General features: G+C 36.7%; 2 protein-coding genes and 1 long non-coding RNA gene across 3 annotated transcripts; all 3 read left to right on the top strand.

The window, feature by feature from the left end:
* The first annotated feature begins 40,727 nt into the window (after window positions 1–40,727).
* Window positions 40,728–44,451, top strand: LOC115965133 (putative disease resistance protein RGA3). Its single transcript, XM_031084324.1, has 4 exons — window positions 40,728–40,791; window positions 40,952–41,252; window positions 41,431–44,248; window positions 44,369–44,451. Exons 2-4 carry the CDS (start codon window positions 40,965–40,967, stop codon window positions 44,449–44,451), a joined length of 3,189 nt encoding a protein of 1,062 aa, XP_030940184.1. The 5' UTR covers window positions 40,728–40,791; window positions 40,952–40,964.
* Window positions 44,452–44,484: 33 nt separating this feature from the next.
* Window positions 44,485–46,465, top strand: LOC115965816. Its single transcript, XR_004086197.1, has 3 exons — window positions 44,485–44,874; window positions 45,479–45,728; window positions 46,097–46,465. It is a non-coding gene; the product is annotated as an uncharacterized LOC115965816 (long non-coding RNA).
* An 8,402-nt stretch (window positions 46,466–54,867) lies between these two features.
* Window positions 54,868–55,221, top strand: LOC115965132. The gene has a single exon (XM_031084323.1). It carries the CDS (start codon window positions 54,868–54,870, stop codon window positions 55,219–55,221), a length of 354 nt encoding a protein of 117 aa, XP_030940183.1.
* Window positions 55,222–72,089: the final 16,868 nt, after the last annotated feature.

Here is a 72,089-nt window from a genome sequence, read left to right as displayed (position 1 = left end):
ATTGTGGATGAGTCAATCTTGTTTTTCTCTAGGGTTTCTCTCTCAAAATTCTCTCCGGAAGCTCTTTACATTTTGTGGGTATAAGGGGTATTTATACTTGTGTGAGAATGGAATGCGAAGAGTCAGTTTTTCAAAACAGAGCTGGCTGGCGACTTGGCCTCGCGACTTGACTGAGTTGCGAGTTCAAGCCGCGAGCTAACTGAATGGCCAGTCTGGACTTTTTGTCCTGTAGTGCTACAGCTGACATGACGGTTCAGCTTCTCTGCATGCTTCACTCATGTGCATCCTTTGGCGGCTTGCTAGTTTCGAGTCACCTGCGAGATCCAGTCGCGAATCCCTGTTTCAGTGCACAGTCTTGAGCATTTCTTCACACTCTCTCAGACACTACCCTTACATGATTCCCACCTAAATACAGGGTTTCTAAGTGCTAAAATTGGCACAGAATAAAGCCAACAAAATGGTTAATTAAATTCAACTTTACAATCTCCCCCTTTGGCTATTCCGTGACAAAACCCTAAAACAAACTCTAAACTTAACAAGTGAGTTAAGAAACAGTTGAACAAAACTCACTCACACCTAACTCTAGAATCTGTGTAACTCTTGAACCATAAGAACAAGTATCTCCTGAAAAACAACAATACAATATGATCATTGCATGCAGAAAACTTGTAATGCATATGGAGCAAGCACAATGCAATAAAGTATAATGGAATAAAGCAATAAAGCATGGCTTGACAAAAAATGAACAATCACTATAAATAATAACCACAATGCTCATTCACACACGGAATGAACATCCGAACATGCAAGCTAATAAGCTCAATGCAAAGTATCATTTGCATGTCCAACACTCAACCAATGCAACAACGCAAGGAAATTGCATTAAGGATATAAAATCTAACAAAGGGCACAAGAGTGATGTACTCAAAGAAAATGCATAACATTTAACAACAAGTACAAAACTACAAAGCATAGGTACAAAACAGTAAACTTAAACAGAAAAACATCTTAAATATAAATAAACCAAAGTATTAAAAACATCCATGAGTTTAAACCAAGAAATTAACCAAAAATTTTAACATAGTATGTAGCAAACCCATAATTATAAGATTATCCAAAACATAACACCAAAAACTATAGATAACATAAACATAAAGTAAAACTGCTGAAATTAAATTTCTGGCTGTGTACCCTAGGTGATTCCAATTGAGTTTCTGTTCTCACTGTCACTGTGTTATGCTTTAAAAATGGTGTTAAAATGCACTGTGTTCTTCTGATTTGGGTTATTTCATGACATGTTGATCTTGAACTGTGCATGAATTGAATGTTTGGTATAATGCTCTGTCTTTCTCTATGCCACTAACATGTTACTAATATTTTGAGTTTCCATCTATTGTACTCTGTTTTTGTGGCTTTTTCTGCTATTTTTATAGATGGCTCCTTCTCCTACAAAGAAGAAGACTACCGCTAAGAACGGTGACAAGAGGCTGAAGATGGACAATTCCAAGTTCAGGTCTCTTCAGCATTTTGAGAGATACACTCAATTCTACATAAAGGCAACCACTATTCAAGAAAGATTTGTAAACTTGGTGGATTTGAAGGACACTTTCATTCCAAACTGTTTTTAGGGCAGAGGTTGGGATAAGTTGTTGAGTGACTTGCTTGGAGTGTGTGAGCCTATGATCAGGGAGTTTTATGCTAATGCTAGATTAAGAGATAAATTGTTGGATTCGAGGACATGAGTTCACCATAGATGTGGATGACATAGATTAGGTGCTTGGGTTTGAAGGTTTGGATGATCATGACTTCACCCATTACAAGGACAGGATGCTATTCATTGAAACTGTCCAATCTCATATTGGTGGAGTTAGAGAAGGGAAATGCCTTAACACTACTGTCTTCCCAGCTGACATGAGGTGTCTGACAACCATTATGATATTCAATCTGTACCTAGTGAGGAAACTGACCACCATCAACAATGCTAGAGCCATCTTCCTCATAGAGCTCAGGGAAAACACCTACATAGACATCAGTGCTCATATCTTCTACACCATTGTTGATGAGACTAGAACAACCTCCAGGGCCAAGCTGATCTTTCCCAGCCTTCTTATGAGGCTTTTTAGATTGAAAGGTGTGGAAATCCCTCAAGATATCAGTCTTATGCCTACACCCTCAGCCATCAACGCTCTATCCATTACAAGGATAAGAGTTCGTCTCCCAGGTGATGAAGAGGAAGGTGACCAAGACGAAGGTGGACCAATGGAGACTGAGACAAAGGCTGCAGGACAACCCTCAAGCTCAGGAGGCTGTGGCAAAAGGAGCAGAGCTTCATCCTCATTAGCTGTACCTTCAAATGCATTCCAGATCATCCTTGAGAGGATTGATAGGCTCAGAGATGTTCAGAATGAGCAATCTGACAGGCTGGTTGCACTTCAAGATCAAATGACCTTACTTTCAGCAAAATTTGATACCTTCACCACCCAACAGTGACCCTTTGGCCATTTCGGTCAAAAAAGGGGAGATTTTTAGAGGGGTAACTCTTGAGGGGGAGTGCCATTTTGAGGGGGAGCATGCCAAAAACTTAATTTCAGTAGTTTTACTTTATGTTTATGTTATCTATAGTTTATGGTGTTGTGTTTTGGATAATCTTATAATTATGGGTTTGCTACATACTATGTTAAATTTTTTGGTTAATTTCTTGGTTTTAACTCATGGATTTTTTTAATACTTTGGTTTATTTATATTTAAGATGTTTTTCTGTTTAAGTTTACTATTTTGTACCCATTCTTTGTAGCTTTGTACTTGTTATTAAATGTTATGCATTTTCTTTGAGTACATCACTCTTGTGCCCTTTGTTGGATTTTATATCCTTAATGCAATTTCCTTGCGTTGTTGCATTGGTTGAGTGTTGGACATGCAAATGATACTTTGCATTGAGCTTTTTAACTTGCATGTCCGGATGTTCATTCCTTGTGTGAATGAGCATTGTGGTCATTATTTATAGTGATTGTTCGTTTTTGGTCAAGTCATGCTTTATTTCTCTATTCCATTATGCTTGATCGCTTTGTGCTTGCTCTATATGCATTACAAGTTTTCTGCATACAATGATCATATTGTATTGTTGTTTTTCAGGAGATACTTGTTCTTATGGTTCAAGAGTTACACAGATTCTAGAGTTAGGTGTGTGTGAGTTTTGTTCAACTATTCCCAACTCACATGTTAAGTTTAGAGTTTGTTTTAGGGTTTTATCACGGAATAGCCAAAGGGGGAGATTGTAAGGTTGAATTTAATCAACCATTTTGTTGGCTTTATTCCGTGCCAATTTGCTTGTGATTCAGCACTTAGAAACCCTGAATTTAGGTGGGAATCATGTAAAGGTATTGTGTGTGAGAGTGTGAAGAAATGCTCAAGACTGTGCACTGAAGCAAGGACTTGCGACTAGATCTTGCTAGTGGGTCACGACTGGCAAACCACCAAAGGATGCATACGAGTGAAACATGCAGAGAAGCTGAACTGTCATGCCAACTATAGCACTACAGGACAAAAAGTCCAGACTGACCATTCAGTTAGCTCGCAGCTTGAACTCGTGACTCAGTCAAGTCACGAGGCCAAGTCACTAACCAGCTCTGTTTTGAAAAACTAACTCTTCGCATTCCATTCTCACACAAGTATAAATACCCCTTATACCCACGAAATGTAGAGAGTTTCTAGAGAGAATTTGGAGAGAGAAACCTTAGAGAAAAACAAGATTGACTTATCCATAATTTTTACATAGTGACTCTTCAAATTCCTCAACTCTCACTCTCTCCATTGTTACATCCTTGAAAAGTACATTAGCCAAATCCTTTTTCTCACCATACCCATATCTGTGAGAAGGTTATTTGGTGCTTGGGAAGTAGTTAGGCAGGGACCAATTGATATTAGTTGATGTTATGGATTATAGCGGAATTCGGTAAGCTAAAGAAGACAAAGGTTCGGCGTAACCTCGTTGGAGCAAGAAGCTTGGAGGGCTTAGGTACATTGGCTAGATTAGGCTTGGAGGGTCTTCTGCTGTTTATGTATCCCAACTTCATTCTTTAGTGGATTATTGATCGCTTGGAAGGTCGCGAAGAGGTTTTACGCCGAGGACTTCGGTTTCCTCTTTGATAACACATCGCTATGTTGTCTTTGTGTTTGCATCTCTCTTCCCTTTTTCCTAGTCAAATATTAGTATGTGCGACAGGCTTTTGCAACTCAATATCTCTTTTCATTTGGAGATTTACATTTGGTGAGCTCTTTAAGAAAAAACAATAAAATAAATGAGTAGCAAGATATATAGGCACAAGTCTATGCATGTCTCAAGATCAACAATACCATTGACTAATCATTCATGACAAGTTTGAAAATCATTTACAACAGTCACATAGATGTCAAGATTTCTCCCACAAAGATATGAATGCATAAGGAACAAGCTATGCTCGTAAATGCACAAGGCCATTTGTACAAAGGTACAAGGCAAAATATGCTTGAGACAAAACACAATAATGTCAATCAAACTTTTTGGATTTTCTACTTTTTATGTGTTTTTGGATTTTTGACACAAAAAGCAATAAAAGATTGATCAAAAACAACAATGCAAAAACATTATTAAAAAAAAAATGCAAGCAAACATAATGTTCAACACATGCTGGAATGATAACAAAAAGCACACAACCAATCAATGTCACAAAACATAGGAAGTATTAATGCATGGACATGTTGTAATGCTTATGCATGAGTACCCCTCTTCACTGACATGTTACGTGCATTTGGGGTGATATCCTTATAGGATTGGGTACAAGTGTTGTGGCTTCCAAATCTTTTGTTGAAGTTTGCCAAACAGGTAGTGAATGCATCAATCATCTTCATAACATCCATCACTCCGGAATCACCATCTCAGCCTCTTGATTGCTCAACAGCCCAATTCCTTTTGTCGTTTCTTGGTCCTCTTGACCTTTGATCACTTGCATTCTTTAATACTCTAAGTTTATGACAATTTGGTCTGGTGTGTCCTTGAAGTACACAATGATGGCAAAAATGTTTTGTTCTAGGACCTCTTTGTGATTTTGGAAGTGATTTCCCTTTGGCTTTAGACCTGACCATTGATTGGTTACGAGGCTTATTCAACACCCGTTGGTCAGCCACATTTTTGTTCTTCTCCACCTTTACTTTCTCAGGAGTAGTGGCAGCTACTACTGGCTATTTGGTCTTCACAAACTTCACTTCCTTGGATATATTAGTAGTTGAACTGCTCTCACCAGTGTATCCCAAACCGCTTTTTTCTGAGAACAGTTTTTGATGAGCAAGTACTCCATCAAGCTTCTTGGAGGAGACGCTCTCCACTTTAGCATTTGCTTGAACCACTTCAAGCTCAATGAATTTGACCTTTTTGTACACTTCGGTTAACTCTCCATTCAGCTTCTCTATTTTACACTTGGCCTCCTTATATCTTACTCGAAAACTTCGATAGTCCTCCTCTGCCTTTTTCATCTTTTTCACAGCTGCCTTGGCCACCCTTCCATATTCTCCTGACTTCTCAAGGAAGGAATTGTAGTTTTCTTGAAGACCCACATTACTTTTATCTTCTTCAACATTCGATTCTTCTATAACTCCCATTGATTCCTCATCACTATGCTCCCCAAGCTCTTCTACATGCAAACTCAAGTCCTCTGAAGACTCAACATAATCAATAGTCATAAAAGCAGAGTAATTCCCTTCTCCATCATAACTTTCCTCTGAATCAGAATTGGAAGAGTCTAAGTCACTAAGAGTGGTGGCATACACCTTGCCCTTCATTCTCAAATAATTAGGACATTCCTTCTTGAAGTGGCCATGTCCATTGCACTCGAAACAGGTGACTCCTTGAGTAGATTGGGACTCGTTTCCATTTTTCCTTTTGAATTCCTTTTTCTCCTTTCCGATAATTGGGAATTTCCCTTTATCACCAAATTTTCCATTGTTCTTGAATTTTGAGAATTTCTGGAAATTTTTCACAAGGTAAGCAACATCTTTTACAACAACATCCTCATCCGATGAGTTGTGAGTCTCTACCCTTTCATTAATAGTCTTAAGAGCAAGAGATTTGCTCTTCCTTTGTGTGGGCAACGACAACTCATAAGTTTGAAGAGAGCCAATAAGCTCTTGGACTTTAATATCATCAATGTCCTTACTCTCTTCAATTGCTGTAACCTTGGCACGGAAGCTTTCCGACAATGATCGAAGGATCTTCCTCACTATCTTCGAATCGTCCGTTTTCTTGCCCAAATTAAACTTGCCAATGACCACCTCATTCAGCTTGCTATAGAAAAAGTCAAATGACTCATCCTCACTCATTTTCAGCTCCTCAAATCGAGTGGTCAGCATCTACAACTTAGTGTCTTTTACTTTCTTCGTTCCTTCATACGTGGTCTCCAATATCTACCATGCCTCCTTGGCAACAATGATGTGAGATATCCTGTGGAACTCATCTAGAGATACACCACAAAAAATAACGCTTTCTGCTTTACTATTCGCATTAAATGCCGCGAGAGCTACCTTATCCCACGTGGATTTGGCAGCCTCCGGCCTGGTCCATCCAATATCAACGGCATCCCAAACAGTTTCATCTATTGAACATAAAAATCATTACGACTTTCCAAATGGCATAGTTGCTACCGGAAAATTATTAGATACTCCTAGAGTACCATAAATGCATTGTCCCCTCTCTCACATGAATGGTGGGTCCCACCATGAATTTAATTAATGGGATCCACCAATCATGTGAGAGGGGAGAGTACGCATTTATGATACTCCGGGAGTACACAATAATTTCCCATTGCTACCATCAAAATATGGTGGAACATTTAAAGATTGAGACCGGTCCATCTCAAACGGGGTCAAGGATTGCACTAAGGTAATTAAACTACAACAAGTGCACCCGCTCTGATACCAATTGAAAGTTCAAACAGTGTATAAAACACATTGAACGTTTAGACCCCCAATTTACAAATTACTAATTCAAACTTATTATCAAACAATATATGTGCGGAACATGAACATAAGCTAATACAGAATTGATAAAATAATCTAAACCATAAATAATCACAACCAAAACAGTAATTAAATGGCAAAGATAGAGGGAAGAGAGATGCAAACACAAAGACAACACAACGATGTGTTATCGAAGAGGAAACCGAAGTCCTCAGCGTAAAACATCTCCGCTGCCCTCCAAGCGGTCAATAATCTACTAAAGAACGAAGTTGGGATACATGAATAGCAGAAAACCCTCCAAGCCTAATCTACCCAGTGTACCTAAGCCCTCCAAGCTTCTTTCTCCAACAAGGTTACGCCGAACCTTTGTCTTCGTTAGCTTACTGGATTTCGCTATAACCCATAGTATTAACCAATATCAATTGGTCTCTTCCTAACTGCTTCCCAAGCACCAAATAACCTTCTCATAGATATAGGTATGGTGAAAAAAAGATTTGGCCAATGTACCTCTTAAGGATGTAACAATGGAGAGGGTGAGAGTTGAGGAATTTGAAGAGTCACTATGTAAAGATTGTGGATGAGTCAATCTTGTTTTTCTCTAGGGTTTCTCTCTCAAAATTCTCTCTGGAAGCTCTTTACATTTCGTGGGTATAAGGGGTATTTATACTTGTGTGAGAATGGAATGCAAAAAGTCAGTTTTTCAAAACAGAGCTGACTGGCAACTTGGCCTCGCGACTTGACTGAGTCGTGAGTTCAAGCCGCAAGCTAACTGAATAGCCAGTCTGGACTTTTTGTCCTGTAGTGCTACAGCTGGCATGACAGTTCAGCTTCTCTGCATGCTTCACTCGTGTGCATCCTCTGGCGGCTTACCAGTTGCGAGCCACTCGCGAGATCCAGTCGCAAGTCCCTGCTTCAGTGCACAGTCTTGAACATTTCTTCACACTCTCTCACATACTACCCTTACATGATTCCCATCTAAATAGAGAGTTTCTAAGTGCTGAATTATAAGCAACTTGGCACGGAATAAAGCCAACAAAATGGTTGATTAAATTCAACCTTACAATAAGTTTGCCTTTTTGTTTAAAAAACTCCCCCCCCCCCCCCCCCCCTTGGTGTCTTTGTTGATAGGTATCATAGAAATGCTTTATTCTTGCTTAATAACTTTGTTTTGTTTAATCTTGTTTTCTTTCACAATTTTTTTTTAAGATGTGTCAAGCCAATACCAGATAAGTAGTACCGATTTTGTTTCACTCCACTTTTCAATGAAATATTAGAGAGGCTAAAGAGTGCCTTCATGAGTTTTTTAGAACAAGGTTTTTTTGGGATCCAATTGAGCAGTCAACTCTCTTTTTCTGAATTGGTAGTGACGGCAATGGAAGGGCTGCCATAGTTGCGTTGCTTGAGATCATCACAGCATTTGATCTTGAAACATACACTTTTTCCCTAAATTTTTTTGCTAGAATCTTGAAACATACACATTTTCCCTACAATTTTTGCTAGAATTATGTATATTGGTGCTAGAATCTTGAAACATACACTTGTATTGAAGTCTATATTTCAATAGAACCCTTGTTGTTGTGGTTTTATAACCAAAGCAAATATTTAAATAGAATTTGTACATTTTTAGATTAAATTCTTTTTTCATTTTTTATTATGTGTTCAGTTTTAAGATTGCATTTGTCACTAAAATCGGTTCATTGTCTACCAATATTGATGAGGGAAAAAAAATACAAATTAAAGATGATAAAGTCTCTTACCATCATTTTTTTATGAAATCAAAACTACCACTGTTGGCTTGCTAACATTTCAAAAGATAAACCACAAGCATCATTATAGATATTAAAATATTTAGAAAAGAATAATTACATTTTATTCCATTCTCTTGGTTAGTACGGTATATAAAGGTTTTTTAATAAATGAATGAGAACACTCACGCGACAAAATTGGACAATACAATACATACTCTGCAAAGTTTTTCGCCTTATTACCTAATTTAAACTAGAAAGGAGGTAGCATATTTCAAATCTGAAACTTCACTAAAATTGAACAATAGCTCCCTTTATAACCTTCAAAAAATAAGATCACTACAATGAAGAAAGGTAAAGAAAGGTTTTCAACATGACCTAGGACACTTGTCACTCTCACTAACTGACACCTTGCCTTGTATGCAGCATTTCTTGCAACTATGTTTGTACGAAATCCTTGCTCTAAAAATATTAGTCACTTGCATTCAAAAAATGAACAAGATTTGGTACCATGACATTGCATTTTAAAAATGAACCAGATTTGGTACATGCCATTGCATTTAAATATATTAATCACTTGCATATATAGTTAATGTCTAACTAGAGGTTAATCAAACATACACTTGTACAATCTAACATGTTTAACATGTTTGAGTAGCTTCTTTAGTTACAAAAAGTTATCCAAAAATTTTGCTACATGTGCAATCAATTGTTTAAATAACCAAATATGCTGTCTAAGAAACTGTCCAAGGCAAAGTTGTCCAAAAATACTGTCCACTATGCAATATTAGCTAGGAATGGCAGCAGGTTGGGTTCAGGGCAGGTTTTTTGATGCTTGGATCCAACCCGCAGGCCTTAACCTGTTACCCGAACTTGACACATTTAACAATCGATTTTTTTTTTCAACCTAGGACTTACCTCGTCGAGCCCCGTCCAACCACTTCTGGGCCTAATTCGGGGCGTAATCCAACCCAATCTTAAAAAATAAAAAATAAAAATAAAAAATAAAAAACCAAAACAATATCAATAACACAGCAACACAGATCCTATCACAATCACAAAAATCACCAAAACAAACATAAACACAAACTCACATTTAACAACGAAATAAATTGTAAATAATATTAAATAATAAATCAATATTGTGTTATCAGTCTTGCTGAAATGAGATTCTTAGATAGAAAATAAATAATAAATGAACACAAAAAATAGAAGAAACAAAACTCCATTTATGGACCGATTTATGAACACAAAAAATAGAAGAAACACAAACATCATCTCCGATTCACATTCTTTGAAATTATCTCAGGCGCTATGGTTAACTAAACCAACACAAAATATACACATGCATTACATTCTATACATATTGAATCCTTAGATAAATACCCAAAATAAAAAACGACTGAGAGAGGAAATTTGGAAATGAACCCTGTTGGTTTTTAGACCCCTTAAAACCAATTGATTTAACCTAGGTAATTAGCCAAGTTGTTACTTAGTCCAATTAACAAGTCTAGGTTATCACAATAACAAAGATCAAATCATGCAAAACAGTGGAAAATAAATAACACAAGATATGATCACCCAGGAAACCAAACCGATAAAAACCTGGGAAGGATTTGACCTAGTTATCCTCAAAGTAAACTTGAATCCACTATCTTGAAAGAATCAAAGTTCATACAATAAGACTTACAAGCCCCCACGCTCGACTTCTTATTGCTACCAACCAGTAGAACTTATTGACACGACCACGTGCAAGCTCCAAATCCATGGACTCCTTCTTTCTTTGGCCTTTGCAAAACACAAACACCCCCGTTTGTGACTTTGAGATCCCACTCAAAGGTTTAGCAACACAAACTCTCCTGTTTGTGACTCCAAGACCACCCTTGAAGGTTTAGATCATCAACACCTTTGATGACTAGAGAAGGCAGCAACTTCTAATACACCGGATCTTGAGATTCTTCAAGGAATAGCACGGATAGAAGACGTAAAAGAGATTTTTAGGAACAAAACCCTAAATACAAAAGAGGCACACTCTTTTCTCTCTGAAAAGCCTAATAAAAACGTGCTCAAGGTTTCCTTTATATACTGGGAGAAGTAAATTAGAAACCCTAATCCTTAATGGGCTTGAACTGTTGTTTGGGTTTAATTAAAATTCTGCAGATACGACTTTCGATCGATCGAGCTCGTCTTTCGATCGATCGAACTAGACAGATTATGAAATCTTCTTCCTGCAGCTTGTATGTTCTTGAATCTTGACTTGAATCACCTTGAGCATTGTCTAATAAAACCTATAGACTCTAAGATCTATAGACAAGTTTGTGTTCACGATTTGCCAATTGTTCTAAACATTTAGAACCTAAAAAACTCCCCCTTTGGCAATTCGTGACAAAACTTTCATACAAAATGAAATGCTTAAATACAAGAACAACCCAATACAATAAAATGTCCAATTACATCACAAATCCCAATCTAAGACTCCTAACTTAGAAGTTGCAAGAAGAGGTAGAAGGTCTTGATCAGAATGCACCTGTCTTTCCTGAAACACTCAACAAACACCTCACCGCATGTGTGGAAAGAAAGACATATAAACAATAATATGAAACAGAATATAAAAAACAAAAGTAAATTCTAACTCTCCCCTTAAGTTAGATACAACAAAAAGTTTTTATATTCTCCCCCTTTCAAAAACAATATCAACTCCCCCTAAACAAAACAAACAGGATTCCCACATTTCATTTATTTCTCCCCCTTTTTGTCACATATTGACAAAGACAACTCAAACAAAGAGTAGAGTGACAGAAAACATGAGAGAAAAAAAAAAACCAAGGGAACAAAAAACAATTTAGCTCTATAAAAAAAAAAGAGACAACTCCCCCTATGAACAACACAGGTTAAAAACAAGCTTCTCCCCCTATAAAAATAGGAAACACAAAACAAGTGTTGGGAAAAACAGTTTTGGGCAAAATTTTAGGAGATGGGGAAAATAAAGACACACAATTCAAACTTAAAAACTAAGTTGAGGATACACATGAAGAAAAATAATCTCTCTTTCAATAAAATGCAAACATGGCACTTTGTGACCCATAAATAGTTGCATGAGTAAAGAAAATATTTGCACATTGATTATCCATCATATCTCTTAAGAAGAATATTTTCTACAGTTCACACATAAAAATAACATATATTAGAAAGTACATAACTCAAAAATTAATCAATCAATTTTTTGATCAAGTTGAGTACCCAATGTAGCAAAGTGTATGCATGTTATGTGTGAAAACAATTAGAGATATGACTGCAAAACTGCAAGATGGATACAAAAACAATGCAATGCATGTGAATCCTAAACATAAATGATGCATGGAAAAATCAAATTTTTGAAAAACAGAGTAATTTAATGCAGAAACTCCTCAAAGCACAATATTTCATGAATGAAATGCATGAGTATGAGATTAAAAGTTTTTCAAAAACACTAGAATTCAACCCAAATCTTCCAAAAACAAGTTTTTCAACCAATTTGTCTCCAAAACTCAAACATTAAAGACATTTTGCATCAAAATCCAGGAACATGTAATCTTGGATGGCCACAACACGATCACACACAATATAACGTACCAAGTTTAGCAAAGAATAACTTGTGTAGTGTGTGCAACTAGTAAAAGCTTGAGATACATGTGAGGTGATATGTGAATAGTAATTAATCACAAAGTCTACAAAATTCATCACATAGAATTTAAAAGAGACTATCACCTAAAGAGTTACATCATATAACTCCCACATCTTCTAGAACATAAGCTTGTAATCATGTAAGTTTCTTGAATTTTGCCTCATAATATACACACCAATTTTAATTTATTCAGAAACTTATTAAAAGGCCAAGATAATGTACACACCAATTTTAATTATGTGATTTGGCATCAAGCCTAATAGTATACACCAATTTTAAGCATTAAGCAATTAAACCGAGGCTACACCTTATGTTCTTTTTGTGCATGTGCTACATTTTCTCGAGTATAAAATCTTACGATATGCACTAAGGTGTTCATGATTGGCTAGTAAACAGTGGTGAGATGGTTATTTATGCATTTCTCAAAAAGTTCAAGTCCGACAGTCAAATAACATGTGACTTCAAGATTAAGACAAAGTGATAAACACTATAAACATCTTTCCCACATAACATGCACTACAAAGTTTCAACTAGTCAAATGCAATAAATAAACTCATCAAAACTAAACAAGGTACATAAACTTGTTATGTAAAGATAATATGGCCAATCCTTGATTATAAATCCAAGATATGAAATACAAAATACAAAAATCTTTTTGGTTTTAAAAACTATATGACCAAAAACAAAAAAGCACATATTATGCTAAATGAACAATGCAAATGCAATGCATGACAATGCTTAACTAAGTTATAAAGGGGTACACAAATAAGAAATATCAATTTCTTAATTAACCCTTGAGTACATGTACAAATTAGTACATATTCATACAAAATCAAAAATAGCTTAGCACTTATATAGCACATACTATTCAAGTTTCTCCACAATGTCAAGCATGTTCTAAATCAAGAGAGAGATATCATAATTCATGTAATCCTCAAGAAAAATAAAACAAGACTCAAAATAAAATATTTTTGTCTTTTTGAAAAATTTTCAATGTTTTTCGATTTTTTTATTAAATAAAAAAATTCTAAAAGAAACAAAAAAACAAAAAACAAAAACAAGACATGTTCACAAACAATTGAAAGAATTAAATCAGGGACAAGTCAGCAACACTCACCTTAGAGAATTTTTTTTTTCACCCATCTAGCATGAGTCTTCGACTTTGTAGGTGAAAATCCATGAGAAGCAGAGTGTATTTGAGGAATTACACCAATCTTTTGAGAGAAACTGAAATCCTGCAAATTCCTTTCACAAGCCAACAAGTTCAAATTTTTCAAAAGAATATGAAACAATTTATATGTACTTATGGCAGGAGAAATATTATCACAAATCCTAGATTGAAACACAGAATGCTTAAATTTCAGTTTATGACAATTAGGACGAATGTGACCATGGACACCACAAAAGTGGCAGACAGGAACAAATTTAGGAATATCAGTATTCCTAGTGGGGTTTCCGGTCACAGGCTTTGGTTCTTGCCTCAACAAAGAACAATTTGGTCTAATAGGACCAACAACACCACAAAGATGACAGGGAAGCACAAAAACAGATTTATTATGCTCTTTAACAGCAGGTTTAGACATAGGTTTAGACATAGGTTTAGAAACTTCAGCGTCGACATCAAAACATTTACCTTTGTCTAACCTAGGAAAATAAGCCTTTTCTTTATTATTCCTCTTAAAAGGAGGGATATAAACTTTCTCAGTTTTAGGCTTAAGAGAAACAGAAACACTTCTGTTATCAACAGCAGGCTTAGTACTGGTCAAATTTTCAATTTTAGTTTTAAATTCAACTAACTCTTGTTCCAAGCTTTTCATCTCTCATCTTGAGAAGAAATTTGATTTCTCAAAAATTCATTCTTTTTATTAGATTCATCTAATCTAACAACCAATTCCTCCTTTTCAAGATTAGCCAATTTTAACTCTTCCTTGAATTTCTTAGCAATTTTCATAGCTTTCAATAATTCCTTACAAAGAGTTTCACAGGCATCAATAAAATCAACAGAAGCATGAGCAAAAACATGATCAGAAAGACACTTCAAATTTTCCATGACAACAGGGGTCCAACTTAACAAATCTAGGTTATCACAATAACAAAGATAAAATCATGCAAAGCAGCGAAAAATAAATAACACAAGATATGATCACCCAAGAAACCAAACCGGTAAAAATCTGGGGAGGATTTGACCTAGCTATCCTCAAGGTAAACTTGAATCCACTATCTTGAAAGAATCGAAGTTCATACAATAAGACTTACAAGCCCCTACGCTCGACTTCTTATTGCTACCAACCAATAGAACTTACTGACACGACCACGTGCAAGCTCCGAATCCACGGACTCCTTCTTTCTTTGGCCTTTGCAAAACACAAACACCCCCGTTTGTGACTTTGAGATCCCACTCAAAGGTTTAGCAACACAAACTCTCCTGTTTGTGACTCCAAGACCACCCTTAAAGATTTAGATTATCAGCACCTTTGATGACTAGAGAAGGCAGCAACTTCTACAATACCGGATCTTGAGATTCTTCAAGGAATAGCACCAGTAGAAGACATAAGAGAGATTTTTAGGAACAAAACCCTGAATACAAAAGAGGCACACTCTTTTGTCTCTGAAAAGCCTAATAAAAACGTGCTCAGGGTTTCCTTTATATATTGGGAGAAGTAGATTAGAAACCCTAATCCTTAATGGGCTTGAACTGCTGTTTGGGTTTAATTAAAATTCTGTAGATACGACTTTCGATCGATCGAGCCTGTCTTTCGATCGATCGAACCAGACAGATTATGAAATCTTCTTCCTGCAGCTTGTATGTTCTTGAATCTTGACTTGAATCACCTTGAGCATTGTCTAATAAAACCTATAGACTCTAAGATCTATATCTAGACAAGTTTTTGTTTACGATTTGCCAATTGTTCTAAACATTTAGAACCTAACAAACCCAAAAAAAAAAAGAAAAAAAAAAAAAGAAGAACTCAGACAACTAAGCTCCATCGGCAGTGGTTTCAGCCGTTAATCCCACCTCTGGGCTTCGTATGACCTCAACACGACCAAGAGCTCCTCCGATCATCACATCTCTCTCCGATCTGAAAATCTCGCGCTCCGATCTAACAACATGACCACATTTCTCTTCGATCTAACAATCTCGTGCTCCTCCGTGACAAACAACAACCACCACAAGATCCATGCTCTTCCATGACAAACAACAACCAATGTGATAAGAGTGAGGGTGAGGTTGGGTCGATGAGTGAATGAGAGTGAGGGTGAGGGTGAATGGGTGAGATTGTGAGAGGCGGATGAGAGTGAGAGTGAGTGAGGGTGAGGTGAGAGAGGCGGCTGAGTTGAGAGAGAAATCAGAGAATGAGAGAATGAACTATTAGGGTTAGGGTTATGAGATATATATATATATATATATATTGTAATTTTACGTTTAGACTAAACGGATTGGGTCCAGGTTTTAACAAAACCCAGATCCGACTCGAACCCTCTTCGAGTTTTATTTTAAAAACCCAGACCTGACCCTACTGCATATAAGGTCGAGTTGAGTACCCGTCGATCGAGTTGTTATTGTCATCCCTAATATTAGCCATGTCCACTGTACCTTGAATGCTCTGCTTTGTACATATGTCCGTTGTACCTTGAATGCCTTGCTTTGCACATACAAATCCCCTTGATGTTACCTTTCCAACCTTCTTACTTTTATTTATGTAATGTTTTCTAACATCAAAGCCCATTTGCCTTCCATATTTTAGCCAAAATTCTCATGCATCTTCTGATGTATCGAACACCATACAAACTCTAAGATTCAAATCTGCATTGACATCCATATTTTGAGAGAATTCTCTCACCACACTATGCAATGAATTAAAGAATGCTCTTGTAATTAACAAATGTACAAAATATCTACTATTATAAATATAGAAGAATGAATGTTTTTCATCTATATATATCTAAAAGTTGAAGCGTAGAATTTATTGTTGCTGCGCTCCAGTTAAGCTATATCAACATCCACGTCATTATCTTTTTTTTCTCCAATTTTACTATAATTTTTTTTTAACATTCACTTAAAAAAAATATATATATATATATATATATACACTTTCTCCAACCTTTCTTCTTCCCTTACCTTCTCATCTCCTCACTACCCTCTACTTTAATATCATTATTCATCTTTCCATTCATCTTCCTTTATTTGTCTCTTCTTATTCACTTTTTCTTATTATAAATTTGTTGTTCTCTCTTTCATTCTTTGAATAGTTTTTCCTCACAAAAAAGTTAGTTCTCTCTCTCTCTCTCTCTCTCTCTCTTTCTCTCTCCCTCTCTCTCTCTCTCTCTCAATATTTTGGTGGATTTTTATTTTTCTTGCATCTCTGCTTTAGGTTTATATTTTTTGGAACTCTAATTTAGGTTGATACGATTTAGTTTTGTGTTTTAAGTTTTTTTTTTTTTTTTCTCTCTCTCTTTGATGGCTAAATATTATCCGATTACATTATAAACAATTAAAGATAGTAGACAAGAATATAATATTATTCTAGTACATAGCATGATTTCGATAATTTAGTGTTTATTGTTATATTTTTTAATTTTACTTATTTTTTCTTCTCATCTTATTTTATTCATTATTGAAATTCAACCACATCTTCCTTATCATTAAATTATTTATATTCTCTCCCTTTTTGTTTTAAAAAATAAAAAATGTAATATTTTACTTAAATTCAAATAAAAAAAATTTGTCCTCATCAAATTGTACTCATTTTTTTTAATATTTACACTTTTTCCAACCTTTTCCTTCCCTTTACCTTTTCATCTTCCCAAAGCTTCTACCTTAATATCCCTCTTTCTCTTTCCTTTTATCTTCCTTTATTTTATTTCTTTTTATTATCTTCCTCTTAGTATAAATTTGTCATTCACTCTTCCATTTTTGCATAATTTACCCTCACAAAAAAGGGTTATTTCCCTCTCTTTCTCCCTTAGTTTTTTTTTTTTTTTTTTTCCTTGTATCTCTACTTTAGCTTGATCAAGTTTTTGTTCTTTAGAACACTATTTTGGATTGATGTGATTTAGTTTGTGTTTTAAGTTTTTTTTTTTTTTGGTTCACTTTGATTGTTAAATGTTATCCTATTGCATTATAAAGAATTAAAGATAATATATAAGAATAAAATATTATAATATTATATAGAATGATTTGGATAAGTTAGTGTTTATTGTTACATTTTTATTTTTTATTTTACATCTCATATTATTTTATTCAACATTTGAATTCAGCCACATCCCCCATATATATCATTAAATTATTTACATTTCCTCTACTTTTTTATATTAAACATATAATATTTTTCTTAAATTCAATAAATAGAATTGTCCTCATAAAGTGGAGTAATGTTAGGGAAACACTCATTCTCGCACCCAATGCATCAAAGGAACAATGGAATACAAAACAAATGTCAATTTAGAAACACTAAATTAAAAAAAAAAAAAAAAAAAAAAAAAAAAAATAATGCAAATTTAATGTCGCAGAATCATCATCAAATTTTGGAAAATGATAGGTTGCCAATGGGGGGAGAGGGAGAGAGAGATGGAAAAGAAAAAAAAAACAATACAAAGTAATAAAGAGTAGATAAAAAAAAAAAAATCAAACATCAGTTAGTAACCACTAATTGGAAAACAAAGAGGTTGTAAAGAGAAGTAAAAAAATAAAACAAAGATGACCATATGGAGAACATTAAAAACTTTATAGTGTAGTAAAATAAACCGTTAAATCCACTTAAAAAATTAAATCAATTATCAACAATTAATTTCAATCACAGTACTAAATTTAAACTTAAAACTAATCAAACTCTAACTATGGAAACCATATTTCTAATCATGACTAAAAAGGAGAAGTTCTCCAGTAATAGTAGAAATTACATAAGAAATAAAGTTAGAAAATTTTATATCCCTTTTTTGACATTTCATTTAACCTTATTTATTTGTGTGTGTGTGTGTGTGTATATATATATATATATGTGTAAAGGTTAAAAAAGGGTATATTTAAGTTTTTATTAACTTAAAAACTAATGAAAAATCAATGGTTAATAACTAAAATTATAGTATTAAAATATTTAATATGATTATCCTAAAAAAGTTATCACGCGCAATGCGCAGGTATGCAACTAGTTGATAATAAAAGCTGAAAAATTGTTTACCAACATTGAGCTTATCATCATATATAAGAATTACAACAAACCAATATATAATTACGAGAGATGATGACCCAATTGATAAAGGACAGTTTCAAGCTAAATTTTTTTAAGAAACCATTAGAGTGTATTATACCTATACAAAGAAAAACAGTCAATTATCAAAATTTTATTTATCAAAAAAAAATTATCAAAATTTTCTATCCCTATAACAATAAATTTTTATCGCTAAATTTTGACTGCAAACTTGAAAGGCAAAAACTCAAACACTATAGTTTAAACACAATCAGGACCTAAAAGCATAGAATTCAACCAATGTAACATCTAATTAATTAAAATAGGGATTTCAGCTATATCTTCTGTATCACTAACCATCCATTTCTTTAATTTTACTTGACCGTATTTCACATATCCATTTGAAAATGCGCAAAATTAAAGTTGCAATAAAAAAACTACCCAAAAATATTCCTCAAATCAAAACTAAATAATGATTCAATGGTGAAATATATATCACTAGTAGAACTAAAATCAAACCCCAACTATCTTGACCCTTGACCCAACTCTCCTCTTACCCAAAAAATAATTTTTATTTTGATTCAATGTATACAAAAGAGAGAACTCACCTCTTTGAGTCGTTTGATGTCAGAAACAAATTAGGAATCAAAGATGGACCTACGATGACTGTGCCAAATGAGATTTTGGGGATTTTCTGACAATACAATGGCCAAGTACTATCGGAACCACCGATCTGGCCAGTGGCGGTGTCGCTTCAAAGAGACCTTCACTCCTTGAGAGTTGAGACAAGTTTCACACTTGGAGATGGAGAAAGAGGGAAAGTGTGAGTCTTTGGGGGGGGGGGGGGGTTGGTTTCAAATGGTAAGTTTAAGTTTTTCTTTGTTTTTGCTAATGGGTATGAGTTGGGGCTGCCGTGAAAAAGAGTTGAAGGAGAGGCAGAGAGCAAGGAGGAGGACAGTTGCACGAGAGAGAGAGAGAGAGAGAGAGAGAGAGAGAGAGAGAGAGAGAGAGAGAGAGAGAATTTTGATTTTATGAAATTATGAACTCAGACCCATCAAGTAAGAAGAAACAATAGGCGGGCTTTGAAAAATTTTATGTAGCATTTGGTATGAGGGAATCCACATTACTCCTGACATTTAGATTACTAGGAACGTAATGCCTTATAATCTGGATGCCTAGGAATGTAACTATTCCTATGTTTGGTTTAATTGAAAATCTAATAAGATTCCTAGGAATGTGAGATTATAATGTTTGGTTTATTCCTACGAATCTTAACTGAATTATTTATTTTTCCCATTCTATCCTTAGATTTGTAAATCCAATATAAGTCCTTTTCTTTTCTTTTTTTTTAAATCTTCCTCTAAATAAATAATTAAAAACAAAATATAAACTATAAATTATGACAAATTCATTAAAACTATAGTCTAACATTTAAAATGACAAGTACAATACAAAAATAACTATTTAAATTCTCAAATGATTTATTCTTAATAATAATTTTTAAAAGAGCTTAATCCATAACAAAACAACCTGACAAGGTTTAGGTCTATAAGACCATAGAAGTAGCAATAAAAATAAAAAGGCGTAAATGCACTTTTAGTCCTTACATTTTGACCCTATTTCTATTTTGGTCCCTACATTTTCATTTCACTTCTTTTAGTCTCTAAACCAATTAATGTGTCTTATTTTTGTCATTTCCGTCAGTCAATAAACCTACATTTTCATTTCACCATTTTTAGTCCCTAAATCAATTAACGCGTTTTATTTTCGTCCTTTCCGTCAGTCAACAGACGGAAATATCTGAGGTGTCTAATGGAGGATTTAAAATATTATTAAAAATCCATTGTGGCACTCATCACCCCATCCACATCAGATTATAATTTAAAAAATTAATTTCTCAATTTTAACAAAAGAAAAAATATGAGTTAAAAATTAAAAAATATAAGAACACACAAGAACATAAGAATAAGAACAGAAACCCTTAAAACCCACATATACAAAATCACAACTCAAACCCAGATTTTCTCATCTTTCAATCAACAACGAAACCTCCAGCAAATCAAATTTATAAACCCAGCAACAAATTCATAAACCCAGAAAATTCAGCATAAAAACACCATAAAAAAAAAAAAAAATTCATAAATTCCAAAACCCCTATCCTTAAACCCAAGCAAAATCATTTCTCAAATTTACATATTGGAAAAAAAAAAAAGGATAAAAAACAAAAATTTCTTAGTTCTTTTTCAGCCTTTGTTTGGTTGCCAAGAAAATGAAAGAATAAATATTTGGACAACACCATCAAAGTCCATTCCATTGAAACCCAACTCCAATCAAATCCAAATCAAAAAATTTATCTAAACCCACTCGGTTACATACACATTTACATATACAAAACACGATTTGCAACACAGATCTACATAACCAGAAATAAGCATACATGTAGACCGCCATCTGGAATAGTTCTTCATTCCTAGAAATTCGAACCCAAGTCGATCTACTACCACACAAACAACCACACCCACCCTAGACCGCCATCTGGAATCACCACAAGCCGATCTGCCACCACACAAACAACCACACCCAACGTAAACCGTCGTCCTGAATCACCACAAGCCGATCCGCCACCACACAAACAACTACACTAGATCCGAAACCACCAAACCATCGCCAGATCTGTTGCAACATTTCCTCCTCTCTTAGGCATCGCTGCCTAGGGTGTGGGTTTGAGAGGGTGAGGTAGACAATGTGAGATCCGGCTCAGTGAGAGAGGTGAGAGAGGATAGAAAGTTTGGAGAGAGAGAGAGAGAGAGAGAGAGAGAGAGAGAGAGAGAGAGAGAGAGAATTTAAGAATTTACACGAGTTTGAGAGTCTAAGAGCATCCTTATCAAGGGTGTCAAATGCCAAATATTTGGCATTTGACACCCTAAACTCTTAAAAATCACTTCCATCAAACATTGTAAATGCCATAATTTTTGGCATTGATGAACAGTGCGGTCTCAAATTTGAGACCGCACTATTCACCAATTGTAAAAGTTATATTATTTTTTTATTTCGTGGGACACGCTTACTTTTCTTCATATATTTTTTCTTTCTCCTTTTCGTGGCTTTCTTCCGTCTCTCATTCTTGCTCTCCAACCATATCTCTTTCTCTTTTCTTCATTCATCGGCATCCACAACTGAAAACCATGGTGGTAGTGGTTCGACGAAACCGTGAAGAAGATGAGGTCAAGTTTGTGGTTTGTGGGTCTTTGCTGTTGATCGGGGTGGCTGGGTTACGGTGGTTCGGCGAGCATGGCTGGGTTTCGACAGGTGTGGCTGGGTTTGGGTGGGTTTTTTGATTTGATTTTGGGTGAGAAATCTCAAAAATATGCTCTTTCTAATTTTGGGTCTGTGATTTCTAACATGGGTTTGTGATTTGTGGTGGTACTTGGTTTGATTGGTGGTTTTGATGTTAGTTTGTTGAGTTTTTGATTTGGTTTTGGGTGGTGGGAATCCCGATTTGTAGAGGTTGTGGGTGCCGCCGGTGATGGTGGCTATGGTTGTGCTGTGGTGGTTTGTGGTTGGGTTTTTATGGTGGGTTTGTGGGTGATGGGTTTGTGGTGGTTGTTGGCTGCTGGGTGAGGTGGCTATTGGCTGTTGGGTGTGGTGGCTGTTGGGTTTTGTTATAACAGTGGTGGTGGTGGTGAGTGGATGTGGTAGTGTGGCGCCGGCGGTGCTATGAGAAAGAGAGAGACAGAGGAGAGAGGAAAAAAAATTATTGAAAAATAATAAAGAAACAATATTTAAATGAAATGGTAAAAAAATAGAAGTTTTGATGTAGGTTGTATTGTAAAGTGGTGTGTTATATGTTATAAATATAGGTTTTGAGAAGGTAAATGCTAAATTTTTTAAAAGTCTTGATGAGGATGCTCTAAGCCGAGTGGGTTCAATTTTTTGGGTCCGTGTGGGTTTATTTTTGTGTTTGTTTTCTAAGAAAGACAAATAAAAAATTCCATATAAAAGAAATGATCTTATTGTGTTTGTGATTAAATCTGGGTTTTTGTTTTTGTTCTTATGTTCTTATATGTTCTTTTTTTTTTTTTTTTTAATTTTTAACTCATATTTTTTCTTTTGTTAAAATTGAGAAATTAAAATTTTAAATTATAATTTGATGTGGATTGGGTGATGAGCGCCACAGTGGATTTTTAATAATAATTTTAATTCCTCTGTCTGCCATCTCAGATATTTCCGTCTGTTGACTGACGAAAAGGACGAAAATAACATGCCTTAATTGGTTTAGGGACTAAAAGTGGGGAAATGAAAATGTAGGGACCAAAATAGAAATAAGATCAAAATGTAGAGACTAAAAGTGGGGAAATGAAAATGTAGGGACCAAAATAGAAATAATATCAAAATGTAGAGACTAAAAGTGCATTTACGCCAAATAAAAATAGTTCATCAACAATGAAACAAATGCAATCTATTACATATATAATGTATTCACTCTAGCATTTGTGAGCACTTGAATAACACAGTCATACCTAAACAAAACAAAACCAAGATCTAAGATACGAATAGATACACTAACAAATTTCCATGAAAATAGATTAATTAATAATTTGTTGAGCAACACACACAACAATAAAAGTGAATACTTGGCAACAATGAAGAGTCTCCTTCAAACTTTTTTTTTTTCTTTTCACACGTGAATAGAACTTTGTTAATGAATATATTAACAGAGTTGTCTATCATATTTATGTTGTTTTGGCGGGAAGAGATAATATTGTTTTGGTAGGAGGAGATAAAGACAAAGGAAAAGATATTAATGATTTGTTTTATATTTTATTTCAATTGCTTAAATGATAAGGAAAAATGGTTAAAATTGTTAATTTATAAAAAATACAGTTTCTTTTCAGCTTGAGAATCTAGATACCCATCTGTTTTAAAGGGAATCTACAATCCTACTGAAAGTGGGTTAAAGGGGGAATCTAGATTCCCCTGACATTTGATTCTCTAGTGTGATTTGTGACCAAACATAGAAATCTTTAAACATTTCTAGAAATTCTAAAACATTAATCCGTACTATACGCCACATTAAGGGTGAAACAATATTTTCTTATTTGGTGAGGTGTCAAAGTTTTGAGTCACTAAATTAAATGAAGGGTTGAGATTTGTGCTATTGCACAGAGTGTAATACCATAGGTATTGCACGGGATGGGATCTCAATCCATCTTAGCTGCTAAAGCCATCCAATGGCTCTGGTAAAGTGCCAGCTCATCAATATGCATGAAAGGTGAAAAAATCCCTAACCCGCAAAATTTTTTTACAATACATCCTTGTATTTCAAAAACAATCTCTCCCATCATCAGGAAAAAAAAAAAAAAAAAAAAAAATTCTCTCCCATAAAATTTTTTCTTAACAAAAACCTCTCTCTTCTCCAGTCCACTGCCCCCGCCACCCTCAGTTTCTGCATCTTACCCAAACCACACGGCATGCCCACTTTCCTCTCTGCTCTTACTCTCCTCTTTCTCTAGTTTACAAAGTGAACTTTCAACCGTTTCATGGCTTTGTGAATCTTCGTCTTCTAGATTCTTTTTCCAAGATATCTCACTTTTACATTCTTTTTCATCATATAGCTGTGCTAATACATGGTTTTTTATTATCTCTATTTCTCTTTTCTCTTATCTAATTTCAGGGGTTTTTTTTTTTACCTAACTTGTGTAATTATGTATTTTCATGAATTTGATGAAACTGTGTAAAATTATAAATGGAAGATTAAATTGATCTTGAAATTCCCAGATTTTTTTGCCCATACGTGTTGTTGATGAATGCTTTTTTTTTTTTTTTTTTTTTTCTTTTGATTCCTGTGATACCTAAATTGATCTCTTTGATGATTATGGTTAGTGTTTGATGGCATAATGTATCTTGAATGATTTTTGTATTGGGTATCCAGGAATTTATGTCCTATTGATTTTATAACTTGTCTTCATTCTCTTTGCACTCCATCTATTTGATAAAATGCACCAATGATTACTAGCTTTGCACTTTTCTTTTATTTGAATTTGGATTGTTGAGTTTTCAAACATTATTTGGGTGTTGTAATGTCATTTGTGGTGGTATTGTTTAGCCGTGTGGAGATTCTAGGCAAGGGGGTATAGTGGGAGGAAAAAGGAAATATACTATATCAAAGCTTTGGCATGAATGAGGTTTATCATTTATGTGAGAGCATAGCTTTTAAAAATATATATATTTATATATTATTTAGGACAAAGTTTAGCTACTAAATTAGTTGTAGCCTTCGGTTACAAACTTACTCAATAAAATAAATAAATCTAACCGTTGAATTATATGTTCTTTATGCTTTTAATATACATGTCAATTTTTTATGTCAATCGGATATTATTTACTATATAATCTATAATCTTTTATTTCATGCATAATTTTAAATTACAAAAACTTGCAATTTAAAAATTTGTTGATGACATAGTTATTGATCTTTAATTTTATTGAAATTTTGTAAATATGGAGAATATAAAAAGAATATGTAATCTAATAGTGGATTTGTCAAAATTCACCTCCAATAAAAAGATATTAAGTGAGTTTGTAGGCTAAGGTTACAATCAATTTTGTAGCTAAACTTTGTCATATTATTTACATGTGTTTGATAATTTTGCATAAATGGTGTTTGAAAAATGCAACTGCAATGGTTTTTGGTTGCTTGCATAGTATATTAAAATGTTGAACCTTAATTTTAGCCATTAATTATTTGTCATGAAAGAATTGCTTGTTTTCACCTCTGCAATTTAATGATTTTTTTCTTTTAGATGCAACTAAAGTTTGAAAGCTTACTTGGAATTTTCAGATTTTGGTCTATTCTTTGTCACGATAAATTTTCTTTTTTGGTAGTGCAAGTATGTGGTGTCAATCATGTAGGTGGAGTTGTTTTCTACTTAGTTAAGTCAATTTAACATTAGAGTTGTGTTTATTGAGTCTCTTGTTTTCAAGTCCTAGTGTGTCAGTTATTAGCTATTTTCTTTCCTTCATTTTAGTGGTTGTGGTTCCTTGTTTTTCGAATTTAAATGTTGTAATTGCTGGTATAAAACCTTTTGTGTAGAGTAATCTATTGAGGTCAAGGATTCCTCAATCAATCCTAATTTCTTGGGCTAAAACCAGCTACTTTTAGTGTTAAAACTTGCTAGTAATTCAAGGAAGTTGCATGATTGCTTGTTAATTTTACAATTGTTGCAAACTTTCTTATCATATTTCTCATAAAACATGTACAAAGAAATCTCCCAACATTTATTACTTGTTCATAAAGTATAAAGAAAACCAAGATCCCTTAACAAAACAGCGACTAAGGGATCACTTGGCCAAGACCAAAATTCTTGTAATTTATTGTGGCAAATAGTTAATAGGGACAAAGGGAGCAACAATTGAGAGAAAAAAATATATCATTATTATAGAAAATGATTGCTTACAATAATTCAATTAGATTTCTCTAGAATAATATTACAATAAAATATTTACATGTATAAGCATTTACTTCTTCTCAAGGTCACAAAAGATCTTAGACAAGTGAACAAATCAGCCATCTGAAACAAACAACCTTGGACAACTATGTAACTTAGAAATTATCTCTCATCATTTGGCATTAAACAACTTTCATTCCCTTCTACCAATGTTATAAGATAGCACATCAACAAATTGCAAAAATCGCTTAAACTTGACCACTTTGTCCCTATACACCTAAATAAGAAACTAAATCAAGCTCTCCTTTTGTTAACAATTGAAAATCACCTTTTTTTTTTTTGGCAACTTGAAGCACATTACTACAACTTGGACCCAAAGATTTACAATCATGTATTTTGTACCTCCAAAGGCGAAAATAAATGCAAGAATTTTACAATTACAGATACGAAGCAATTAGAAAATAAATATAAAAATTCTAAAACTAAATTATTCATTCCCTACAAATATACTTGATATAGGTATTCACAAGCTCCAATGACTTTCAACTTTCTTTAAATAACAAGATTACTTTGTTTTTAAAAAATAATGTTTGAAAACTTTACATTCAGATTTGTAACTCGACTCATTACATAAAAATAATCTCTAAGTTCATTTTTTTTCTTAAAAAAAAAATACTTAAAAGAGATACCATACGACCATGAGTTCTCCTCGATGGCTCAGCTCGCACTTACAACAGCTATCATCTGTTACTCTTTGCCTCTCTCTCTCTCTCTCTCTCTCTCTCTCTCTCTCTCTCTCTCTCTCTCATATTTCTCTTCTTTATCATCTTGTTAGACTCCCTCTCTCTTACTTTATTATACTCATATCAACATTACTAGTCGTCACTTTAACTCTCATTAGTTGTTTTTTGCCTTTTCATTTTTTTTAGTTGAAGGAAATTGTAAAAGTTCTTATATTTGTGAGTGTAGTGGGCCTTTTCTGGTTAAAGTGGGATGGGCTGCCTCCTGCAGTGTTGGGTCCGAGTATTCTAAGTATGGGAGTTGAGACCGGTCCAACTGCAACTCAACTTGGTCCGGCTTGTGCGCAAACTATACCTCTTCTGCGAGGAGTACTCTTACGGTGAGCAGAACTGTTTCAAATGGGTTGCGGCAGGCAGATATGATAATAACAATAAAATAAAATACTAAATAGATAATCCCTACTTAAGAAAAAGATAATCACAGTTTTAACAACAATTATTTTATAAGAAAAGTAAGGGAACAAGTGGGTAGTATATGAGTTGATTGAGAGAGGAAATAAATTAGATCAAGTCTGATCCGTAGGACCAAAACCAGAGAGGGAAGAACACCTCTTCTCAAAGTGAATAATCTCTCAGGGAGATCCTGCCGTGGAAATTAATCACTTTGAGGGAAGTGAACCTGAATGGTTGGTACACAAGAACATCCTTTGTTTCCAGTAGAGAGCAAGATTTTGAGAAGGAGAGAGGGAATCAACCTATTGGTGCATGCCTGTCGTTCTAACTCTCTATCTTTTTCTTTCCTTCTTTTCTAATATTCCCCTTTTCTTATCTTTTTTCTTTCTTAATCCTTGTTTCTATTTCTTGGCTTTCAAGTTTCCAATACTGTAGTGCTTATTGTTGTTTTTGTTGTTCCTGTACACAGCAATGACCTCTTTATAGTGCCTACCATAACCGAATTTTACTATTTTAGCCCTTAACCACCTTTGTCTAGTCTTGGTGTACCTACCGACCACCACTAGTCCGTCTGTGTGCCACTCCCCATCGCTAGACAAAAGAAAACTATTTTATTTATTTATCTGCCGTGACACCCTTTCCTGCTACGGTGTGGATGCCTTCTCTCTCCCTATCCCTCATGGCATGTACCTAGTGGTTCTAGCTCAGCTTTGCCCCTTTGGGTGGTATGCCATCCCAGCAGGAAACTTCCCCCAAAAAGGCCCTAGCAGGAATCTCAAAATAGGTTTTCCCCTCTCCCCACCGCCAAACCATGCCCTCTTACCTCTGACCCATGATCTCATCGTGTCCTGTATTGGCTGGGTACAGGTTGGTGAGGTCTGGGCCTTGCGCATGCCTCTCTTCCATGTATGTCCAAAATCTGCCTGTTGCTCATGCGTCTGCCGTGGTTGGCCTGCACAGTCTGCCGTCCGTTCTTGACCATTTTCTGGTTTCCCTTTCCTTTATGGCTTGCCCTATTAGGGACTGGGCCTTACTTGATGGTGAGCTTTGCTTTTTCTTTAGCCCACCCTTTTTCCCGCTACCATCTCCTGCCATACCACTCTATCATTCCTACTGCGAGGTTGTTTTGCCTCAATCTGGTTGGGCCTTTTTGGACCTGTCATTCATTCTTCCCTTAATGGCCCAACAAGGCCATTGGTTCTTTTGTTACATCACTGGCAGGCTCCTGCGTCCCATTTGTTTTCCCTTGGGCGTCTTGGGCCCATTTGCTTCCCTTGAGTTTCCTCGGCCCTTTTCTTAACTTTGTATTACCATGGGCTTTTGTTGAATTCTTTGGGCTTTGCTGGCCCAATTACATTATTCCTCATCCTTGGGGTCCACGGGCTTGCCATCGACCCTTTACTTTCTTTGCTTTCATTACTTTGGGCCTACCGTCGCCTATTCTCACTTTTCCACATCATATATTGCCCATGGTTTGCTTTTTCTCTCTTTCCGGGCTACTTTAAGCCCATTTACTTCCTCAAGGCCCATTTGTTTATCTCATGGGTCTGTGATTCATTATTCCTATCGCTTGGGCTTAATGGGTTTTCTATTCGTTTGCCAACTCTATTTTGTTCGTGTTGCTGGGCTTCTCCCTTCCACTTGGGCTTCCGAAATAGCCATCAACAGCGAGTTTTTTTTCCCTCCTTTTGGTGATGTTGATATATTCAAGTTTTATTTTTATTAGATTTTTTATAATTTATATTTCTTTTTAAGCTGCTATTGCTTCCCTTCCCTCTCCCAATCAAACACCCCACCTCCAAACAAATGCTTTCTAAGAGCATTCACCTCAAAACTCTTAAAAATTTAGCTTTTAGCAACTCAAAAAGGCATTTTTTCTATTTCAAAAACTCACTTTACAATAGACCAAGCATCAAAGGTTCTATTTCTATATTCATCCCATTAAAATATTATAAACTTATTAAAATAAAATAACCCCCCCCCCCCCCACAAAAAAAATTCATAGCAACCAACCACAACTAGCCATGTTCACCACCACCACCACCATGGCTGCTACAACCCACTACCAAAAGAAAAAAAACCTAAACAAAACTATTGTTATTAACAACCCACCACAAAACCCACTAAAATAGACCAACGCCAACAACCACAACAATCACCATCACAATCACAAGCCACCTCCCCCCAAAAAAGAAACCTAGACAATCCACCAAGACCACCACATAACCATAACCCAAACATAGCCACAATGAAAACAAACGACGACTTAGGCTGTAAGCTTTTGCGAGATCTCATCTTCTCGGTGATTTCCAATGGCGATGAAGCATAGAAGGTGAACCGATGAACAATAGTGGAAGTGGAAGGCTTGCAAGATAAGTGTTCAAATAAAAGTTCTGAGCGGGAAAGTGAGTGTAGATGTTTAAGTTCTCGGTTGGTTATAGTTGATTCTCTCAACTCTCTTCACATTGTAGAAATCGATTTCCTTTCTCTTTTGAGAAAGACGAGTAGTTTTGTCCTTCTTGTTGTTTCTTATTTCTTGTTTGTTCTTGTCTGGCTAGTTGTAATGGAGGATCTTACAAATCGCTAGACTAAATTGTCTCTTTCTAATAAGGAAGGTAAGAAAGTTGTTCTTTCCAAGGGTAAGCAGATTCAAGAGTATGTGCTGGTTGTGAAGTTCTTTTCCAAAGGGGCAATGAATATAGACGCAGTAGCCAAAAATTTCAGGCCATTATGGAGAGCGAGACAACGTTTTAATATTAGAGACACTAGTAATAACCATTTAGTGTTTGCTTTTGAATTTGAACCCTGGTCTTTTGATAGACACCTTGTGGTCTTTTAGAGGTATGATGGCTGATAGGCCAAAAATGTATCGATCATTTTAGTAAATTAATCAATTAATTATCCAAGTGAATTAATTAGATTCAATTACATGCAATAAGCGTGGTAGCACAAACAAATCACCAACTGAGTTAAATGCAACGGAAAATAAATTTGACACAAGTGATTTGTTTACGAATTGGGAAAACCACCAAGACAAAACCCCAACGGGTGAATTTAAGGTCACCACTCCTGAGAATCTACTATTATCAAAACAAGCGGTTACAAGTAAAAGGAATCTCAGTACCTAATACCAACTTACAGTTGAATGCTTACCCTAATACCCAATTGGACTTGTGATGTTGCGGCAATCTCTCCGTTTAATGCACGACTCCTAGTACATGACTAACTAATGATGCACGGATCCCAGTACATGACTAACACATCAACTTGAGGAAGATGTTGGCTGCAAAGTTCTTCAGTTCATCCAAGAATGATGATCAAGAAACTTCTTGGTTACAAAACCCTTGGCGCAAAGACGCAGTAGCTTCTTAGAGAGAATATGATGAACTAGGGCAATTTTGTCTCTGGTCACAATATGCGTGTAACAACAGTTGCAACAACCTTTGCATCACTTTGCATCATGTGTGACAGCCCTTAAAATAATCCTTATATATGTCTAGGGTTGTGAGAAAAGAAACCCTACACAAATACTCATGGATATACGTGAAATCAGATTTGAAAATTCTAATTTCGTAATTCTCTACAGATACAGCTTCTGTCGACTTTCAGTCGAGCTTCAACATTAAACTTTGATAGAAAGAATTTTGTCGAGCTTTAATGAACAGTACTTCTTCACTTGTTTCTTGGTTAGACTTGCATGACTTCAATACTAAACTTGAACACTTGTTTCTTGAAGTATTAAACCCATTCTAGATCTACCTAATTACAAGTAAAGTGCATTTTGTCAAAGGATTAGCCAATTTACATAACATATGTCTCTAACAATCTCACATATGTCCTAACAATGGCAAATCACCAATGGCAGCTCTGGATTTTAGTATCTCGAAATTTTGAGTCCAACTGCATAATCTACCATTTAGTCTTTTGACATTAGGGGTTGCCATGGACATTGGAAAAACTTTAGGAACTGTGGTATCGTTTGAAGATATTTTTGAGATGGCAGGAGGAAATTTTATGTGTGTGGGGGTGGCAATTGATGTTACTCAGCCACTTTGTCAAGGAAGGAAAGTTTCTTTTGATGATGGGACAGAGGGTTGGATCTCCTTTAAATATGAAAGACTTCCAAATGTATGCTACTAGTGTGGATGAATTTCTCATGATGACAAGGATTATATCTTATGGCTTCAAAGTAAGGGTTCCTTAAAGAGTGAAGATCAACAATTTGGGTAGTGGATTCATGCCCCAATATTTAATCCTTCGAGAAAGGCGGTGGTGGAGGTGAAAGGTTATGATGAGGAGTGGATAGCAAGATTTGAATCACCACATATAGGAAAATAGATAGCCGATGTCTCCCCTAGGATTGCAAGCATTCAGTTGGATGCTCCTAATGTTCCTGTCTTACAAAAGAAGAATTGTGATCAATTTGTCGTTATGGAGTCTTTGGTGGAAGTTTTGAGTGAAGGGCACTAGGATATGGTTATTTCTGGAAACTGTGGAATTTCAAAAACTGAAAAACCAACTTTGGATTTTGAGGAGACAATTAAGCTGATAGATAAGGAACTTTCTAGGGATTACACATATCCAAAGCAGTTACAAAAAATTGTGGAATCTGATGGGGCTTTTGTTGACAGTCTTATTGCTTGTGAATCACATGTGGTATTGGATGAGGCTAAAGAGAATAGGGCTTTTTAGAAATATGGGGATACAACTGAAGCTGTTTTGGCTAAGGATAAAGGGGCCTCTTCTGAATTGAGGCCTAAAACTCGTACATGGGTTAGAAAGAGTGCAAGGCCTGATAAAAATATTCTAGGGGAAACTATTGAAGCGGGTTCTAAGAGGAAATATCCAATAAAAGCTCCTATTGCAGGTTTGGAGAAGAAGGTGAAATTGGAGGAGGAAACAAAAAAACTTAGTGTACTTTTGGCTGCACATCTGAGATCGGCGGAAGTTGCTGAGCAACCCCGCCAAGAGTCATGAATCTTTTGAGTTGGAACTATCGAGGACTTAGGAACCCTCGTACAGTAAATGCCTTAAAGAGGTAATTAGGATAGAGGAGTCCAAAATTGTTTTTATAATGGAAACTAAGTTAGATAAAGATTGGATGGAAAAGATTCGTGATCAATGTGGTTTTAGGCAGGGTTTAATTGTCCTAGTAGAAATAGTAGTGGTGGTTTGGCTTTGTTGTGGAAAGATGATGTGAGGGTTAATCATTTAAAGTATTCTATTTCTAATATTGATGTTGAAGTGTTTGGTGGTGAAAATGTTGGTTGGTGGTATCTAACAGGCTTTTATGAGAATCCAAAAACTACTAAAAGAGTTAAGTCATGGTGTCTCCTTAAACAACTATGTGGTCTTTCACAATTACCCCGGTTAGTTATTGGAGATTTCAATGAAATAAAATGTCATTTAGAGAAGGAGGGTGGGGCAACTCGATCAACACAGCATATGCAAAGGTTTGTTGACACTATCAATTGGTGTGGTCTCAAAGATTTGGGTTTATTGGACCCAAATTCACTTGACTTTATCAACAGCAGAATGGGACACAAATCCGTAAGAGACTTGATAGAGGTCTTGCTACTATGGATTGGTTGGATAGATTTCCTTCAGCAAAACTTTATCATTGCACGTCTTCAGCTTCGGATCATTGTCCTCTTTCTTTGCAATTTCAAGAGAAAAAGAAGGTTAAGCAATATGGAAAAAAAATTTCAGATTTGAAGCAATGTGGCTGAAAAATTCTTATTGTGAGGATGTTGTAATTTCGGCATGGGAGGAAGGAATCCTTGTGGGATTAGATTACCTTATGGGATGTTGTTTGGATAATTGTCGAACTAAGTTGGAGGCTTGGAACATGAACGAATTTGGACACGTGGGAAATAATATTGACAGACTTCAAAAACATCTAGAATGGTTGGAATTACAAAGTGCAACGTCTGAGGTTATTGCTTCTATGAGGGCGACTAGGGTGGAACTAAATTGATGGAGAGATAAGTAGAAGCTATGTGGCATTGGAGATCTAGAATAAATTGGATTCAATCCGGGGATAAGAATACAACTTTCTTTCACTCAAAGGCTATCTCACGGTTTCAAAAGAATTACATAGATGGACTTTTGAATATTAATAATAGGTGTGTGGATGAGCAGAAAGAGGTGGAGAATGTTGTGCTGAGTTATTTCTTTGATTTATTCCAGTTTGCTAACCCCACAGAATTTTTCAAAGTTGTTGTTTGCTGTTCAACCGAAAGTGACTTTAGATATGAATCAAATGCTTACAAGGGATTTCCAAGAAACTGAGCTATGTAAAGTGCTAATACAAATGTACCCTTTGAAAGCTCTAGGTCTTGATGGTATGCCACCTTTATTTTTCTAGCATTTTTTGTCTACTATTGGTGGGATTATCACAAACTATTTTGGATTTCCTTAATTTTGGTATTTGCCCACCAAAGTTTAATGAAACCCAAATTATTTTGGCTCCTAAAATTAAAGACCCTGTGTGTATAACTGATTATTGCCTGATTAGCCATTGTAATATTGTTTATATAGCCTTCAAAACTCTTGCAAATAGACTTAAAAAGATTTTGCCTTCCATCATTGGAGAATCTTAGAGTGCTTTTGTGCATGGTAGGTTAATCACTGACAATGTATTGGTGGCTTTTGAGACTATGCATCACATTAGCCAAAATAAGAGTGGGAAGGTAGGAGAGATGACTTTGAAGCTAGATATGAGTAAGGTTTATGATAGGGTAGAATGAGTTTGCTTGGATAAAATTATGGAGAAGTTGGGTTTTAGTTCTAGATGGAGAGATCTTATGATACAATGTATTTCATCTGTTACATATTCTGTTCGTATTAATGGGACATCTCGTGGTTGTATTACTCCATTTAGGGGTTTGCGCTAAGGGGATCCTTTGTCCCTTTATTTATTTTTAATATGTGTAGAGGGCCTATCTGCTCTAATTAAGCAGTCTGTACAGTGTGGTGATATGGAGGGTGTTGCTGTTTGTCGTGGAGGTCCTAGGATTTCTCACTTATTTTTTGCAGATGACAGCCTTATCTTTTGCAATGCCAGTTTGGAAGAATGGGATTCATTGCAGCGTGTTCTTAGAGTGTATGAAGAGGCTTCAGGTCAACAACTAAATCAGGCTAAAACTTCACTCTTTTTCAGGCAGAGTACTGGGGAAGATATCAAAGAGGAAATTAAGAGAAAGTTTAGTGCTCAAATTATTCGTCAGCATGAGAAGTACCTTGGTCTTTCGTCTTTGGTTGGGAAAAATAAAAGAAATACTTTTAATGTTATTAAAGAGATGTTGGCAAAAAAATTGGCGGGTTGGAAGGAGAAATTACATTCAATGGCTGGTAAGGAGGTTTTGATTAAAGTGGTTGCTTAAGGTATCCCAACGTATTCCATGAGCTGTTTTGGACTTCCTGATTCCTTGTGTGATGAATTGATTAGTATGATAAAGAATTTTTGGTGGGGACAAAAACAGAATGAAAGAAAAATGGCTTGGTTGAGTTGGGATAAAATGTGTGTACCAAAAACATGTGGATGGATGGGATTTAAACTGTTGAAACCTTCAACTTGGTACTTTTAGCTAAGCAAGGTTGACGACTCCAATCTGGACATAATTCCCCTGTTTATCAAGTTTTTAAGGCTAAGTATTTCCCTAATTGTGACCTTTGTTTTCTTTGGTGAACCCCTAATTGTGACTTTGTGCATGCTTCTTTAGGGAAGAAACTATCATATGTGTGGAGAAGTATTAAGGTTGCTCAAGGGATTGTAAAGAAAGGGCTTTGTTGGCGCGTGCGAAATGATAGGAAAATTCGGGTTTGGCAGGATAATTGGACCCCTAGTTCATATTGACATAGAATTATCTCTCTTAGGGGTCTGTTTCCACTGGACTATAAGGTTTGTGAGTTTATTGATGATGAGAAGAAATGTTGGTATTTGGAGCTATGGAATCAAGCTTTTCTTCCTTTCGAGGCTAAGGAAATTGTTGCAATTCCTTTAAGTATTAGATTACCTGAGGATAAGTAGATCTGGGTAGAAAATTCAAATGGTTTTTTCTCGGTCAGGAGTGCTTACAAGGTGGCTTTGGAGTTATAGGCTAACAAGGAGATGGGCTCTTGTTCGAATAGGAGTAACTAGTGTCAGTTTTGGAAAAGATTATGGTCAATCCAAATTCCACATAAAATTAGACATTTTGCATGGAGAGCAGCCCATGATATTTTGCTGACAAAATCAAATCTGGTATGTAGGAATGTTTTGGTTGACAGTTTATGTGAATTATGTGGTGGAGCTTTAGAATCTTTTTTTCATCTCTTCTGGGAATGCACCAAAGCTAAGGAAACTTGGAGTGTTTCAACCCTTTTCCCTCTATTGTCAACGGTTCACTTTAGAAGTTTTTTTTTTTTTTTTTTTGAATTTCTATGGCACATTCTAATGGATGCTCAATGGGGGAATGGAGGATTTGGGGTTGGCAGTGACAATTGTTTGAGCTTTATGGACAAATAGGAATGAAGTGCGTCATGGAAAACAAAGAAAGGCATGTATGAGTTTACTTAGTTGGTGCAAAAATTATTTGGATGAATACTGGAATCTGTCATGTTTTTCATCGAAAATTTCTGTATTGCAAGCATCTCACTACCTGGAAGCAAATTGATCTCTGCCTAAATATCCTCTTTATAAGATTAATGTTGATGGTGCAATCTTCTCATCTCAAAAAGCTGCTGGTATTGGTGTGATAGTCAGGGATCAATAAGGGGAATTTCATTGCTGGTTTAAGTAAGAAGATCCATGCTCCTTTGGGTACTGTTGAAGTTGAAGCTAAGGCATTCGAAGCTGCCATCTTTTTTGCAAAGGAAGTGGGCATTAGAGAATTTATATTGGAAGGGGATTCTGCAGTAACAGTAACAGTTCAAGCTTTAAAGAAAGTGTCACATGCTCCTTCTTGTATTGCTTCTATGATTTATGGATCTCTAACTAAATGTCATGAATTTCGAAATGTTATTTTCACTCATGTTCAATGACAAGCAAGTAGTCTGCTCGTTTGTTAGTTAAACACACTTCAGATGTGGTTAATTTTTCTGTTTGGATTGAAGAGTTTTTTTTTTTTTTTTTAGAATAAATTTTGAAAGTTCAAATATGTGTAAAAACACCCTTGAACGTTTAGACCCCCAAATACAAAATAACCAATTCAAGCTTTATGACAAACAACAAGTGTGCGGAAAATGAACATAAGTTATAAACAGAATTGGAAATCAATCTAAGCCAATTATAAATCACATCCACAGCAGAAAATAAAAGGCAAAGATAAAGGGAAGAGAGATACAAACATAAGGACAACACACGATGTGTTATCGAAAAGGAAACCGAAACCCTCGGCGTAAAACCTCTCCGCCGCCCTCCAAGCGGTCAATAATCCACTAGAAAATGTAGTTGGGATATATGAACAACAATAGACCCTCCAAGCCTAATCTACCCGATGTACTTAAGCCCTCCAAGTTTCTTGCTCCAACGAGGTTGCGCCGAACTTTTTTCTTTTCTAGCTTAACTGATTCCGCTATAATCCATAGCATCCGCCATCCTTGGCATCTTCCAATGCTTCCCAAAACTCCAAAAACACTCAACACTCTAAATGAGTGTGAGTAATGTTTAGATAGAAATCTCCTCTCAATAGGTATGACAATGAGAGAGGGAATGAGAAGAGACTACAAAGATTTCTCTCTAAGAATGAATAGCTCTCTCTAATTAGGTGGGTGTTTTGAAGAAACTTCTCTTAGGGTTTTTCTTTCTGAAAAGCCACCCATATTTTGTGGGAATGAGGGGTATTTATACTGGAGTGAGAATGAAATGCGAAGAGTCAGTTTTTCAAAAAATAGGGCTGGCTGGCGACTTGACCTCGCGACTTGACTGAGTCGCGAGTTCAAGCCGCGAGCTAACTTAATGGCCAGTCTGGATTTTTGTCTTGTAGTGCTCCAGGTGGCATGACTGTTCAGCTCCCCTACATGCTCTGCACGTGTGCAACTTTTGACAGCTTGCAAGCCGCGAGCCTCCTGCGAGTCCCAGCCGCGAGTCTCTGCTTCACTGCATTGTCTTGAGTATTTCTTCACACTCTCTCACACACTACCCTTACATGATTCCCACCTAAATACAAGGTTTCTAAGTGCTATATTACAAGCAAATTTTTCATGAATAAATTCAACCTTACAAATTTTTATATATAATGTTTTTCTACCTTTAATTTCATGAATAAAGTTTTAATCTTTTTAAAAATAAAAAGTTACAGTAGGCGGAATTATCAACCCATCAATGGTTGCAGGGATTTTATCAAATGGAAGAAAGATACTAGACAAAATTTTGGAAGTAAATGTTTATCTAAATCGGACATAGAATTGTCAGACAGAGCAAAAAATTATGAGAAAGAAGAAGACAAAGAAAGCCTCAAATAATATTTGTCAAGAGTCCGATGAGGACCTAAGCGATCGAAGAAGATCAAACAGACACCGGCGGAGACCATCTAGAGAGTTTCCAGGCCCAAACACCCCGCAAAAGAGCTTGAGAGCAAAATCGACAACCACGAGCAGCCTGGGTCACGTCGCGGCTTAGTTTTTGGGATAAAGTATCTTGGTTTTGGGCGATCCGCCTTCTGGATCTTAGATAGGACAGGGAGATTGTATCAATTTCTTAAATTGCAGGGTTAATAATGTAAAATACAAGGAGTCAGTTTGCAAATCCATCCAAATCCAAGGATCCTTTTAATTTTTGTCTAGATATTTGCAAAGAAAAAGCTGTCATTATAAAACGACAAAAGAAAAAGTCGAAAGGGGCCCAGAGTCACATCAGCGTCAGACTTCCACTCCACCCGGTCCCACCCTACCGAACACGCATTAACAATTTATAGATGGCCCCGTCTGAGATTTATACGGTACGTCTTGTCTTCTTTTTCGACAGGTCACATCGTGGCAGTCTACTATAATGATGGTAAATTTACATAAAGACACGCTCTACCGCTTATAATATAAGATTGTGTTAACTGATATAGTACAGTACTAGTTAAACATATTTTTTTTTCTGAAAGAAATTAACTTAATTTTTTAATTTATGTTATTTTTTTCAGTTTATAAATATTATTTTAAAATATTTTTTACTTTTTTTATAAATATTTTTTGTTTGGTGCTGATTAACATTCTCCAATAATATAAACCAATTCTGCCACAAATTATGCCATGGAGCACATATTGTACCAATTTCCGGAAAAATAATTGGTTCCTCGGGGGACCACCGATGTGGTCTGCTCCTGCCGGCCAATAAATAAGTGGTCCTTCCGGAGGATCTTATAATTTGTGCCAGAATAACTTTTTTTTTTCGTCATGAATGATACTCCATATTAAAGTCATCTTTTTCTGCAAGTGGAGCGTCCATTCCAAGAAAATAAAGAAAGTGCTCGGTAACCACTCGGCGAATAGACCTAATTGGTGGGCCAGTTTGTTAGGTCGTTCCAACTTCCAATATTAAGAGTCTCGATAAACGCATTTTTTATATTTGAAATGGATATGATAAAATTATTTATTTTAATAGAAAGATACTACAGCTGATATTACGAAGGATCCACGTTATGAAAATTTTAATAAGTACTGTAGAGTTAACATTTTTAATTTTTTTTTTAAAAAAGAAAGATACTATAATTAAATTATTTTTAATATTATTTAGTGGCTGTTTGGTAGCACGTTTACCGTATCTGTTAAATACTGTTCACACACGATTAATATACTATTTACATATTGTTTATAGGACTCACATTAACTTTATTGGGAAAAAAAATTAAAAATAGGTCTTACGGTACTATTCATATATTTAAAAATTATTTTATTATTGTATTTTTAATTTTCAACAAAATAAACTGTATTTAGACAGACCTTTAGATAGCGTTTAGATTCAGCATTTCCTTCCGCATTTGCATTTTGTTTTGTTTTGTTTTTTTTTTTTCTTCACACGTTTCAAACTTTCTCCCGACAAAGTGCACTATTGAGTATTGTTTATGCACTGTTAAATACTATTCACACATTTCATTGTTTATTCCAATTGTTTCTACACGTGTTTCATGTACTATTGAGCACTATTCACATATTGACGAGATCCACAATCATTTTATTTAAAAAAAATATCAAAAATAAGTTTTACTTTACTATTTATATATTTAAAATTTATTTTTAATTTTCAACAAAATAAACTGTATTCAAACAGTTTCTTAAAATATGTTTGAAATCTGTTTATTGAGCTAAAACTAAAAAGTCTTTTGTTGAAAATAATATAAATAAAAGTAAAAATAACTGGAATAGGACGGTGGGACCGTAAACAGAAATGTAACAACCAGCCAGGAACCCTGTTTCCCTGGGACAAGTCTAGGTCTGTGTGATTAACTACTGGGAGCAGGGCCGGCTCTATGGTGGAGCAAAAAATGCAGCCGTCTAAGGCCCAAGTAAAAAAAAGGCCCCCAAATTTTAACCAATAGGATTATTTATAATCAATAAATAAAATAATTTTTTTTACTAGATGAAAAACAAATTAAAAAATAGAGAAAAATGTAATGTCGTCCACGATATTTTTCACAATACTTTTACAATTAATACTAAGTAGCAGGTTGTTACAGCCTATTATTGATGGCAAAAAAATAATTATAGTGATATTTTCAAATAAAAACAAAAAGCAGTTTAAAATCTAGGATTTGTTGTAAAAAATATTGTGAATGTTGCACTTCTAAAAAAAAAGAATAATAATAAGAGTTTAATTAGCAAACTTTTACTAGTTTTTATCTAAATCTATTACTAACACCACTGTTTTACTTACTACTATCAATCTACCACATCAACAAGTATGAAAAATTTTGTCAAATTTTTTCTGTCTTAAATATTCTAAAAAAAAAAAAATTCTATGTAGTTCATGTTAATTAGTAGTAATTTTGTATCTAAATTAAGATGATCAATTTTCGCCTTAGGCCTCCAAATGCATCAAGCCGCCCTGACTGGGAGCACAAAAGGTTATCTTAGATCTTCAAGGGTGAGAAGGTATTGTTTGTGCAAAAGTCCTTTTGAAAACCGCCTGAGCAACAATTGGGCTAAACAATTCCTGTATCTGGAGATATTTGGAATCTAAACGCACACTTATTTCTGCTTTCCAGTTTTCTCGTTGTGTTATTCTTGCCGGGCTATTTCTCGGAATCCAAACGCCCACTTATTTCTGCTTTTCAGTTTTCCCGTTGTGTTAGTCTTGCCGGGCTATTTCTCGGAATCCAAACGCACACTGTGTCATCAATTACTGGAAGCACAAAAGGTTCTCTTAGATCTTCAAGGGTGAGAGAATCCAGGTGAGAAGGCGTTGTTTGTGCAAAAGTCCTTTTGAAGACCACCTGAGCAACAATTGGGCTAAACAATTCCTGTATCTGGAGATTTTTGGAATACAAACGCACACTTATTTCTGCTTTCCAGTTTTCTTATTGTGATATTCTTGTCGGGCTATTTCTCTCAGCTCTTGAGGACGTCCACTAGACTGCATATCTGCAAGCTATCAAAGTATGTACACTCTAACATGTATTTCTTCTTTATGTTTTATTTTTTTCCAACGCTAAAAGAGTCTTATTAGCAAAACAAAAGTCAGGAGCCGGAGGAGGTAGAAACAGTTCTTTACTAAACTAGATTTGATTTTGATATTATATATATATTTGTTTGTAAGGAAAAAAGAAAATATGGGAAGAAAGAGAGATCGTTTTTGGGAGTATGCTATGGAACTAAATGGTCGATTCAAGTGTGTATTCTGCGAACGTGATTTTGCTGGGGGTGCTTCAAGAATTAAATCACACTTGGCAGGAGTAAAAGGTCATGCTATTGATATATGTATGAAAGTGCCTATAAATGTTCGAGCAGAAGCTTGTGTAGCAGTCGGAAGGCCTAACAAAACACTTAAAACTGCATCATCTTCAAGCGATGAAAAGGAAAGAAAAATCTTTCCAACTTCATTGTCAACAACTACCAAGGTTCTTAAAACTGCATCATCTTCAAGCGATGAAAAGGAAAGCAAAATCTTTCCAACTTCATTGTCAACAACTACCAAGGTGTTTATCTAGACCCAACTCTATATATAGTTTGATTATTTCTTACAGAATCATTCTCTCATGCCTTGCAAAACTTATCATACTAATTTCTCTTGTGCAGAGTAAAGAAGAATATATGGCTGAAATTGACTTCAGTTTATTTTTGGAGGGACTTCAAGCTAAGTTGGGACGACTTGCAACTAAGCATGTCGGTTCTAAGTGCGGTTTTCGTAAGGAGCTAATAAAGCTTCTCCTCTCAGTAACGAAAATTCAAGTTGCGCTAGCGGATGCTGAGAAATGGAAAGGCGGTAGCGAGTCTGTGAGGAAATGGTTAATGGCGCTTAAAGACGTAGCTTATGATACTGATGATGTGCTAGATGAATTTTGCAAGAAGATTCTTCAGCAAAAGGGACAACCTCGAAGCCAAATGAAGAAAAAGGTACGCAGCTTCTCTTCACCGATATTACTCGGTATGACAAAGAAATTCATGAAAATCAACGTATCATTGGAGAAAATTAAGGATGTTCTTGGAGTGGGGTCTACGAATAAAATCTCTTATTCTAGACGGTATTGGGAGATAGACTCCTTACTCAACGATTCAGAAATTGTCGGAAGGGGATATGATGTCTCAAATATAGTCAACAAACTGACTAGCACAAGCAAACTAAGCAATCAACGTATCTCTGTTCTTCCGATCGTGGGTATGGGAGGCTTTGGAAAGACAACTTCAGCAACATTAGTTTATAACCATGAAGTGATAAGGAACCATTTTGATGTACTAGCATGGGTACATGTCACTAAAAATTTCAATGCTGAGAGGGTCTTAAGTGAGATTCTTAAATCTCTTGGTGAAGACTTGATTTTGTTAAATGACAGCTTCAATATACTTAAAGAAAAACTTCAAAAAAAATTGCGGAACAAATCCTTTCTTCTCGTACTTGATGATGTGTGGTTTGATGATTGTAAGGAATGGGATAGTTTAAAGAGTGTCTTGTTAGAAGTGATTTCAACTACTGGAAATAATGTAATTGTAACAACTTGTAGCGACAACGTTGCAAAAACCATGGAGACACTTCCTCGGATTTACTTGGAAAAATTATCAAAAGATGAATGTTGGTCCATATTTGCAAAAAGAGCATTTGCTAATGAAAGCATTCCGCGAAGTTCAGAGTTGGAGGCTATTGGAAGAGAGATTGCTAAAAAATGTCAAGGGGTTCCATTAGCTGCAAGAGTATTAGGAGGAACAATGTGCTTTATAGATGATAAGAGTAAGTGGTTGTCAATTCAAAATGATAAAATTTGGGATTTAATGGATGATGATAATAATGGAGTTCTTCAAATATTAAAGTTAAGCTTTGACTATCTTCCAACACCATCTTTAAAACAATGTTTTGCATATTGTGCGATTTTCCCTAAAAATTATGAATTGGAAAAAGACGAGCTAATACAGCATTGGATGGCCGAAGGATTCCTTGAACCATCTAAAGGAAATTGTATGGTGATGGAGGATATTGGTAACATGTATTTTCGTATGTTGTTGGTAAATTCCTTTTTTCAAGATGCTAGAAAGGATGTGTATGGTAATATTATCAGCTGCAAGATGCATGATTTGGTGCATGATTTTGCAATCTCAATTTCAAAATCTGAGAATCTGTTTTTGGAGGGGGATTTGATGGGTGATATCAAACTTGTACGACATTTATTCATCAGATCTGATGGCCAAAAAGAACCAAAATTTCCAGTTACAAAATCCATTTTCGGAAAATTGCGCACCTTTGTTTCAGAAAATGTTGCGGTTGGCGGTGTATTATCAAATTTTAGGTGCTTACGAGTTCTAAAATTATGTGGGATGAGGAGAATAGAGTTGCCAGAATCAGTAGGCCAATTAATACACATGAGGCTTCTTCACATATCACACACTGAAATTCAGTCATTACCAAAGTCCTTCACTAAGCTTTCGAATTTGCAGACTTTAAGAATTGAATCTTGCCCTAGTCTTGAAAAGCTTCCAGATAATCTATGTGACATGATTATGTTGAGGCATATTTATATTGATCATGAGTGCATCAAGCGAACACCTAAAGATATAGGGCGGTTGACTAATCTTCAAACATTGCCATTCTTTGTTGTAGATCTAGACGAAGGTTGTCAAATTGTAGAATTGGAACATGCAAATGAACTCAAAGGAGAATTAGATGTCTACAATCTAGAGTATGTGAGAGATAAGGAAGAAGCCAGAAGTGCAAATTTGGCAAAAAAGGGTAAAATATACAAGTTGGGATTTCATTGGGTTAGTTCTCATACAGAAGACCATTGCAATAATGATGAAGAGGTGTTGGAAGGCCTCCAGCCTCACCAAAATTTGAAAAGCTTAACAATCCAACACTACAAAGGAGAGAAATTCCCATCATGGATGTTGACAAGTGGTGATACTACGGTTCGTTTGTTGCAATTTACTTGTTTGATGGAGATCAATTTAAGGGACTGCGCTAAATGTAAAGAAGTTCCAACTCTTGGGCATTTACCCTGTCTTAAGTTTCTTGATATAAAAGGAATGACTAATGTAAAACGTATGGGAACCGAGTTTTACAGTGATGGCAGTTACAAAGATACATTGTTTCCAGCATTGAGAAGACTCCAATTGCAGAAGATGGATATTCTAGAGGTGTGGACGGATGCAAATGATCTTACAACAGCAAATAAAGTGTTTCCTTTACTTGAGGAGTTGATCATTGACGACTGTAAGGAACTGGAAGAAGCTCCATGTCATTTTCCTTCTCTTAAGAAATTACACATTTCCAAGACCAGGAGTACGGCATTCAAAAGAATTTGCAGCAAGCTTACTACACCCGTGTGCGTCAACATATCCAGTATTTTGGAACCCACTTCTTTGCCAGAACAGTCATTGCAAAATAATAGGAATCTCATGTCTTCACGATGTCAGGATGTATGGGCCACCTGCACTTCTTTCCTTTCCCTTGAGAAGTTGCTAAAGGAATTATCCTAATCTATCATCAATTTTAGATCTACGAGAATTGTATTCTCTTACTGAATTACAGATTCGCAATTGCCGAAAGTTGATGCAACTGCCAGTGGGGTTATTAGATTCCCTCACCTGTTTGAAATCTTTGGAGATTGGTGAATTTTGTGAAGAGCTTAGTTTCACTTCCATCCAACACTCATCCCTTGAGTCTCTCTGTAATTGGGTGGGCTAAACTCAACTCTCTCCCAGACGGAATTCAATGCTTCATTGCCCTTAAAAATCTGAGAATATGGAAATTTGATAGAATGAAAGCTTTGCCTGAATTTTTGGGAAACCTTTCTTCTCTTCAATGGCTGTATCTTAGACAATGTAAAAACTTAATGTATCTGCCCACAGCACAAGCCATGCAACGCCTTACCAGACTACAAGTTCTAGAGATTCGTCAGTGCCCCAAATTAAAGGAAGTATGTGCAAATGTAAGCGGCACAATGCGGCCCAAAATTGCCCATATTCCATATATCAAAATTGATGGAGATTGTATCAAAAGCTGAAGATGATATGCGATATTAAGTCAGATGATTGGTAAGTTTACTATATCTCATATGCATTCTCTTCTCTGATAATCTCATTTGTTTTAAATTAACCTAGGATTGTATTTGTAATTGCCACCAATTTCTTTTCTAATTATGAAATTATTCCTATTATTTTGAGAAAATCCAAATATATTTATTAGAAGACCTGGACTTTAAAAAGTCACTAAAAACATATTATGATTAATGATTTTGCGATTGTTACCAATTATCTTGGTGCTTTTAAAATTTTTCAACTTGACATCTGGAAATTTGGAAATTTTCAATGTTGGATTGATCACTGTTAGAGCTTTCTTTATGTCCATTGATGAATTCATTTTCATTCTGTCTTAGCATCTATTGTAACCTTCACTTGGTGTGAAATAGGCTGACCTCGTTAATTTCTCAACCTGAAACTGTTATAGTACATGGATCATTTCTTGTACTTAGGGTTGTTTAAAGTTTGGCAAAGGATTTTTGTTGGTTTGGGCTGGGTCATAATTGCTATGATTATGTGGGTGAATTTATTGTGGGAAAATGAAGTTGAGTTGCATAAGATTGAGAAATTGGGTGGTTGAAGGTATTGTTTATTTTTGCTTTCATGTTTGGGTTGGCAGGTAAGCTTTTACTGGATCATATGCATTGGGTGTTAGTGAAGTTATATGATCTCCAGTTCTACCAGTGCAAGTAAACCTCAACTCACATTCTTATGAAGTTCCAGCCAGCATTGAAGGTGTTGATGGTTCTAAATTTATTTATATATGGTTTTTAGATTTTGGAGATTGACCATATATATCTTAAATCTTTAAGGCATGAAGCTCACAAGAAATAACCTACTTGACGACAACTGATGCTGGGGCGCTTTATGTATGCTCTCTCTTTACCATTTGGGATATGTATATATTAATTTTAGTTCAGAAGACCCAATTCAGTTTGCTCATACATTTTTAGAGTCATTGTGTTCAAGAGCCAAGGTTCAAATGTCATATTCTATATAATAAAAGTTGGGATCTAGAAGCCATAGATTTGTCAAGCGAATACCTTAACTAATTACTGTGTACTACTGTACTGGAACTTTTACTATTATGGTAGTCCTTACAACTAAGGGAGTTCTAAACAAAAAATTCCTTGGATAATTGATACAACTTAATTATCTATAACACATCCTTAAAGTTACATGATCTCTTTGTTCTAGCCGAACTTATCTCCTTTTCATTTGTTCTAATCAAGCTTAGGCAATTAATAGTTTTTGGATTTCGGAACCATGTGTCAACAACAACCTCCCTTTGCCTGCATTGAGGAGATGAAATAGGGCTTAGAACCCTGCCGTGAAGCTCTTGTTGAAATCAAAGAGTACTGATTCGTGACTTAAATGGTGAAATTCTTTGCTTTATAGCTTTATTGGAATGTATATATACCGTTTCTATAGCTTGATGAGGGGTATGGGTTTATTGGGCTCAGTGGGTTTATTGGGATTATTGGGGTTGCTGCGCTGTGAATGCATTTATACCACAGGTTAGAAGAAAAAATGGATAATATTACGGATATGTTGAGTTTAATATTGCTTTAAAATTTTTATATGATACAATGGATGATTAGTAAAATTTCATTGTGCCTGGGCCTTGGAATATGGTATAAGTCAATCAATCATTTTCAACAGCATTCTTGTAAGCTACACAGGAGAATCGTAGTCTAGTATTTTTCATCCATATTGTTATTGTCATATATAATTGTTAGGATGACAAATAATTCTCGGTATTGTCTGCTTCTTAGAAGAAAAAGTGGAACAACATCTACAAGCGGGAAGGGAAGAAAGAGAGGGAGCTCATTGTCACAGCCACATTCAGAGCAACATTCACGGTCACAGCCACGTTCAGGGTATAAATCAATCAATCATTTTCAACAGCATAACAACTCTAGCACTAAGCCACACAGGAAAATTGTAGTCTAGTATTTTTCATCCATATTGTTATTGTCATGTATAATTGTTAGGATGACAAATAATTCTTGGTATTGTCTGCATGTTAGAAGAAAAAGTGGAACATCTACAGGCGGGACGGGAGGAAAGAGAGGGAGCTCTTTGTCAAAGCCACAGCCACAGCCACGTTCAGAGCCACATTCAGTCACAGCCACAGACACCACAAAGTATAAGCAAGTCTGGTGTATCAATGCAGTTCAGGTTCAGAGCCACATCCATCATCACAGCCACAGAAACAACAAAGTACAAGCAAGTCCGGTGTGTCAATGGAGACGATGGTTGCAGCAAGTCATAAATGTTGAACTAGATCTGGGCGATAACCTAGTACACGAGCGGGGGAACAAGATGATTAGATTGCTTAGTTTTTTGGAACAGCGTTGTAATGTATGTCAATGACTTATTTTGTCTTTTTGATGTTTGTACGGATAATCATGGTGACTATAATTTGTGGAGGAGCGACGTGTTTCTAGAGTGAATCACTATAACTAGTTGTCTGTTGCATGTTTATTCAGATTGGAGTTCATTTATTTTCGATAGCTTTAGAGGTGCCTGATGTTGTTGTACATCTATTGTTTGAATATTATTCTTAGACTATTCAATGATAAGGTTGCAGAATTTATTTAACTTTGATGAGGGCTCAATGTCTATTTTTGTACTAGTTGCATATTCATGTGATGCATGTGAATATGTAATTATTGTGTAATATATTATATGTCGGGAAATAGATATGTAGGGCCCAACCTATTAAAAAAAAAAAAAAAAAAAGAAGATATGTAGGGCCCAATTAACGTAAGCCCAAATAATGAAAATAAGCTCAACGCTAAGAACATCCCCATATGCTATATTCTAATTATTCTATTTTTCTATTTCAAAATCTAATTTATTCTTTATACCATATTATTTTATTACTTACTTAACATTTTAGTTTTTATTTTCCTATATAACACATTAAAATAATACTAGCTTTTGAGTACGCGTTCACGTGCGTGCTTAGAGGCTCTTGAATTATTATTATTATTTTTTTTTTTGTGTAAAGGTTAATAATATGCATTCATTATAATTTGAGATTATTACATTTTTCAATCAGAAAAAAACCTAGAGGTGTGATAAATATTATTCATTTGAAGGTGAAATAATTTTTCATCACTTCTAGATTTTTTTGTGATTGAAAAATGTAATAATCCCAAATTATAATGGATACATATTATTAACTTTTACAAAAAAAAATCTTCTGAGCACGCACTTGCGCATGCTTAGAGGCTAATTTTATAATAAAAAGTATAATATTTTAAACCATAACTGCAAATAGTTAAAGTATAGAATGTGTATCCTATTTATGGAATTTGTATTTTTTTTTTGTCATCACTTTTTAAATCTTTTTCTTTTGTACTTAATTTAGAGAATTTGAAAGGCTATTTATATAGGTTTGTAAATTGTAAGTGGGATAAAAAACTTATAAACAATTTTAAATTTATAAATTTATCCTTTGGGTTTGTCTTATTATTAAATCACTCTTTCAATTAAATAAATGTATTTTTAAAATTATACAAAATTAAACAATCCAAAAAGGAAGGAAAAAAAAAAAAAACTCCTTATTGCTCTCATCCAATTAAAAAGCAACATCAAGATTAATTTAGGTTTCAATTTAAACATTTTGACTTCAGTTCATTTAAAAACCCTAGCAATTTTTTTTAATATCAAGGGAAATACATCAAACATTAGCATACAAAATTCTACTTTACATGGAACTTGAGTCCAAATAAGTAACATACAAACAAAGATGCTTGTTTGGCCAATTTGATCCCTTTGTTCCCCTATTAGATAAGAAGGGACACAAAAAAGCTTGATACATTATTCTTCGATATTTTCAAAGTGTTTCACCACCACCTTGTGTGTTTCCATTTTGGTCTTGTATGCTTTGCGCGGAGTCAGATTAGCTACCTCTTTGCTCATGAATATAATACCATTCCTTCTCATGTCAAAAAGCCAGGTAGATGGAGCCCTCAAAAATAACAATAAAGTAGTAGTCTTTCTTTGTACTTTCCATTTATTTGACATCTCAGGAAAATATTGCAACCGCCTCTGTTATTCCTACATTAAAATGAAACATCAAAATATTTGCCTTTCTTATACTTTGAAGCTTCAATTAGGAATAATTTTTTTCACAAAATAGTTTTAAAAAAGTATCATTCTCTTTTGAAAGGCACCTAACGGCCCTTTCTTCCTAATTCATATCCAAATTTAACATCAAAATAATCTCTGCATCCACTTCAGTAAGTCAATTATACACCAAACTAAATGATTAATAAAATCTATTGGGTTTCGTATAATTGGCTGTGCCTCTAATACTTACAAATTATAGTACAAAAAACAAAACAAAAAAACAATAAAGGAGTACCATACAATACAATATTGTTACTATTAAATCTGCACCTACAATAAGATGATGTCCTAATTGCACAATATTTAAACAAATCCTTAAATTTTTGTTTTTTTGTTTTTTGTTTTTTGTTTTTTGTTTTTTTGTTTTTGTTTTTGAGAATTATCTTTTAAAGTTAAGTCCCACATTCTTTTTGTCTAAATCATGAATAAGTGACACACTTTAAACATTGAATTTTAAGATGACTCGTTTAGATTTGAAGAGGTTAATGGACAAACTACACAAAAGATAAATATTAAAAGGGTGGACATAGAGTGTAAACTGTTTTGTGCTTGAAATTTCAATTTTTGGTGGGAAGGATTCTTCTCTACTTTATATGTGAAATCTAAAAGAAAGGGTTTTGTATTTTCTTTTTTCTTTTTCTTCAACAACTGTATAATAAAGCTTTTAAATTTTTAAAAATTTCAAATTGAACATACTATTGGAGGGGGAAACAAAGGTATTGTGAATTTGCATGACCATGGCAGTGCCTCGCTTGGACTTCTTTCCTCTAGAGCTGTCGGCTACTGAGTCGTCAATGGAGACAATAATGACGCTAGAGCTTGGTACACTTGCATGAAATCCTGATCGAATTTGTCGATTCCTGTTTCAGAAAGCATGTGTTTTCAAAGTTGTAAGTAAAAAGAAAAAAGAAAAAAAAAAGAAAAAACCTAAACAATGGGAGACGTAGTAGAAAAGGATTCACCATTGGCTCTGTATATTTGGAAACCGTTTGTGTAACCAAAAATGTAATGTTAGCCTTTTTGTAAAACAACTGAAAAATTCTATTTACCACCGGGCCTTGTGCCTTAGTGGTACCCGGACTGTGTAGCCTTGATAAGCTCGGGGTTCGATCCCCCTTAACAACAAATTAACTAGCAAAAAAAAAATAAAAAAAAAAAATTGAAAAATTCTATTTTTGTAGGGGAAGAAGATAAGTGAAGAGGCAGTTTCGATTCCTTTGATGTTAGAAAATAGGAGAGAGAAATTTTAAAATGAAACAACCACTTCAAATAGGAAATTTAAATGTGAGGAATTTAAAAGAGATGCGAAAGTGCCTAATTTTAAGGAATATGGATAACATGAGAGAGAGATGAAAAAAAATTATTTTATTATTATTTACAAAAAAAAAAATTATTTCACCAACAAAAAATTGTTTAACGTATAGGTGATTCAAGCTAATTATTTCACCAGCAACAGTGGAAAGGAGCAACTAATGTAAAGATTTTTTTTTTAGAAGACACTAATGTAAAGAATTAAACAACCAAAACATATCAAATTCCACATTTGCTATAAGGGTAATTCTACAGTACCCCCTCTATTTTTTGAGAGGTATGGTACCCATTAATAGGCAACCTGCTATACCAGGTTACCAAAATATCATATTTGATGGTACTATCTTCATATTGTGTAGTACTAATATCACATGTGACTATACTTTTATCACATATGGTGGTTCTCTTATTTTTTTCTCACATTCGATGGTACCATCATCATATTGTGCAATACCAATATCACATGTGATTGTACTTTTGTCATATTCGGTGGTTCCCTTTTTTTTTTTTTTTCACATTTGATGATACCATTCTCAAATTGTGCAATACCAACATCACATGTGACAGTACTTTTGTCACATTCGGTGGTTCCCTTATTTTTTTCTTACATTTAATGGTACCATCCTCACATTGTGCAGTACCAACATCACATATGACTATACTTTTGTCACATCCGGTGATTCCCTTATATTTTTCTTACATTTGATGATATCATCCTCACATTGTGCAATATCAATATCACATGTGACTGTACTTTTGTCACATTCGGTGATTCCCTTATTTTTTCTCACATTTGATGATACCATCTTCACATTGTGCAGTATTAATATCACATGTGACTGTACTTTGTCATATACGGTGATTCCTTTATTTTTTCTAATATCTGATGGTACCATCCTCACATTGTGTAGTACCAATATCACACATAATTGTACTTTTGTCACATTCAGTAGTTCATTTATTTTTTTTTCTCACATTTGATGGTATCATCCTCACATTGTGCAGTACCAACATCACATGTGACTGTACTTTTGTTACATTTGGTGGTTCCCTTATTTTTTCTTACATTTGATGGTTCCATTATTACATTAAGTAGTACCAATATCACATGTGACCGTATTTTTGTCACATTTGACAGTTCCTTTTTTTTTTTTTTTTTTTCACATTTGATAGTTCCATTATCACATTAAGTAGTACCAACATCACATATGACAATACTTTGTACTTGGTTTTTTTATTTTTTATTTTTATTTTTTTTACACATTTAATGGTATTATCTTCACATTGTGTAGTACTAACATCACATGTAAATGTATTTTTGTCACATACGGTAGTTCCCTTATTTTTTTTCACATTCGATGGTACCATCCTTACATTGTGTAATACCAACATGACATGTAACTGTACTTTTATCACATTCGGTGGTTCCCTTATTTTTTCTCACATTTGATAGTACTATCCTCACATTGTGCAATACCAACATCACATATGATTGTACTTTTGTCACATTCGGTGGTTCCCTTATTTTTTCTCACATTTGATGGTATCATCTTCACATTGTGTAGTATGAACATTACATGTGACTGTACTTTTGCACATTCGGTGGTTCTCTTTATTTTTTTCTCACATTTGATGGTACCATCCTCATATTGTGCAGTACTAATATCATATGTGATTGTACTCTTGTCATATTCGGTGTTTCCCTTATTTTGTTTCTCACATTTGATGATACCATCCTCACATTTCACAGTATCAATATCACATGTGATTGTACTTTTGTCACATTTAGTGATTCCCTTATTTTTTCTCATATTTGATGGTTCCATTATCACATTAAGTAGTACTAATATCACATGTGACTATACTTTTGTCACATTTGATAGTACCATTAAGTTGTACCAACATCACATATAGCAATACTTTTGCCACATTCAGTTATAGTTGTATTTTTTTATTTTTTATTTTATTTTTACATTTAATGGTATCATCTTCAAATTGTGCAATACCAAAATCACATATGATAGTACTTTTGTCACGTTTGGTGGTTTAATTTTTTTTTCTTGCAAATTATGGTTCTATTGTCTCATTAGGCAGTGACAGCATCACATCTGATTGTACTTTTCTCACATTTGGTTGTACTTTAATTTTTTTCTCACATTTGACGGTGTTGTCCTCACATTGTGCAGTACCAACATCACATTTGATTGTACTTTTGTCACATTTGATGGTCTCTTTTTTTCTTTCTCATATTTGATAGTTCTATTGTTATATTAGGTAGTACCAATATCACGTTAGACCATACATTTCTCATATTCGGTGGTACTTTTGTCACATTTGATGGTTCCTTTTTTTTTTTTTTTTTTTTTTAATCACCAATTATTATAATACTCTTGAAACCTAAAAAATGACCGAAATACCCTTAGAACTTAAAAAATGACAGAATAACCCTAAAAATTAAAAAAAAAGACCAAAATTATCAAAAACCGGAAAAATGACTAAAAGAACCACAAAACCTAAAAAATGACCAAAATACCCTTAAATTAAAAAAAAAAATTGACCAAATAACCTTGAATCTTAAAAAAAAGACCAAAATTATCATAAAACCTAAAAATAACCGAAATAGCAATAATACCTAGAAAATGACCAAAATACCCTTAGGAAAAAAAAAAGACCACATAGCATATCTTCTTCCCTTCAATGTCGATGATAAAAGATACAATTTCCTCTATCTCTCTCTCTCTACATCTCTCTTTGTTCGCAGTATCTGTCATTTATCACCTCTAAATTTCGGTACATCTCCTTTTATGTAAAAGTTCAATGTTACATTGATGGTTTCCCTTTCTTCTTCATATTTTTTTTGAAGGCTAAATGAAATTACTAAGATAGTTAGCTTTAAATGAAACTTCAATACTAAACTTTTCAATTAATTAAAAATTATCTTTTAGTTAACACTATTAATAAATTTTTAAAAAATCTAATAAAAGTTTGATTATTTACTTCTACTATTTTTTATTTTTATTTTTTTTCACACTCTTACTTCTACTAACTCCATTAACAACTTTTGACACCCCAATATGTAATGTAATAAAGGGAATGAGTTAGAATATCTCCCTCAATACATTCACCCGAGCAACAAAGGAAAGCAAGATTTGTTTGGTGAGTGGATGGACAGTATAGAGTGCCTGGATGCCTATGTGACTGACAAGCCCACAGATATGGAGATAGATATAGAAGGCACAGATTATATGGATGTAGACCCCATGGTACTGATGCTGAGGGAAAAGGGAACTCGCTGGGAGCCGCTTGCCAACGTTGAAGCCATAACCAAGTTGGGCATGGGAGGGAGCCGCCTACCCCATGGAAGACTCTGCCATGAAGATCACGACCGTCAAGCCAATCACTCCTACCAAGAAGATCAAGACCATCGAGTCGATCACTCTTGCCAAAAACATTGTTTCTATCTCTATTGAGTTTGTTTCTGCTAATATTACTATTCCTGTTGAGTCTATTTGTGATTGTAGTCCTATAGAGTCTGTTTTTGTTGAGTCTGTTAAGAACTCTTTTCCTTATAATGTGATTTCTGATTCTGATTATTTGTTGGCTTTGAATGTTTTTATTTTGAAAATTGGTAAAGAAACTCTTAATAATAAGGAATTAAAACAAGGGCATGTAGAACCTATAAAAGAAGAAACCCAACTTGTTAACCTGGGAACTGATGATGAACCTAAGATGATACGAAGACATACTTGGGATTGATACATATATAATGCAACACTACATTCCAATAGATCCAACCATGAAGCCAATCAAGCAGAAGTTGAGAATAATGAAGCCAGAATGGACTCTTAAGATCAAAGAAGAAGTTGAGAAATAGTACAATGTAGGATTTCTGAGGGTGGTCAACTACCCAGAATGGTTAGCTAATGTGGTTCCGATGCCAAAGAAGGATGGAAAAGTTAGAATGTGTGTAGACTTCCGAGATCTTAATAAGGCTAGCTTGAAAGATGAGTTTCCCTCCTTGCCTCACATTGATATCTTAGTTGATAACACAGCAGGACATGGCTTGCTTTCATTAATGGATGGTTTTTTGGGATACAATCAGATAAAGATGGCTCCAAAAGATTTGGAGAAATCCTCCTTCATTATTCCATGGGGGGCGTATTGCTACAAGGTCATGCCATTTGGCCTTAAAAATCTTGGTGCTACTTACCAACGTGTAGCCACTACTTTGTTACATGATTTGATCCATAAAGAAGTAGAAGTTTATGTTGATGACAAGATAGTGAAGTATAAAGACCGTGAAGGGCACATACCAGCTTTACGGAAGTTCTTTAAAAGAATCCAATTCTATAAGTTGTGGTTGAATCCCAAGAAGTGAACTTTTGGTGTAACATCCAGAAAGCTATTGGGGTTTATGGTAAGTCGGAGGAGAATTGAAGTCGATCTTGAAAAATCAAGGAAATTGTAGAGATGAAGCCTCCCAGGTTTGAGAAGGAGATTTGAGGGTTTCTAGGGAAAATACAGTACATTAGCAGACTCATAGCCCAACTCACCATGACATGTGAGCCACTTTTCCGATTGCTCAAGAAGGAAGTTCCTATATTGTGGAACGAACAATGTCAAGAAGCTTTTGAAAAGATTAAGAATTATCTGATGAAGCCACAAATACTGGTCCCATCGGTACCTAAAAAGCCATTATTGTTGTATCTCACAACTACAAATACAACAATAGGGGCTTCGCTTGCTCAATACCTAGAGGAGTCTATGAAGGAGAATGCGATCTACTACATTAGTAAGAAGATGTTGGCTTTTGAAGAAAAGTATTCACCACTTGAGAAGACATGTGTAGCACTTGTATGGGCAACCCGTAAACTCAGACATTTATGCCTGCTTTCAAGGTCTTGTTGATTGTAAGAATGGACCCTTTGAAGTACTTGATGGAAAAGCCTGTGCAAGACGGGAAGACAGCTAAATGGGTTCTACTTTTGCTAGAATTTGATATTAAATATGTGACTCAGAAGTCTGTGAAGGGAAGAGCAATTGCTGATCACTTAGACTACTATTCACCTGAAGAAGCTGAAGAAATCCAAGGAGATTTTCCGGATGAGGATATCATGGTGATAGAATTAGAATCATGGAAAATGTATTTTGATGGAGAAACTAATCAAAATGGAAGTGGCATTGGAGTTCTCTTGATTTCTCCAAAAGGGACTCACATCCCATTCTTTGGTAGGCTCAACTTTCCTGCCACTAATAATGCCACTAAATATGAGGCTTGCATTATGGGGTTACAAGCGGCCCTAGGCCTTGGAGTGAAGGAATTGGAAGTATATGGTGATTCAGCCTTAATAATTCCCAGATTTAGAATAGGTGGAAAATTAAGGAAGAAAAGCTAATGCCTTATCATTAATGTGTTCAAAAATGGGTCTCAAAATTCAGTAAGATCTAGTACCAATATGTGCCAAGAATGCAGAATCAAATTGTAGATTCTTTAGCAACAATGGCATCCATGATGGATGGACCAAAGGAAGGGGAAGTTAGACCAATAGCGATGGAACAAAAAGAAGTGCCAGCTTATTGTATGTCAATAGAAGAAGATAGGGCAAAGAATAGAGAAGGTGAATGGTATTTAGACATTCTAAAGTTCCTTAATGATGGGACATACCCAAAGTCTGTAGACAAAAATGACCAATTGACCATCAGAAGGTTGTCCACTAATTATATTATTTGTGGTGAGAGGCTTTATAGAAGATCATATGACGGAATTCATCTCCTTTGTATGACCGCCAAGGAAGCACAACAGATAATTGAAAAGGTTTATAAGTCGAGTTATGGGCCACATATGAATGCACACATGTTGTCATGGAAAATAATGAGACATGATTATTACTGGACTACTATGGATGCAGACTGCACAGCTTATGTTCGGAAGTGCCATCAATGCCAAGTCCATGAAGATCTGAAGCACATGCCACTTATGCCATTACATACCATGACTTCGCCCTGGCCGTTCTCTACATGGGGAGTAGATATTATTGGGAAGATTCACCTAATAGCATCTAATGGCCATGAGTTTATACTTGTTGCTATTGATTACTTCACTAAATGGGTGGAAGCTGCCTTATACAAGGTTTTGAACTCGAAGAAAGTTGCTCAGTTTATTCAGACGAATATCATTTGTAGATATGGTGTACCATATGAAATTATCTTTGATAATGGGCTGCATTTCAAGGGAGAAACAAAGAAGCTGCTTTGACAGTTCAATATTCAGCACCACAAATCCTCACCCTACCATCCTCAGACTAATGGAGCAGTTGAGGTTGTTAACAAGAATATAGGGCGAATCCTGGAGAAGAGTATGAAGAACTACAAGGATTGGCATTTATAATTACCCTATGCACTTTGGGGATATAGGACATCAATTCGGTCCTCCATAAGAGCCACTCCTTATTCCTTGGTGTATGGGATGGAAGCAGTCTTTCCCATTGAAATGGGTGTTTGTTCATTGAGAACAGTATTGGAGAGTGAAATCCCTGAAGTAGATAGGTTGCAAAGTAGATATGACCAATTATGCATGATAAATGAGAAAAGACTCAAGGCCTTGTATCACATTCAAGGTTACCAAAGGAGGCTTAGGAAAACTTTTGACAAGAAAGTAAGAGCTAGAGATTTGAAGTTGGGAGATTTAGTGTTGAAGGAGATCCGAGCCCCGGTTCAAGATACAAACGGGAAGTTCAAGAAAAATTGGGTAGGTCCATATATTATCAAGCAGATATACTCTGGGGGAGCAGTACAGTTGATGGACTTAGATGCAAATCCTTTTACTGAGCCAGCCAATATGGATCAATTGAAGAAATACCATGTCTAAGGTGGTAGTCCGTCTAAAGTGGTTGTAAATTATGTTATTTCCCTTCCTAGGTTTAGCAAAAAAAAAAAGAAAAAAAGAAAAAAAAGAGGTAGGATGAAAACCTGAAAGGGCGATCTACGCAAAAGGAAAGTACAAAAAAGAAGAGAGTGAGAGAGCCTGCTAGGTTGAGAACCCGAAAGGGTGGCCTAGGAAAAAGTTAAAGCAAATAAAAAATTGAACTACGTGATGACTTGATCCTTTTGCCAAGGAGGTACGTAGGCAACCATATATTGGTCCAATCATAACTTCCCCAAACCCACCATTTACCTATTAAGCCAAGAAAAAAAATTTCTTTCAAAATCTAACTATTCCATTAAACCATGCCATTACACAGAAACCCAAACCCTAAACCAAACCATAAAAAAAAACCAAACCCTAAAAACCTAAATACTAAACAGAACCTTTAACCTGAAAGTCCTAAAATAATTCCTAAACCTAAGAGTTTCACACCCACTTTTATAAAATAAACATGTTCAAATCCAAAAATAATAAGATCATTTTATCTTCAGTCTTTTTTCCTTTGGTTGTTTGTTGATTCCATCTGTGCTAGGTACCTTGTCATCTTTGTCCCTCCTTTTAAACTCATAGTTGTCAGCCTCATGTCTTTCTCGATTGTCTCTAAAAAATTGTTTTCTCATAACAACAATGCTAGCCTCCTTGTCCGCAATCTTGTTTACTAACCATTTAGAATATTCTGTAGTCATCCTGTGAAAGTGAACCTTCACAAAAGCTTGATCCACTCGGTCAGCCATCTCCAATCCCAACAACATATTCCTTATAGAAGTAGGATTTGTCTCCACAGGGGTGAAAGGTTTTATTTCCTCCTCCACTAGGCATTCCTTGCTCATATTGGAATTGCCTCAAGAGTTTATCCACCTTATAGAAGGTTGCCCTTCTTAATCCAACTATGAAGATGTGATCTGATCTCAGAGACTGCAACAAAGGAGGTGGGCACTTCCACCAATAATAATTCCATCGAATTGAGACACTAGACTTCTTGTTTAGAAATTTCACCCAATTGCTTTCAGTTTGATACTCAGTTTTGAGGACAGTCCTACTGAGGAAACTGCTAGGACCATAATTAGCAATAGTAGGCATGGCAATCATGTCCAATCTTTCCATCAACCATATCTACAAAGTCAAGGGACTCCCAAAAAGTTTTGTGACTCTTCACCATGAAATACAGAGTCCAATCCTAAAAGAGTTTCTGCCAACATCAGAGATCACCATCTTTAATTTGACTCACAATGCCTATGGCTCGAACATCCACAAAACTGAGCCTTCCAGATCAAAGCAAAAATTTTCCCCCAAAACAAAGAGCTAAGCCAAAATTCTTCTGCATGTTGTTAGTCACTCCATGAGTACATTTATTAATCAATCTTTAAAGAACTACACGAAGATTCACCATGTGCCCTTCAATCATGCTACTGGTAATTTAAGTAGGAAGTCCTAGAGCATCGGACAAAATCTCCCAATGTCTAGGATCACAAGAAACTGCTACGAATTTCTTTGCCAGGAACATAACCTAGAATAGTTGAAAATTATTCAATTTTGGGACAAAGTTCAGCAGTTTTAAACCAAAATACATGATCTTTAGGATCCCAGAACTTCACGACAGCACGGAGGAAATCCCACTTGATCTTGACATTCCTCAAGGCCTTGATTCCCTCTAGCTTATAGCCTGTAAAATTGGACTTGGTACTAAAATCAAAGTTATGAACCCATCTATTGATATCATGAATGGTTGAATGAGGAAAATTTTTATTGTTAGCCATGGATAACTTGCATGTGATTATTATTGCTTAATAACTTTGATGCAAAGATTTGTTTGCAGGTTAGATGCTAAAATAAGCTACCTTAGTCCTTGACTAGGTTTAAATAGGTTTCCAGAGTTTGTAGCTATCTAGGAAAGTGTTTCATGGTCTCAAACTGAGAAAACATTTTTCAAAAAAGCTCAAAAATACAGAAACACGGTGAAGAAGCGCGAGGAATTAGGGCGAAATTGGGCGTGCATGTCAACACCTTAAAGTGCTGGTCGGCACTCTAAGAGTGTCGATTGGCACCCAACCTGGCTAAGGCCTGTTTACCCTGTTTTGTGTTTTCGAACATTTCACGGGTTTGTTTTGACATTGTTTTTATTCAAAAAAAAAAAAATTTTGTGCAATAAAGTTTTCAAAATTTTGCATGGATTGTCAAACTGGGGCATTTAGACATGCCTTGTCCATTTATTTTTTTAAAAAATCAATCAAAAAATCACCTGCATAACTGTTTTCAAAAAAGGGGGGGGGGGTAAAAAGAAAATTAATCAAATTAGTATTTTTCAAAGTCATGCATTCATCTCTTAAACTAGGAGCATTCGGCTATGCCTTATCCCTTCTTTCTGGGACAAGTAAAAATCACTCATTCCTTTTCAAAAAAAAAAAAAAAAAAAAAAAAAAGATATAGAGAAAAATTATTTTGGAAAATGAAGGGTCATCATGTGTAAAGTTTTCAAACTAGGGGCATTCGGCCGTGCCTCATTCAGGTAAGTGCAAATCCTATCATATGTGGGTAGACAAGTTCAAATTGTGTACTACAAGACTTCACTAGGTGAATTCTAAACTTGTCTTATTTAACGTTTTAGTAAGATCAGAAGCAATCCAAAGGTAAAGTGCTAAAAGTTGAAATTAATGCAAACCGTCTAAGGAGTATTTTCTTTTTTTTGCAGGAAAATTAAAATGCAAGTCAAGCATCATTCGGACTCTGGGTCTGCCTGTGGGAAGATCTCCTAGATCAATCCCTAGAGGAGCCACCCTCAGTGTCTCCTTCCTGACTTGCATAAAACCAAGATTCTTGTTGTCGGTTTTGAAGTTCCAGATTACTGATTCTCCCCTACAAGGATCTTGTGTTGGCATTAGCCATTGCCATTCATCTATTCTGAAAATCAACAGAGACAAGTGTTGAATCCATTATCATGGAGATTCAAGCAAAGAACACTAAGGAAGCATCATCTTTTACCCAGCTCATTTCATTAAACACATATTGAGAAGATTGAGTGCGTGCCACAAGCTGTAAACCTCCAATCATTCGCATGCTTTCATCCACAAGATCAACACCGACCTGAAACATAAATTCACCAGTTCATGAACAACTCAATGAGCTAAAAGAAAAATGAGGACAAGAGACTAAAAGATTCAGGAATGCACTGGGTCACCCTAAAGGACATTTGGGCGTGCTTTGGTCTCTCTAAAGCCATAGAATTGAACAACACATAAGGATTCATCACTTCATATAGCCATTCAGGAAAATGAGGATACGTTTCCATGAAGGAGCTAGAAGAGCCGCTAGCATGGCTAGGAGGGGGATTCTCTTCTTCCTCTCCCTCTTCTTCAGAAGATGAAGTCTAAAAGTGCAACATGCAGATATTTTCACAAAGGGTGAAACAAAGAAGATAAAGGAATGCAAGATGAGATGCAAATTGACTTTGGTTGGAAATAAAGTTACTGAGGTGTCGATGCCTGGCTTCGATAGGACTAGCGGAAAAACCACTGCCGCCGTGCCTTCGTTTGACCACTCACCGTGCCTTCGTTCGACCACTCGCCGTGGAGACAGGTCCCTGCACGCGGGGCCCCATTGGAGGGCCCCTGTTGATGTGTATGGTGTTGTTTGTGCAGATCTTCGAGTGCTCTCTCTCTCTCTCGGTGGAGGAAGGTAGGTCTACCTTTGGTGTTATGGCAGGAATCTAGGCCAAATTTTAGGGGAATACCAAAGGTAAGTGGAGTTGCTACCAATCATTGGGTTTTTCTATGGTGTGATTGGTCACCTGTTTCAAGTTGATTTTATTACCAATCTCAGGTTAAGAAAAAGGGAATTTTTCCTAATCTAAATTGGATGGCAAAAAATCTTGATTCTTAGGTCCGGAAGTTTGGTTACATGTGGGGAAGGTGTTAGATAGCCCACAATGCCTATCCAAGGACAGTCCTTTGTTTTGATAAAATCTTAATTTTTGAAAATTGGCAATAAAAACATGATTTTGGCTTTAGCTTTCGAGGCTTTACATGCATGGGGCCTTTGAGGTTTGGCTTTTGAATGGGTGTGGTCCCAATCTATGCTTTCCTAAGGCATTCTAACAAAGTACTTGATTTCCATGGTGAAAATCCGGCGTCAAGTCACCTTACTTTCATGGCGGAAATTAGGCATTACTTGCCTTAGGTGACATAGATTGTAACACTCACACCGAAAGGGGGCGAGCAGGTATATATATACACATACATCATGCACAATGCTAGCACACTGAGCAAGAAAGTAAACGCCTACATCCCTAGAGCATGGCCTAAAATATAAGTGCAAGAAAATAAACAGGTGTTGCCATACTCTAGAGATGAGGAAGAATGGTACACGACATGATATACCTAAGACAAACCATCTAAGGGAGAAAGGGAGGAGGAAGGAAGGGGTTTAAACGAGTACATAACCAAAGGGAAAGCCTAAACTCCTAGACCTATTGACTGCAGCTGCTTGGCTCAAATCGACCTGCTCGCACCCTTGCCCTTTTTGCTTGCACCTGGGAGATTGTGCCCCAACTCCATGTGTCCTCGCTCCATGTGTGTACATGCAAAGGCAAAGACAAGAAAACCAGCAGACAAGCAATGGAAGGAAAAGATGCAAATAACATATGAAAAGGGATAAAGCAGATAAGCATGATAGACATGGCAAGCAAACAAGCAAACAAACAAAAGGGCAAACAAGCAGGAAGCAGACAAAAGGTGGTGTCCGTGAGGGACGAATGTAGGTTTGGATCAGATGTCCATAACTTCATTGTGTTGAACTATGGATGACACACTAGTAAGCAAGACTCATGCATGGACATGTAAGCAAGAATGTAAAGATGCAACGAAAGCCAAAAGGTGGCACAAACAAGCATAGTAATCATATCATTGCATGGGGAAAAAAAGGGAAGGGCACGCAGGGAGCAACCCGGCATCTTGAGATGCCTCTCAAATGGTTACATCCTAACAAGGCCACATGGGCGTTGGGTGTAACCAAACAAGATCAAGCCCAGGGAGGGCGTCAAGCATGGAAAAGCCTAGAACAAGAGAGGCTAACACAGGCATAAAGCATAGAAGCAAGCAAGCATAGACATGCAAATAGGGAGATCCAAACCCTTTAGTATAGGCCAAGGCGTATGGACGATGACAAAGACCACAGGGTCTAGATCAAGTCCTAACAATTAGGCCAAAATACCAGAAATGTGATGAAAGGAACAAAAGGACCATAATAGCACATGGCATGACAAACAAAACCTAGGTCTAAGCACACAAACATGGCATGGGGCGCACAAGCACATAAAGCATGTAAAGAACATAGATCCAAGCACACGAGCATGTGGAAACCTAGATCTGGACATATAGGCATGTGAAAACATAGATTTGAGAACAGAAGCATGTGAAAACCTAGATCTGAGCACACAAGCATGTGAAAACAAAGCTCTGGGCATAGATATGGCATCACATGTGTGAACATGTTGAAGCTTAGCACGGAGACGTGGTGGAACACGAATCCAAGCATAATAGACAAGTACGAGTGTAGATCTAAGTATGAAACATGGCGAAAAGTGCATAAACTCATAGATCCCAAGCAAAGCCTAGCAAGCATGTGGGCGTATAACCTTAACATCAACATAGAGCAAAAGGAGGAACGAAACCTAGGAAAACATGGCATAAAACCCTAAGCAGGTAGATCTAGACATATAAGCATGTAGAAACATAGATCTAAGCACGGTACATGGCATAAAACATAACAACCAAGTAAACTAAGCTAGAAACACACATAAAGCAAGAAACATGCAAAAGAAAGGAAGAAATCATGTTATTCTAGCATAAATAGCAAGATAAATGCTAGAAAAAGATTTAGAAGGTTAGGGGTGTGGATGATAGCTAAAAAAGCTACATCCACACCCCTAAATCCCAAATCCAAAGTGTAGAACCAAGGAAAGGAAGATTGGGTATAAGAACAATACCATGTGTCTTTGGTGAGGAGAGAAGAATCAAGAAGTTTTGATGTGTGTTTTGGGTGTTTGGAAGAGAGAAAATAACGTGTGGACAGGCTGGGCAGAAGGCAGAGTTCAGAAAAAATGTGGTCTCCCTGGTTTGCGAGGTGCCTGGGGCTATTTATAGCCTTGGCACGCTTTTCAAGGCGACGGCCCTTGTAGGGCTGCCGGTCTCGAAAGGCCAAAAAAAGTGTGGATCCTAACACCCCTGGAAAGATCTTGACTCCCTGTTTCTGAAAAGGTATGGATCTTGAAAATCCAATGGTCGGATCAAAAGTTATGGCCCTTGGAAGTTTGTGGTGTATCAATCGGTGCGCTATCTTGGTTTTCGTGATATCTTGGCCGTTCTAACTCCGATTTTGATCCATGAATAGTCGTTGGAATTATAATTTGATAATCTTCTCAATGGAATTGGTTTCAACCTGTTCTGACAGTCGGATCAAAATTAGGATTTTTTGGCCCACCCAAGATTGACTTCGAGTCAAACTTGGTAAAAATATCCGAGAAGCTTGGGTTTGATGTCAAATTATGAAAAATGTTGTTTTGAGAAATTTTGGACCTTGTTTGACCTTCGATCAATCCTAGGCCTGACTAGGGAAGTTTTGGTTATTTTAGCTGAAAAAGGCATCTCGGGTGCCCTGGTGCCTGAACAAGTTATGCCACGCCACTCTGGATGTTCTCGAGCACCCATGGAGAGAAAATGGTATTTTTTGGATTTTTTGAGGTCTGACACCCAAATTGAGGGCGGACAAAATACGTTATCAACAATTGCACCTTCTTTATCTGATATCTTAAGTGCAATGAGAGGTGTCAGATAAAGAACGTGATTTCGAATTTTGTTACCCCTAAATTTTTGTGCGAAGACTATTCATGGATCGAGACTAGACTTTACCTGCTTAGGGCCAGTGTTGACCGGGTCAACATTGACCTAGTCAACTTGCCCGGTAGCCCTTATAGGGCCGTTGGACCTACCCGGTGGTCCTAAAAGGGTTGCTGGGCAACCCAGGGCCGATAAAAGGCCTTTCAGCCCCTTTTCTTGCTCATTTCATCTCTCTCTCTCTCACTTCTCACTTCTTACAAAAATTCCTAGTGTGCTCTAGAGCTTAGAAGGTTCATCCTTTCAGCTTCAGCTTGCTATTTCAGTCTGCTGCGTTAGTCTTTTTTTGCATTTGAGGTCAGTGTTTGTTTTTCCTCTATCTCTTATTTTTTGTGCAAAATGTTAGTAGCAACACTACAAGAAATGCATGCTAGTGTTTATTTTTATTTTTAGAATTTTCATAAGCATATTTTTTTTACCGTGATTTATGCCATGCTATCTTAGGAAAAATGCATATGTAGATATTTTGTTTTGTTTTCGATGTATAAGTGCAAATAGGCGGAAATTAAGATGTTGAAATAAAATGTGGGACATAGGCAAGGGGGCTTACTTGGTAGTCGGAAATAGTGAAAATGGACAGACGTACGACATTGCTGCTAGTTAGTCTCAGAACAAGGTGTGAGCATACGACACGACCACTATAACCTACTGTAGATTAGGAACGCGGCAACCTTTTTAGAAGCTCGAGAACTGTGTGATGTGAGGTGTACGACACGGTCGATATTTCCTCAAAATGGGATGTGAGCATACAGCACGACTGCTACCACCCACTGTAGATGCGAACTCGGTATTGCTTCAGGGACTTGATAATTGTGACGGCGCAAGGCGTATGACATGGTTGCTACTACCTCAAGAAGGAATGTGAGCATACGGCACCGCCGCTATCACCCATTGTAGAATGTGAACTCGATACTGCTTCAGGGACTAGATAATTGTGATGGCACGAGGCGTACGACACGGTCACTATTACCACAAGAAGGAATTTGAGCATACAGCACGGCCACTATCACCCACTGTAGATCAGGAACTCGGAACTTCTTTGGGAACTGATAATTGTGAAGGCGTGACGCATACAACATGGTTGCTATTACCTCAAGAAGGAATTTAAGCATACAGCATGGCCGCTATCACCCACTGTAGATCAGGAACTTGGAACTTCATTGCGAATTGATAATTGTGATGGCGCGAGGCATATGACACAGTCGCTATTACCTATAGAAGGAATGTGAGCATACGGCACGGCCGCTATCACCCACTGTAGAACAAGAACTCAGAACTTCTTTGGGAACTAATAATTGTGATGGCACGAGGCATACGACACGGGCGCTATTACCTCAAGAAGGAATGTGAGCATACGGCACGGCCGCAATCACCCACTGTAGATCAAGAACTCGGAACTTCTTTGGGAATTGATAATTGTGATGGTGTGAGGCGTACAAAACAGTAGCATTTACCTCAAGAATGAATGTTAGCATACGGCACGGCTGCAATCACCCACTGTTGGTGAAGAATTTGGAACTTCTTTGGAAAATAATAATTGTGATGGCGTGAGGCGTACGAAACGGTCACTATTACCAAAAGAAGGAATTTGAGCATACAGCACGGCCGCTATCACCCACTATAGATCAGGAACTCGGAACTTCTTTGGGACCTGAAAATTTTGATGGCGCGAGACGTACGACACGGTCACTATTACCTTAAGAAGGAATTTAGGCATACGGCACGACTGCTATCACCCATTGTAGATCAGGAACTTGGAACTTCTTTGGGAACTGTTAATTGTGATGGCACGAGGTGTACGACATGGTTGCTATTACCTCAAGAAGGAATGTGAGCATACGGCACGGCCGCTATCACCCACTGTAGAACAAGAACTCAGAACTTCTTTGGGAACTAATAATTGTGATGGCACGAGGCATACGACACGGGCGCTATTACCTCAAGAAGGAATGTGAGCATACAGCACGGCCGCAATCACCCACTGTAGATCAAGAACTCGGAACTTCTTTGGGAATTGATAATTGTGATGGTGTGAGGCGTACAAAATAGTAGCATTTACCTCAAGAATGAATGTTAGCATACGGCACGGCTGCAATCACCCACTGTTGGTGAAGAATTTGGAACTTCTTTGGAAAATAATAATTGTGATGGCGTGAGGCGTACGAAACGGTCACTATTACCAAAAGAAGGAATTTGAGCATACAGCACGGCCGCTATCACCCACTATAGATCAGGAACTCGGAACTTCTTTGGGAACTGAAAATTTTGATGGCGCGAGACGTACGACACGGTCACTATTACCTTAAGAAGGAATTTAGGCATACGGCACGACTGCTATCACCCATTGTAGATCAGGAACTTGGAACTTCTTTGGGAACTGTTAATTGTGATGGCGCGAGGTGTACGACATGGTTGCTATTACCTCAAGAAGGAATGTGAGCATACAGCACGGCTGCTATCACCCACTGTAGATCAAGAACTCGGAACTTCTTTGGGAACAGATAATTGTGATAGTGTGAGGCGTACGACATGGCCACTGTTACCTCAAGAAGGAATTTGAGCATACGGCACGGCTGCTATCACCCACTGTAGATCAAGAACTCAGAACTTCTATGGGAACTAATAATTGTGATGGCGCAAGCTGCTCGACACGGTCGCTATTACCTCAAGATGGAATGTGAGCATTCGGCTTGGCTGCTATCATCCATTGTAGATCAGGAACTTGGAACTTCATTGAGAACTGAAAATTGTGATGGCGCGAGGCGTACAACATGATAGCTATTACCTCAAGAAGGAATGTTAGCATACGGCTCGGCTGCTATCACCCACTGTAGATAAAGACCTCGGAACTCCTTTGGGAACTAATAATTGTGATGGCTTGAGGCGTATGACACGGTCACTATTACCTCCGGAAGGAATTTGAGCGTACGTCGTGGCCGTTATCACCCAATGTAGATTAAGCACTTGGACCTTCTTCAGGAACTGATAATTGTGATGCCGCGAGGCGTACAAAATGGTCAGCATTACCTTAAGAAGGAATTTTAACATATGGCATGGCCGTTATCACCCACTGTAGATCGGGAACTCGGAACTTCTTTGGGAACTGATAATTGTGATGGCGCGAGGCGTACAACACGGTAGCTATTACCTCAAGAAGGATTGTGAGCATACGGCACGACCAGTATCACCCATTGTAGATCAGGAACTTAGAAATTCCTTGGGAGCTGATAATTGTGATGGCGCGAGGCATATGACATGGTAGATATTACCTCAAGAAGGAATGTTAGCATACGGCACAGCCGCTATCACCAACTGTAGATGAAGAACTCGGAACTTCTTTGGGAACTAATAAATGTGACGGTGCGAGGCGTACGACACGGTCACTATTACCTCAAGAAGGAATTTGAGCATACGGCACGGCTGCTATCACCCACTGTAGATGAAGAACTTGAAACTTCTTTGGGAACTAATAATTGTGACGGCGCGAGGCGTTTAACACGGTCAATATAACCATAAAAAGGAATTAGAGCATACAGTGTGGGCGCAATCACCCATTATAGATCAGGAACTCAAAACTTCCTAGGGAACTGATAATTTTAATGGCGCAAGGCGTATGACACGGTAGATATTACCTTAGAAGTACTTCGAACTTCTTTGGGAACAAATAATATTGATGGTGCAAGGCGTACGACATGGTCACTATTACCTCAAGAAGGAAAGTTAGCATACGGCATGGCCTCTATCACCCACTGTAGATGAAGAACTCGGAACTTCTTTGGGAACTAATAATTGTGATGGTGCAAGGTGTACGACACGATCACCATTACCTCAAGAAGTAATTTGAGCATACGGCACGACCGCTATCCCCCACTGTAGATGAAGAACTTGGAACTTCTTTGGGAACTAATAATTATGATGGCGCGAGGCATTTGACACAGTCACTATTACCACAAGAAGGAATTTGAGCATACGGCATGGCCGCTATCACCCATTGAAGATCAAGAACTCGGAACGTCTTTGGGGACTGATAATTATGATGGCGCGAGGTGTACGACACTGTAGATATTACCTTAAGAAGGAATGTGAGCATACGGCACGACCACTATCTCCTACTGTAGATTAGGTACTCGGAACTTCTTTGGGAACTGATAATTGTGATGGCACGAGGTGTACGACACGGCTGCTATTACCTCAAGAAGGAATACGAGCATACGGCATGACTGCTATCACCCACTACAGATCAAGAACTTGGAACTTCTTGGGGAACTGATAATTGTGATGGCATAAGGCGTACGACACGGTAAGTATTACACTAAGAAGGAATTTTAGCATATGGCAGGGCCGCTATCACCCAAAGTAGATCAGGAACTCGGAACTTCTTTGGGAACTGATAATTGTGATGGCGCGAGGCACATGACATGGTCCCTATTACCTCAAGAAGGAATTTGAGCAATCGGCGTGGGCGCTATAACCCACTGTAGATTAGGAACTTGGAACTTCTTTGGGAACTGATAATGGTGATGGCGCGTGGCGTACGACATGGTCGCTATTACCTCAAGAAGGAATGTGAGCATATGGCACAACCGCTATAACCCACTGTGGATCAAGAACTCGGAACTTCTTTGGGAACTGATAATTGTGATGGCACGAGGCGTATGACACGGTAGCTATTACCACAAGAAGGAATGTTAGCATACGGCACGGCCGCTATTACCCACTGTAGATGAAGGACTTGGAACTTCTTTGGGAACTAATAATTTTGATGGCGCGAGGCATATGACACAGACACTTTTACCTCAAGAAGGAATTTGAGCATACGGCATGGCCGCTATCACCCACTGAAAATCAAGAACTTGGAACTTTGTCGAGAATAGATAATTGTGATGGCACGAGGCATACGACATGGTTAGTATTTCTTTAAGAAGGAATTTTAGCATATGGCATGGCCACTATCACCCACTGTAGATCAGGAACTCACAACTTCATTGGGAACTGATAATTGTGAATGCGCGAGGCGTATGACACTGTCGCTATTACCTCTAGAAGGAATGTGAACATACGGCACGACTGCCATCACCCACTGTAGATCTGGAACTCGGAATTTCCTTAGGAGCTGAAAATTGTGATGGCATGTGGCGTATGACACGGTAGATATTACCTCAAGAAGGAATGTTAGCATACGGCACGACTGCTATCACCCACCATAGATGAAGAACTCAGAACTTCTTTGGGAACTAATAATTGGAATGGTGCGAGGCGTACGACATGATCACTATTACCTCAAGAACAATTTGAGCATACGGCAAGGCTGCTCTTACCCACTGTAGATGAAGATTTCGGAACTTCTTTGGGAACTAATAATAGTGATGGCGCGAGGTGTTTGACATCGTCACTATTACCTTAAGAAGCAAGTTGTGCATATGGCATGGCCGCCATCACCAACCGTAGATCATGAACTTGGAACTTCTTTGGGAACTGATAATTGTGATGGCGCGAGGTGTACGACACTGGTAGTATCACACTAAGAAGGAATTTTAGCATATGGCATGGTCGGTATTACCCACTGTAGATCAGGAAGTTGGAATTTCTTTGAGAATTAAGAATTGTAACGGCACGATACGTACGACATGGTCACTATTACCTCAAGAAGGAATTTGAGCATACGGCACGGCCGCTACCACACATTGTACATTAGTAACACAGAACTTCTTTGGGAACTGATAATTGTGATGGCGTGAGGCATACGACATGGTCACTATTACCTCAATAAGGAATGTGAGCAAACGGTACGACCGCCATAATCCTCTATAGATCAAGAATTCGGAACATCTTCGGGAACTGATAATTGTTATGGTGCGAGGCGTATGACATGGTGGCTATTACCTTAGGAAGGAATGTTAGCATACGGCATGGTCGCTATCACCCACTTCAGATAAAGAACTCAGAACTTCTTTGGTAATTGATAATTGTGATGGCGCAAGTCATACGACAAGGTCATTGCTAACTGCAGAAGGAATTCGAGCATGCGGCAAGGCCGCCATCACCCACTGTAGATCAGGAACTCAAAACTTTCTAAGGAATTGATAATAGTGATGGCGCGAGGCGTATGACACGGTAGATATTACCTTAAGAAGGAGTGCTAGCATACGGCATGGCCACTATCACCCACTGTAGATGAAGAACTTGGAACTTCCTTGGGAACTAATAATTGTGATGGCACGGGGCATTTGACATGGTCACTATTACCTCATGAAGGAATTTGAACATATCGTATGGCCGCCATCACCCACTATAGATCAGGAACTCGGAACTTCCTAGGGAACTGATAATTGTGATGGCGTGAGGCGTATGACACAGTAACAATTACCACAAGAAGGAATTTAAGCATACGGCATGACCGCTATCACCCACTGTAGATCAAGAACTAGGAACTTCTTTGGGAATTGATACATGTGATGGCGCAAAGCGTACGACACTGTAGATATTACCTCAGGGAGGAATGTCAGCATGTGGCACGACCACTATCACCCACAGTAGATATTACCTCAAGAAGGAATGATAGCATACGGCACGACCACTATCACCCACTGTAAATGAAAAACTCGGCACTTCTTTGGGAGCTAATAATTGTGATGGTGCGAGGCGTACGTCATGGTCACTATTACATCAAGATGGAAAGTTAGCATACGGCACGGCCGCTATTAGCCATTGTAGATGAAGAATTCGGAACTTCTTTGGGAACTAATAATTGTGATGGTGCGAGGCGTAAAACATGATCACTGTTACCTCAAGAAGGAATTTGAGCATACGACATGACCGCTATCACCCACTTTAGATGAAGAACTTGGAACTTCTTTAGGAACTAATAATTGCGATGGCGTGAGGCGATTGACACAGTAACAATTACCATAAGAAGGAATTTGAGAATGCTATCACCCACTGTAGATCAAGAACTGGGAACTTCTTTGGGAACTGATACATGTGATAGTGTAAAGCGTACAACACTGCAAATATTACCTCATGGAGGAATGTGATTATACGGCACGACCACTATCACCCACAGTAGATGAAGAACTCGGAACTTCTTTGGGAACTAATAATTGGGATAGTGCGAGGCGTACGACACGGTCACTATTACCACAAGAAGGAAAGTTAGCATACAGCACAGCCGCTATCACCCACTGTAGATGAAGAACTCGGTACTTCTTTGGGAAGTAATAATTTTGATGGTGCGAGGCGTACGACACTATCACTGTTACCTCAAGAAGGAATTTCTATAAACGACACGACAACTATCACCCACTGTAGATGAAGAGCTTGGAGCTTTGTTGGGAACTAACAATTGTTATTGAGCGACTCGTTTGACACAGTCACCATTACCATAAGAAGGAATTCGAGCATACGACATGGACGCTATCACCCACTGTAGATCAAGAACTCGGAACTTGTTTGGGAACTGATAATTGTGATGGCATAAGGCGTACGACACGGTCAGTATTACACTAAGAAGGAAATTTAGCATATGGCATGGGGGCTATCACCCACTGTAGTTTAGGAACTCGGAACTACATTGGGAACTGATTATTGTGATGGCACGAAGCGTACGACACGGTCGCTATTACCTCAACAAGGAATGTGAGCATACGGCACGACCACTATCACCCATTGTAGATTAGGAACTCAAAACTTCCTTGGGAACTGATAATTGTGATGGCGCGAGGAGTATGACACAGTAGATATTACCTCAAGAAGGAATGTTAGCATACGGCACGGCCGCTGTCACCCACTGTAGATGACGAACTTAGAACTTCTTTGGGAACTAATAACTGAGATGGTGCGAGGCATACGACATGGTCACTGTTATCTCACGAAGGAATCTGAGCATACGGCACGGCTGCTATCACACACAGTAGATGAAGAACTCGGAACTTCATTGGGAACTAATAACTGCGATGGCGCGGTAT

Source organism: Quercus lobata, chromosome 10, assembly GCF_001633185.2.
Source record: "Quercus lobata isolate SW786 chromosome 10, ValleyOak3.0 Primary Assembly, whole genome shotgun sequence".
NCBI lineage: Eukaryota > Viridiplantae > Streptophyta > Magnoliopsida > Fagales > Fagaceae > Quercus > Quercus lobata.
This window is presented reverse-complemented; position numbering and strand designations above follow the sequence as displayed.

Coding starts and splice junctions, on each gene's coding strand:
- LOC115965133 (XM_031084324.1), top strand. CDS start 40,965: ATGGGAAGAAAGAGAGATCGTTTTTGGGAGTATGCTATGGAACTAAAT. Junction 41,253..41,430: donor CATTGTCAACAACTACCAAG/GTTCTTAAAACT, acceptor TCTCTTGTGCAG/AGTAAAGAAGAATATATGGC. Junction 44,249..44,368: donor GAATCTCATGTCTTCACGAT/GTCAGGATGTAT, acceptor ACTGAATTACAG/ATTCGCAATTGCCGAAAGTT.
- LOC115965132 (XM_031084323.1), top strand. CDS start 54,868: ATGACATGTGAGCCACTTTTCCGATTGCTCAAGAAGGAAGTTCCTATA.